Source organism: Dendrobium catenatum, unplaced genomic scaffold, assembly GCF_001605985.2.
Source record: "Dendrobium catenatum unplaced genomic scaffold, ASM160598v2 fragScaff_scaffold_2, whole genome shotgun sequence".
Lineage (NCBI taxonomy): Eukaryota > Viridiplantae > Streptophyta > Magnoliopsida > Asparagales > Orchidaceae > Dendrobium > Dendrobium catenatum.
Genome location: NW_021318464.1, coordinates 3,020 through 75,108, shown reverse-complemented (window position 1 = coordinate 75,108; position 72,089 = coordinate 3,020). Strand labels below are relative to the sequence as shown.

At 33.2% G+C, this 72,089-nt stretch overlaps 1 protein-coding gene across 1 annotated transcript; it reads left to right on the top strand.

Annotated features, from left to right (window-relative positions):
- Nucleotides 1-22,471: 22,471 nt before the first annotated feature.
- On the top strand, nt 22,472-45,340 carry LOC110093582 (pentatricopeptide repeat-containing protein At1g62350-like). Its single transcript, XM_020818515.2, has 3 exons — nt 22,472-22,938; nt 32,291-32,677; nt 44,655-45,340. Exons 1-3 carry the CDS (start codon nt 22,567-22,569, stop codon nt 44,682-44,684), a joined length of 789 nt encoding a protein of 262 aa, XP_020674174.1. The 5' UTR covers nt 22,472-22,566; the 3' UTR covers nt 44,685-45,340.
- The last annotated feature ends 26,749 nt before the right edge of the window (nt 45,341-72,089 follow it).

The window sequence follows — 72,089 nt, the reverse complement described above, 5'->3', positions numbered from 1 at the left end:
CTTTGAAAATTTTAAACATGGGTTATATATGTGAATAGAATTTAGGGGGAGGAAGTGAATGGTTGGACTCAAATCATTCACTAATCACATCGCTAATCCCCTTAGTGATATTTCAAACCCCCTAGAATGACATGAAACTTAAACCATTCAAACTTAGTGATATTTCAAATCCCCTAGAATTTTCTAGGAATTTTTTAAGGCCCTTTAAACCCTTTAATTAACTAACCCTAATTTAACCCATTAGTTAAGCCCTGATAACCTCAAAAATTCTAATAAATTCAAATTAAATCCAAAAATTTCCAATAATACATAAAACTCTTCATAATTGAATCCTTAATCGTAAAAAATTATTGGACCTAAATTTAAACACTAGTACAATGTCGATTAAAAATCACTTTTTTAATTAAATTAAATCATTACAAATTATTAAAAATTCCAAAATTTCCCAAACACTTGGGAACTCTTACTTAGGTTATTCCTAACCTTTGGAGGTGATTTAAAGAGGTTTGGAGTGTTCCTAAGTTGCCCTTAATAAGGCAATTTTAATAATTCATTAAATACCCGAAATTAAAAAATCATAACTAATTCCAAAAAATCCAAATTGGATAAAATAAAAGGAATTCAACTCCAATTAAAATCTAATATTTATTGGAAATATAAGCTTTCCAGAAATCAACTAATAAAAAGTCAACTCTTCGATCAACCATAGTTTGATAATTATGACCCAAAACTTCTAAAAATCATAAGTTTGCTTACAAAAATCCAAATCCAATAAACTCAAAGTCTAATTACTTCTTATAAGGTATAATATTTAATAAAAATATTGGCATCCCAAAACCTAGCCTTTTTTTAAAAGTCACATTTTGGACCCTTCTTTTTTTTGGTTAAAATCCACTAAAGGGGCTTACGCGTTAATATTAATTTTTTTTTTATAAAAGTCCTTAAAAGGGACAAATTGCTCATTAAGTACTAAAAAAGAGCTACAATATAAAACAAAAAAAAATAATGAGCAATGAGTCCCTATCTAAGATACAAAAACAACAAAAAGAAAAATAAATCAGCACAAGCTAAAATCAACCACCCAGTCGTTGATGAATCCAAAGCATCCTTCATCCAAACAACAAAGTAGTAAACCTGCATAAAAAATATAACCTATAGAAAACAATATCAAAGAAACAAAATAAGCAACTTTCAAAAGAACTGAAAATAATGAAGACAACAGCATAATTTAAAAAAGATTCCCTCCAATACCAATAGTCCTAGTGCTACAAGAGCCACAGCAACAAAACCCCCACTAGCCAACCTACAACACAAAAACAAACAGACCCCCAAACCACCGCAGACCACCCAACACACCAGACAACCACCAAACCCAAACAACCCATAGGGTGACATCAGATCTTCTAAAATTTTCTAATTTAACTTAAACTTTAGAGAACACTACCCTAAGCATTAAAACTGACCAACCAACTAAATAAATTAAAACTGACCCCAAGATATTAATATTTGAACTTTGATAACATTTTTCCCCTTGACTTTAACAAATCAGATCACGAGTAACTTGAATTAATCACCCAATATATAACACATCCAGAACCACATAGCCTACTAACACAAATATAGAATTATTTGTTAGGATACAACTTCTTACTCTAGGTTAGGCTAGTGTTTTCCTTTTTAATTTTTGTGATGTGATGCTCTAAATATGGCACGTGTGTTAGTTGCTTTGATTTGTTGTGATGATTACTATAATGATGAGTTTTATTATTATATTTTCTTTATGATGTGATATGCGATAGATTACCCATATGATAGGGACAATCTTGATACTAGTAATATCTTTTGAAGGTGGTCATATTCATACAATGCTAATAAAGGGGGTTAAAATAATAAATAAATCAGGTATATAATTACTACAAGTGCTTCGGTCGTTTAGCTTCCAAATAAATAAGAGCATGGCCAAGTATAGCTGGCATGAGTATTTTCATTTTTATATTTAACACCTTGGGATATTTTATTTTAACTGTTTAGGATAACCATGCAATAGAGTCTAGAATTTTCTTTTTCATGATATAATTATATTTGATGTATCAAATTATGAAAATCTAAAAAAATAAGATATTTCAAATATAAGGGATCCAAAGGGAAAATAAACCCCTCGCAGTGAATTTCTTTTTATTTAGATATCATTCTGGAGGAAAACACCTAATAAGATTGAAGAAAGGAGATCCATAGAAGGATTAAAAGATGAAGATCGACATGAAATGCCTTATTTTTAAGAATTGCATCATTTAGTAGGATTAGATTCAGGTTGTTATTAGTGGGGCTTGGCCACCATTACTTTTCTGTAGACCCTAGGTTGTACTTTATATGGCACTTTCCATGGAAATTCTTTTACTCTGGTGGATATTTATATTGATGTATTTACTTTGCTTACACAATAGAAATTACCATCTTTTTCTAAGTTTCTTTATTGCATGTGTTTGCGCCTGATTTCATTAGGCTCTTTAGAAATAAAACTTTTTATACTAGTAACTAAAATATAAAATTTTAAGAAATAAATAACATAGAAAGCTAACGATCTAGGGAATAGCCAGATATCATCAGAGATCGCATACATATTAATGCATCACCTCTTTCTTTGATTTAAGAAACTTTCCCGCCTGCGAGTAGATTCTAGATAATCCAACCTATGAGAATGAGGTGTTGGTCCTAGGAAAGCCTAGTCTTCTAAACAAATTATTTTAAAGCCATTTTAAAATTTCAAACATTAATGATTTGAATATCTTCAACTAGCATGCATTATATTAAAAAATAATTAAATCAAAAATTTAATTGTATTATTTATAAAAGCATTCTACCCTATATAAGTATAAGGCCACTTAGGAGCCTCTCTAGACGTCGGCTATAACTTTCAAAAAAAACTCAGCCACCCACCCATCTTTCATAAAGACCAAATAATATGGATTTTATACGACTAGGTGATTTGTTGATTTTCTTTTTTAGGTAGGATGTAAGTCCAAAATGCGTTAGTTAGGATACGGGTGTTAGTGTTATATATAAAATACTAAACCAACTATAGATTTAGGGTTCAAGACTACTACTATTAGTGTCTAGTAATATGCCTCATTGGTGGGTAAGTCCTCTATCCTCTAGAGACTATAAATCTTACCTATCTATGTCACATGGATGATGCCACCTACATCTTTGACTCTTGTATGCTCTGAGAGTAGTATTATCTTTTTCTCTAGTTTCTTTTCACTACCTTAGGCTCTTCAAATGTTGATGTGAGCCGTGTATATTGACTAATCCAAGTTGAATCTTTCCTCCCTTTAAGTAAGAACTTCCTAGTCTCCTCCCTATATGCCAATCTCATTTGGAAGAATAATATAAAATCCTTAATAAAGAGTCTTCTTAGGCCCTGCCTTAACATGTAATTAACCACAGGGGCTTACGCCCGTGAGAAATTGAATCCCACATCAAATAAACCTCACTCAAGCTGATGTATTAAGTGGGGAAAACCCCATTACTCTGATCAAGTCATGTATATTATTACCCATCGAGGTGCGTAGGTGAAAGCTGCTATCCTCAATGGTTAATTATATGTATGATCTAATATGCCCTCCCATTAGCCCACTTATAAAGAGGACGAAAGCCTATGATCGTTTTGTCCTTCGGGATGGTGCAATTATTATTATGAATCTAATTTCAGGGAATAGAATTTTGATGATATGAAATATTCTTAATTTTTTACGGCTGCTTTTCCTACTAACATTTTAGGTCTACAAGTTCGAGTGGAACTCAAGCCAGCTCAAGATTGGGTAGACTATGACTGAGTTAGTATGCAATCTCTTACATTTTCTTGAGTTAAATGTATCAATATGGATCCTGATGCAAAGTATCCTTGCACGCACACACACTTAAGAAAAAAAATGCTAATTATTTTAGAGTTCTTTGCTTTTGATCACATCATCCTGGACGATCTAAACATCATCCTAGATTATTAGTTAAAAATAAAAACCCTAATTAGGGCATTCTAATTAAGGCAGTTGTCATTAAGAACATCATCCCAGATGATGTTATCATCATCCTGGATGATAGGCTCAATCAGAAAGAATTAGCTGCCATATTAGTTAAGGCATGTTTTATTTTTGGATATTATACAAGATAATGTCCTGGATGATGCATCACAATTATGCCTAAATTAATCTGGTAATTAAGGAAAGCAATTAAAGTTTGATTGTACAATCACATCATCCTAGATAATCGCAGGATCGTCTGGGATGATCAGTTAACAAACCTTAATTTCTCCTGGATGATCAAACATCAACATACATCTATTCAGGGCGATGCTCCGGATGATCTGTGATGTTTTGAACTAATCATCCCAGATGATCGTGAGATCATCTTGGACAATCAAGTTACTTTTTCATCGTCTAGACTTCCATTCAGGGTGATGTGCTAGACGGTATTCATCGGATTGAACTAATCGTACAAGATGATATACTATTATCCTAAACGATATGAATAAAATTTCTTCTGATCATCCCAAATTGTCCTGACTGATTGAGCTGAATTTGCACTGATCATACAGGACGATATTAATATTGTCCTGGATGATAATGTCAGTTTGTTGATTTTATGTGTTCTTTATTACTCCTTTTTCATATTTAATTTCGGTACATTGATTTTCTTTGTGGTGAAATTTGGTTTGAGTTTGTGTTTTTGATTAAAAGTTTTTTAAAATAATAATTCACCTCCCCCCCCCCAAAAAAAAAATTCCCCCCCCCCCCCCCCCCCTTCTTGGTTAGCCTTGGGCTAGTTTATAAGGGCTTAACATCCCTAACAAACTTTCAATTATACCCTCTGCACTATGTCCCCCACTGAGTGTGACGTTTCAGAAGTCCACACACATAATGTTACTCTATTACTCATCCACCTTTTTTGACAACATACCATTTGATTTCGGGAAAATTTATATACTTACTTTATTCCGATCTATTAATTTTTACATGAGTTTTTTAGTGCAACAGGGTTATTTTGCACCGTTTTGTTTTATTAATGGTATTAAAACTAAGTTATCATTTAATGAATGGAGCAATGAGGATAGAGACTTAACTCAATTGAATGTAAAGTACTTTAAACTATTTTGTTTGTGCTCTTGAGTCATAAGATTATATGATAGTCTCTACATGTATCACTAGTAATAAAATTTGGGATAAATTGTATATTACATATGAGGGAACCAATGAGGTTAAACAATCTAGGTTGAATATCTTATTATATGCTTATGAACTCTTTCGCATAAAACATAATGAAACCATTTCAGATATGTATACTAGGTTTACACAAATTGTAACATCTATGCATCCTTAGATGTTTACCTAGTAATTATGATTCTAAGGTTACTTCTATCTGTGAATTAAAGGATCTTAATTTTTATTCTATATATAATTTGCTATGCTCACTCATTGCCTATGAGCAAGGTGTGAGTCAAATATTGCAGGATGTTGGAGATAAAAAAAAGGACAAGGTGGTAGCACTAAAAGCAAATGAGTTAGAAAGTGATAGCTCTATAATTGAAGTAGAGAATGACATAGCACTAATGAGATGACAATTTAAAAGCTTCCTAAGAAGAAAATAAAGCATCATCAGTAGTGAAATAAATGTAAATTAAATAAGAATTTTAAGGCATCTTCTAATACAATCTATTTTGATTGTAGGAAGCAAGAACACTTAAGGATGGATAGCCCCAACCTAAAAGCTCACGGGATCAAAGAAAAGGGTGAAGAGAAGACAAAGTTAAAAAAGGGGAAGAAATGTACTCAAAAGGCATTTTGGGTATGCTCCTCTTTAGATTCATCAAAAATATAAATGGAAGAGGAGGTAACCAATCTATGCCTTATAGAAGATAATAGTCCTGATCATTCTGATCAAGACGGGGTATGTGAGCTTTCTTACAATGAATTATTTGAAGTTTCAAAAACAAAATTCACAATGTATATAGAAAGCTGAGAAAGATGTATGTTAGCTTAAACACTATCTTTTTTAATCTGCAAAAAGAGCATACTAGTCTGATAACTAAGCATTCTACTTTAGATAGTGATCGTATGTTTTTACTTGATGAGTTTGATACATTAAATAAGAAGCATGTTGACCTAACTAATGCACATGAATCCTTAAAGATAAAGCAAATCAAATTAGAAATTGCATTTAAGGAATTAGAAACACTTGCAAGCAATTTAGATAATGATGAGTATGCATTGAAATTAGAAGTAGCACGTATTGAAAGTATAAATAAATTTTGACAAGCAAAAGTAAATGCATTTCAAAATAATAAAGTGTCACCTACTTTAGCACAGTGGCATAACCCATTACCATATCATGCATCATATAACCCTACGAAGAGTCACCATAACCCAAATAGATTAGTGAATTCTTTTTTAGGTGTTAGGTGTTATTCTTGTGGCACGTTAGGTCACATAACCATGCACTTGCATTATACACCATAGGATACATATAGTGTGGAGACCAAACTTATATACATTATAGCATAGCATGCATACAAGTCATCCATTACTGCATAAGGTGGAACCCAAACTCACTTAGGTTCCTAAATCTAATAAATGATTGACTTTATAGGGATGCTCTCATAAAGGCTTAGTGGGAGCATATAGTACCTGAACAATGAATGCTCAAGGCACATGATTATAGACATAAAGCAATTCATCATGTTGGAGGCTAGGGCAAGAGGCAAGGTAATACTTAGAGATAATACCGCTAGAAAAGTGGTAGGCACATATATGATTGATAATTTTAAAAATTCATTACTAAAAAATATTTTACTAGTACATGGCTTGAAACATAATTTGTTTAGTATTAACTAACTGCGTGACATGGCTTTTATATTAAAATTTTATCTACTAATTCTGTGATTAGTTTGAATGGAAATAATGTTAGAAGGAAAGAGAATTAATAATACTTATATGCTTAATTTGAAATGTATTGAATCTACTAATTCTCTTTATTTGAAAGTAATATTTGATGAATCATGGCTATGACATAGGAGGTCATACATAAAAGCATGCAAAAAGTTAAAACAAATCCAAAAGGCCCTAGTTAGAGGCATACCCATACTAGAATTTTATAAGGGCCACCTATATGATTCCTATCACTTAGGAAAATAAACCAAAACTTATTTCCACTCAATTAAGGGCATTATCACTTGTAAACCCTTAGAAGTCTTTCACATGGATTTATTTGGACCAGTTAGCACTGCTAGGTTAGGAGGAAAATTATATGGATATGTAATTTCTTATGATTACTCGAGATTTACTTAGATTAGGTTTTTTTTTACATAAAAGTGAATAATTCAAGGAGTTTAGGACATTCTCCAAAAGGATAAAAAAAAATTAGGTTGTGAAATTATAACTATTTATAGTGATCATTTGGGGAATTTGAAAATGATAAATTTAATTTGAATCATATTATAAGGAGGTAGGCAAAGAACATAATTTTAGTTCCTAGAACCCCTATGTAGAATGAGGTTACTAAAAGAAAGAATAGAACCCTAGTAGAAGCTGCTAGAGCCATGCTAGTCAAATACTCACTTCCTAAGTATTTTTGGGCATAAGTAGTGAATATTTCTTGTTATGCTCTCAAAATATTAGATCCAAGCTAAATAAGATGCCCAATAAGTTACTAAAATGAAGAACACTCAATCTCTCTCATCTCCATATCTTTGGATGTAAGGTGCTTATTCTAAATAATAAAAAATCTCCACTAGGTAAATTTTACCCTAAATCTGATGAAGCAATTTATTAGGATACTTTAGTGTTAGTAAATCCTATAGAATATTCAATAAGAGGGCATTAGTGGTAGAGGAGACCACCCATGTAGTATTTGATCAATCTAATAAATATGGTGGGTCTAGGTCGGAAAGATAAGAAGTTTTTGAGGTCACCCAAGGAGAAGAATCTATTGACTTAGAAGATATAATAGAGCCTTAGAATCCATTGCCTAAAGATTAAAGATATTCATCTAGTAGGAGTAAGAACTAGGCATGTACTTAGAAAAGAGATTAGCCACTCTACCTTATCATATTGTACGATATGTCCAATTTCTATTTAAATGGAGGAAAAATAAGTTTTTCTTCACTCAACCCCTTTCAAATTATCTTCCCTCCTCCTTAAGATATTAGTCCTTGAAATGGATGGTGGAAAGCGGTTAAGATCTCTTGTTGAAAGTTCCTCCCGATGACCTTTGGTTCCTTACTTTGTCAAAGCAACAAACAAAGAGGCTTACCATCATTATAAATATGTCGGGATCACACCCTCTAAGATCATAAATTAGGAAGTTATGAACTTCCAAGTACTTTCTCTCTTTACTCGCATTACCCTTCAATTCATCCTTACTCTTGCCCACCCATTCAACTCCAAGCTACTTTTTCAATTCTTCGTAAGACTTTGTATCAACATTGAGGGTACTTCCCTCCAATCATATGTTAATAGAAGGCCTGTTGAAATCACCTACCAAGACTTTGACCGATTCCTACACCTTTCTACCACTAGAGAAAAAGTTCACCTTGTAGCGTCTAATACTAACTATGACTGGACCCTTGCTAACATTACCCTTTATGAATTGACTACCAACTAGAACATTCCTCGCGTCAATACCTTAGTTCAAGATGCTCGAATCATACAGCATATCCTTCAAAACTCAATCATTCCAAAAGCTGGGGCAAATCAATATCACACCTCTTCTATCCCTCACCACTTATTTCATAATGACCAAAATTGATTTTAATGTAGTTGATTTAATTATTTGATATCTTGAGAATCTTCCCTACATTCAAGGTCCTAGACATAAATGAAAGACAAATATTGTCTTAGGTCACATAATAGCCTTTATCCTTGAATTTATATACAACTTCCAATTACATGCACCACCAGATCATCTCCCAATTTTTTATTCAAATAGCTCCTTCCACGTCCTTCACATCACTCATTGCCGCAATGTCCACTATGTGGTCCCCAAGCAAGAGACAACAAACAGAGGTCCATCACTAGTTCTAGCACCAGCACCTGTACACTAGCAATCTCAATACTAAATGATGATTCGGAGGTTTGATCGGTGGGAGGCTCATTTTGACACCTACATAGTAGAGCAACAACATCAACATGATAATTATATGGATTCTTTTGACACCTACGTAGCAGAGCAGCACCAACAAGATGAAAATGATATGGCTTGGCTTAGAGAGCAATTCATCTCCATTCATCGATACTTCCAACCACCACCACCACCTCTTCCACCTGATCAGGGTCCTTTGTATTTTTAGTGATTCTTATTTTAAATGTTTATGGTTGCATTATTTTTTATTGTGGTTTTTATTTTGTTTTAGTATTTCTTGTTTAGTTGTTTCTCCTTTTAGTGATGTCAAAAAGAGGAGTAGGTTGTTGTTGGTTAATTGTACTTCCTATTATATTATGATTAGTTCACTATTTTCTCTTTATTTTCTTGCTCATTTTTTGTGTTTCCCTTATTCCTTATTCAAAAATAATAATAATTCCTCCTAGTTTTGAAAATTCAATTAGTAATGGAGAGCTTAAGACATAGCAAAATTCTTACTTGTTATCAAAACCAACAATGTTTGTCATCATAAAAAAGGGGGAGATTGTTACAAACATTATTAGATTCATTACTATGCTATCTCATATTAATTATTATTATTGCATATATGCTTTTATTATGCACTAATATTTCAAGTCCATCGTACACTATGCAAAACTGATCATCTCAAGACAAGGTAGAATTGGGTTTTAAGTGTATAAAAGAGTCTGTAATTTTTCTTTTTATCATTTTTATATTTCTTGAGTCAAATTATGTATTTGGTTGATACTAAGCTTGGTGAATGCACACATACACTAAAGGGAGTGAGTTAGTGACAAAATTAGAAGTTGAATTTTCTGAACTAATCTTACTATACAAAAAACTAATCAAAAAAATAATTAAAATGACTAATTATGATATTTAATGTAAATTGAACTAATCATACTATATGATACATATCATACATCATAATAAGTTGAAATCAAAATCCCAGCCACTAATCACAATTTAGGAAATATTTTAAAATTTAAAATTTGTGTTAATTGTATCGTACAATAGGTATCATATTGTATGATGTAATTAAATCTTACTTAAAATAATTCTATAATTCGAGAAATGATTTTAATTAATTTATCCAATCAAATCATATTGGATGATTGGAGATAATTATACTATACGAACAAATCTCTGCATGGGATGACAATTTATCATCGTCAATCGTACGGGATGATAAAGCAAGTCGTTTCAACTAATCATATTGGATGACTCTTTATATCATAATAGACAATCATCACAATCAGCTGAACTAATTGTACAATGCTTTGCATTTCGTATAGTACTAACAAAGTGAATTGAACTATCGAACGGTATTGGATCATACTATACAATCAGAGTTATTATAATTAAATTTTAGGGCTTTTTGTGATGCCTTATATTTAATCTCTCTAATTAGACTTATTTCAAGTCTTTGGTTGTTGAGTGTTATTGAGAGAGAGCTTGGAAAAGAAGATCTAGGAGTGCTTTGGGAAGAAGAAAGGCAGAGCTTGAGTGTAAGGGACAAGTAGTGTGAGGGGTTCATATGGTTGTTCCAAGCAAGTGTCTTTCCTTGTTCCTCCAAGTGTCTCTTTAGGTTTCTTGAGTGGATCTAAGAAGTTCTTCAGCTCAAAGTCATGGTTCTCTTCCATCACCATGAGAGTGAGAAAGGAGTTTGTGGTTCTCTTCCATCACTATGAGGGTGAGAAAGGAGTTCTCGATTCTCTGCCATCACTAGGAGGGTGAGAAAGGAGGTCAATGTTCTCTATTGCACCGAATTGGTGAAAATATTATAAGGGCTTATCCGCCTAGCTATGGGAGTTAAAGAAGAGACACTAAAGTTTAGTGCAATACTCAGAGTGGAGGACTCTGAGGAATGGACGTAGGTCAATGTTTGATCGAACCACTATAAATTTCTAGTGTGTTTATTCTGATTTCTTATTTTCTACATTTTACTTTTCTGCATCTAATTTTTTATGATAACTACTTGGTGGAAATTTGTTATAAATGATTTGCTATGCTATTTAGAAAATCATCATTTTTATTTCATTTTTTTACAATGTTAATTGCTTCAACATCAAGTAATAGTAGTTTCTTGTTTTCAAATTATTGAGAAAAAATAAAAAGCATATCGGTTGCATTTTTAAGCAAGTAGTTAATTTTTTTAAAAAAAATTTACCAATTAACCCCCCTCTTAGTGTGCCTAAGGACAAGTCACATAGGCTTAACATCTATATCAAACTTTTAGTAGCTTCTATTTATGTTATATGCTTCCATTAGACTTTAATAATTAAGGTATGTTTATTTCTTAATCTTCAAATGTTGTATGCTAGAATCATTTTTAATTCCTCTTTGTAACTCAAATTAATAAGGATTTTAACTTTTTCGATTGATATTTGATATCCAAAATTAGATATCCTCTTTCACAGAGATGTCACCTGGAAAAAATTATGAATATTAGATATATGCTTCGGCAACTATACCCCTATAAGCATCTTTTCTAAGTCTTTAAATTATTTCAAATGACCCAACATATCTTAGACTCAGCTTTCTTTTTTGTTTGCAAACCTATTGAAGCCTTTCATTGATCTAATTTTCATATACACAATTATTAACCTGGAATTTCATAGCTCGGTTCTTGTCATCATAGTAGTATTTTTATTTGTCTTATACGTCTTTCAATCTATTCCTTATTAAATGAATCTTTTAAGGGGCCGGCTTCATCTTAAAGCAAGTTTTTAGTACAAAAATTAAATTTTTTTAATTATAAATTTATTTTAAGAAGCAGTAAGAAAGTAATCCCAAACGAAGCATTAATCTCATAAGTGGTATAAAATTCTAATAGAAGAGGAGTTTTAAAAAATGAACATATTCTCTAATAATAATGACATGTAATATTATTACTTAAAAAACAAACATATTCTCTTATAATAATGACATATAGTTTTATAATTTTTTAAAAAAGAGTTTAAAATATGATATATTTTTATGCACACTTAAAAATAAATGTATCAATAGTCTAAAATTCTAACATTGTTACTTTTTTATATGAAACTGGAGACAAAAATATTTAGATACAACCGTTGTTATATTAAATCGAGAATATTTCATTCTTGTATCTACTCATATATGTCTCCATACTACATATATTGGTAGCATAATAATAATAACTAAATGCAAAGAAAGAGCAAACATAACTAAAGGACAAACAAAGAATAAATGGGTTGATGTGATTCTATTAGTGTTTTTCCCTCATAAGTGACCTACAATATGAAACTCAGCTCATAACCTTTACATGATGAAACTCAACAACACTTAAGGGATAAAAGCACTTGAATAATACATCCACTTTTAAACCAAGAACAAATCATTAATAACTAAACCCAAGTTATAGATGGTACTAAAAGCAATTCAAAACACAAAATATAGAGTAAGAAGATCAAAGCCAGTAGCTTCCAAAGACGTAGCAGCCTGTAATAAAGAAAATGAAGATAACGAGAGAAGAAGTGTGTTCAAATGAAAGCCATACCAATCCAGCAACTCCCAAAGCTATAACAGCCTGCAACAAACAAAACAAACATATATAGAGAGAGAAAGAGAATGTCACACCCTATTTCAACCTCCTGTTAGTCAACCTAGAGTGTAACATATAAGGAAATCTGAATAGACATATCTCTTACTAATACCCTCCACGTATTCCTTGGTTTATTTATTTATTTTTATTTCTTTAGGCAAGGTTATAATGACTATAGGCTTGTGCACACTTACAACTCTCTCCTTCAAGGTTGGGTTCGAATTTCTAACTTTTAGAAGTGAGGGCTCTCTCATTCAGAATTGAGTCTTAATTCCTAACTTTTAGAAGTGAGAGAGTCGGGAACCTCCTATATGTTCCATAAGGTTTACCTCTTTAGATCTTTCGTCTTTACATGTGCAGAACTATCCCCATATATAACTTATCTCATTTTCCTTTTCATTTATTTTTCACGAAGCTTCACATTTTTCATAACGAACACATAAATATTTTGTAACTTAGCTAAAAAACCAATAAATAAGTATATGACGAAACTGGAATTAATGCTGTCACAATCATATAAAAATGCTATCATGATTACATGAAAAATATTATTATTCATATCCTACAATTGAGTATCTCACCTCATTCTCTAGGGTAAAAAGTTATTCACCTGAAATATCCCGGCCTATTTTCCTTTAATATGTAACCCTTAGCATATATCTCTTTATTTTTACATTCATTTTAATAAACAAATTGGGCTCTAAAAATAAATTCTTAAAATTTTACCTTGATTGGACTCCTCATCTAACCCAAATTCTTTCTCCCGCTCTAACCTCCTTTCTCTTTTCTTCACTTCCCCGTTTTCCTCACAGATTTCTAAAATCCTTACCTGATTTCAGCAATTGCCTAAGTTTTGAATTCTCCCCAAGCAGCCTGTAACAGCTCCAGCAAGCCCTCACGGATCACCTCTAGCTTCTGCTCACTGCTAGCCACTCGAACACCATAGAACAGAGAACAATAACGAGTGGGGGAGGAATGGAATTTGGTAAGTGCTTTAACATAACTTATATAATATTACGTACTAATAATACATTAACTCCTTCCCACTAACAATTCTATTTGAAATATTTATGTTAGAGAGTAAACCTTTAGTAAATAAACTGTAAAATTTCCTATGGTATAGATATATATGCTTATTCTGTTACATTAAAATAATTAATGTCAATTTACTGTAAACATTTAAGTTAAAAGTGTCTATTAACTGTATTAGACTTATGTTATATATATGCTTCCATTTTGATGAAAATTCAAGCTTGAATTTATTTTAAAAATTTTGGGTATTATAGAGGAAGTGTGTTCAAATGAAAGATATTTCAAGAGCTCCTAATGTCGTAGTAGCCACAAGAACTACAAAAAAGAAAAATATGAGAAAGATGCAGAGATATAGAGAGAAGGCTTACACAACACTTAATTTTATCTTTCGCGGCGGTTTTAACCGCCACAAATATCGTTGTAGCAGTTCTAGAAACGCTGCAAGACCGCCATAGTTGGTGTCCACTACAAAGGTTTTTGCGACGGTTTGGCCATCGTTGGAGAAAAGGTTTAAAGTGATTATATTAACAGTGGTTTAAAACATAGCTGGCGTTCTAGATTTGCAGCGGATTAAACCGCCGCTATTTTTTCCAGATTAATAGCAATTTAAATTGTTGATATTCTAGAACGCTAGTGACGGTTTAAACCATAGCTAAATTATTAATTATTTTTAAAGTATATTTCCATATAAAGAACAATTCTAGCTCATAATGATTCAAAATGAAAGATTTAGGCACCTGCAAATGTTACTAATTAAATTACAAAGAGATCAATAAATATAGGCAAATAGAAAAGGAAAATTTGTAAAGCAAAATGAATGAATGTTACCATCAATCACTCTCTTCCATCTCTCTCTCGTATCTATATATACCTAATGCTTCGAATTAGGACTGCCTTAATAATTTTTCCAACCAAAACTTCTTTCCTAAATAATTACTTCAAGGAAAGCTAAGATAGCTTCCATACATTTTCCTTGAAAATCCTCAATCATACATGCTCCACTTCGAAAAAATCAATAAAGAAGTGAAGTTTCTCTACCTCCTGAATCTTGTCATGAATCTAAATCAAACTCAAGGAAATTACAAGTAATCCTTTCCTTAGATTTTATTGAAGAATTACCAATTAATTTAAAAAAAAAGATCCAGCTTTGGTACTAACCATTCAATAGCAAAGTGTAAAATATAACAACTTATCGTCCTCTATGAAAACCATGGTTTCAAATCTATCATCAATTGAAATTCCAAAAGCAGTAGAAGAGGCATTTGAAAGGACCGAATGAAAAAAAGGTTGTAGAAAAAGAAATGCATTATCTAAAAAAAAATGAAACCCAAGAGATTGCTCCAAAAGCTGGTGGAGCCATTCTAATGGGCTGCAAATGAATATTTACTCCAATAATATCGATTACATGGATCTACAAATAGATACAAGACTATTAATAGTATTTGCTCTTATTGCCAAACTTAACTACAAAACTTAAAACAAATTGATCTCTTCTCCTCATAGCTAGAGAATTGGATTAGTAACCACAGTAACTTAAAGTAAAATATCTTTTCAAATGGAGACATGAATGAAATAAGTCTACACAGAACTTCCTCCAACCTTTAAGAGCAATAAAAATAAATAAGATATTCAAATCGAAAAAAATCAATTTATGATCTTAAATAATAGCCAAGAGCATGGTTTGAATGTTTCGCTAATATTATTTCGACCAATAACTCAAATAGCATATAAATGAATCTTGTCATCCAAGAACGTTGCACTTCAAATGAAATAAGTTCAATATAAAATAAAGCTTTGAGAAGGCTTTACATCCAGGGTAGAACACTGTTCCTGCATCCTGCATTAAATTTGCAAAATTTTCACTAGCATCATTTTGTTCATTTGTATTGAACTCATTTTGCTCCATCATTAGATTTTGAAATGAATCATTTGGACATAATTTGTCTCTTAATAATCCATCTATATCATCTGTTCTTATATCCTCAGAAGGAGTTTGGCCTTCCTTTAACTTGGGTGTACCAACAGATACTTCATTTATTGCACATTCAACTACAATACAATGCTTTTCCCCATGTTGATTCCATACAACATATCTAGAAAAAAAAAACCTTTGGATATTAAATGAACTTTCATAGAATGGAAATACCTATTAATGCATGATTTATGCAGACATAATTTTTTTCCTAATAAATTATAGCTTCGAGTTGTAAACTCTAGAAAGTTGTTTACGACTCCAATTAGCCTTTGTAATCCAACTCTTATCCATATTAAGTGAAAAATGAACTTCCAAGTCACTTCTAAGAGTAAATATTTATTTAGATCACATATCATTTAATCTTCTTACATAATAAAGAAATACTAAAAGAGCCGAGGCTTTAAAAAAAGTAATTAGATTAGTCTTTAAACTCCATCCTAAGTTTTCTTCTTAGAATTCAATTTTCTATTATCATAAACCTAATGCTTTCTAATAGTTGTAAGAAATTTCTAAGGCATCTCCCATTCCTTACAATAATTAATTATATGTAGTGGCAGGTTGTATCAAACAACCTTTATGCATCATTTGTGAAAATTTGATTAGCTCACCTACTGTTATTTACGCCTATCTTCATTATTGCATATTCCTATACTTCTTCCTTTATTATCAAGATTTAGAGCAGAACATGAAGAATTTTCTTTTTCTCTTTGAATAGATATGCACATAAATCATGGGATACACATCTTAAATAACATAAGCACTATTTTGCTAGAGCCCCGGCACTGAAGCCGATGGCCTTGCGGGCTAGTTTTAATGGATAAGATAAGAACTATTTTTTCATATCTACTTGTTATAAAATTATAATTGAAAAGTTAGCATCTTACATCTTTTGTGTCTATTTCATCGTATGATAATGGATAATGATTGATAGAATGAATGCATAGTGAATATGATCGATTGTTATCCATTCATACAAGATTGGTTTTAGAAGCTCCTTAACTTAAGCAAATGAAGTTGTTCAACATAAATTTGTAGGCTATTGAAAATTCTGTTGAGAAATGAATTTAATGTAGCTAGCCGTTTTACACAGCATAAATTTATTTTTCAATTTAAAATTCCACAATCATTGATCGAAAATGCTCAAAAGGAGCGAAATCTTTTTTTGCAATCACCATAATGACAAAAAGGAAAGGAAACAAAGAGAGGTCGAGAGAAGGGAGAACGATGATATCACCTGTAATGTCAACCCAAAAAAAAGGTAGAGTGAGCGTGTGTTTGGGTACGAGGATAGCGAGATTGGACATGGAGACAAAGTCGGGATTGGCTCGAGCTAGGGCATGTTCGGCCTGTAATGAAGTCGGGATTGGCTTGATGGCGACTTATTCGACAATTTTTATTATTCCTGCAAATTTGTGTTATGATTATCAAGCTTTAGTTGTGTTGATTATTGTCTGAAAAGAAAATAAAACCTAGAAAAATAAAATTAAAAGAAATAAAAATATTTTGTTATTTATTTTTTGTTACGAAAATCAAAGGAGCGCAATAACATAGCTTTTATAAAGCACTTTTGCTTGCTTTTGTGTTTAATCTAAAAATAAAAAGGGATTCTTTGAAAGAAGCTTTAAATAATCAATTCACACTCTCCCGTGATGTGTCTTGGCAGTTCAACGAAGTTTAATCACCCCACTTGAACTTTCACGTGCTCTCTTGCAACAGAAAATCTAAAACCAAAGAAAACAACCAATGAATGTGGGAGTTCAAAAGACTGCGGGATTTAAGAATAGCTTTGATGGGTAATGCATGCCAACTATTTTGGTGGATGTAAAATAAAGATTAAAAAGCCCAACCCATATATATAGCTTAATGAGAAGAAGTAAAATACATGTGTTAATATGATTATCTTCTGCCACCACATGTGTTCTCAGTTTGTACTAGAACGCTCTGCAGAAAGTTATCTCATCCTGATCGTTCCTCACTAACGGTTTAATCCTGACCCTTAATGTCTTTGTTTGCTTTTCATACTCGTTTTATATATGTATGCTAAGCTACAGTGAATAGAAGGCAGAGAAAGAATTACCACCACATTTGTTCTTCCTATACTATTTTCCCTTTCTCTATGTTTCTTGGTTTTAGCTTTGTTCGGTGTTTCCACAGGTATCAGGATACTGCATTTCTACATGGTAATTAAGAAGGAATTGTCAGCAGTGAGCTTGTTAATAGATAGAAGATTATGATTGAGATTTGGAACAAGGTGAAGAGAATTAAGATGGATCTTACGAGTAGTAGGTAACAAGCCTTTACCAGTATGAGTAATCGGGAGAAGATCACCGTTGCCGACCATAACTTGTTGAATGCCATTGTAAGGTTGAGCCTGGTGAAGTTGAGAAGAGTCGCTGGTTAGATGCGAAGTCGCTCCAGTGATAAGTAACCAGTCAGATGAAGTAGGGGCAGTATCAGTTGCATACGCCTAAACTTGAGGTTGAAATGAAAAATTGCCTCGATACCAGCATTTGAAGGCAGAGTGACCAACCTTTTGGCAAATTTGACATTCTATTGGTGGAGAAGACACAGTTTTTGTTCTTGGAGACAAAGAACCACCACGTCCAGAATGAGGAGAGAACCGTCCACGAGAATAGCGACCACGTCCGCAGCCATGTTTAGCATACAATGTAGAAATGGAATCTTGTGGTGAAGCAAGCGATAAATCACGAATTGAATCTGCAGCAAGATTCAATTCTTCACTGCATAGTAGTGAATAAAAATCATATAAGCTTATGGGATTTAGATTAGTTCGGATGGATGTTTTGAATGCCTGGTAAGTATGAGGTAAGCCATTAAGCGTATACATGATTATATCTTCTGTAGGTAATGGAAAACCAGAAGAACCAATGGCATCAACTTTACTCTTGATATCTGATAAATACTGCATCATCGATTTATCCTTCATCGATATATGATGTAACTCGTTCTTAAGCTGGAGAATCCTTGAATGGTTAGTAGATTGCAGTCAGCGTTCAATGGTTTTCCAAATATCTGAACAAGAGTCCAGATTCAAAACATAGGGAAGAAACGTGGGAGATATAGTGGAGTAGAGAACAGCTGCAAGATTCTGATCAACAAAAAGCCATGTAGAATATTCCAGTTTTGCTTAAAGCTCGTCGGAGGCTGTGGATACTAGTTTCAAAGGTTTTGTGATGGATCCATCTAAATACCCATCAAAGCCATTGGCAGTGAAAAGCTTTTGAATCTGAGACATCCACAAAGGAAAATTATCTGCAGTCAGTTGAAGATTGAGGATAGACTTCACATTAGTCATTAGAAACTTCATTTGTGACGGTACGGTGATGTCCGCCATTTTCACAGCGGAAGGTGTAGTAGGAGTTGAGGTAGACGACGAGGCAGAAGACGTCATTCAGACAGATCAAGCCGTAAGGCACAAAAAATGCTCATGGTTACACTATCAAGGATCAGAGGAACAATCAAGTTCTCCTTCGAGGCCCCTCTCGTCGAGGTCTTTACCCAATATCTACTAAATCCTCATCAGAGTCTGCTCAGCTTGCACTAGTCGGTAATTCTTCCACAACTACTCTTTGGCACCGTCGCTTGGGACATGCATCTTCACCAGTTTTACTCAAGCTGCAAAAGTTTCTTTCTCCATTAGGCACTTCTCTGTTTTCTTCTATCGATTGTAAAGCTTGTGCTCTTTCAAAAAGTCACAAGCTCCCATTCTATCCTTCTCTTTCTCGTACTAGTATTCCTCTTCAATTAATACATAGTGATGTATTGGGACCTTCTCCAAAGTTATCTTTACAAGGTTTCAAATAATATGTTATTTTCATAGATGATTTCTCTCGTTTTTTTTTGGTCGTATCCTTTGAAAGCAAAATCTGATGTTGTTCCTACATTTCATCATTTTAAAAGTCTTGTTGAAAATCAATTTGATGCCAAAATAAAATGTTTACGCTCTGACGACGGTGGAGAGTATAACTCAAAACAATTTCAATTATTTCTACAATAATTTGACATCATACATCAACAAACTTGTCCTCATACACCTGAGCAAAATGGGCGTGCCGAACGAAAACACATGCATATTACTGAGATAGCTAGGGCTCTGCTATTTGAAGCAAACTTACCCACAATTTTTTGGGTACATGATGTCCAAACTGCAATCACTCTTATAAATTGCTTGCCCTCTATTTCTCGAAAATCTACATCTCCCTTCCAGCTTCTATATAAGAAACAGTCGGACTATCACAGTTTCAAGACATTTGGCTGTCTGTGTTATCCTTTTCTTCCTTCTCAATTCCATACCAAATTCCATCCCAAATCTCTCCCATGTGTTTTCATTGGTTATCCTCCCAATACAAAAGGCTATCTATGCTTTAACATAGATTCTGGTAAGCTATTCATATCAAGGCATGTGAAATTTGTTGAAATCGTGTTTCCTTACTCAACCTAAAATCTTCTCCATAGCCTACTACATCTCCAATCTATACACCTCCTCTGTTACTAGTTCCAGCTACCTTTGATTCCACTAAACATACAACATCCAGTCTGACTCCTGTCTCACCGTCCCATGCTTTGTCTCCAATACAACATTCTGCTGCTACTACTCTTTCTGATTCTCTACCCATATCTCCTACAAGTGCTTCTACTCAACATAATTCCTGTATAGCTCCACCACAAATTCTTCAGCCTATTTCCCAATTAAATAAGCATCCAATGCTTACCTGTTTACGCACTGGTAACCTTAAGCCTCGCCATATTATCAGTATGAATAATTCTCTTATATCACATGATCCAACTTGTTATACTCAAGCTGTCAAAAATGTTCTTTGGTGACGTGCAATGTCCACAGAATTTGCTGCTTTGCAAAAACAAGGGACCTGGCGGTTAGTTCCTCCAAATCCGCTTCAAAATGTTATTGGTTCGAAGTGGGTTTATAAAACCAAATTCAATTTGGATGGTTCTATGGCACAACTCCAAGCTCGAATCGTTGCTCAAGGGTGCCATTAACATTATGGTATCGATTATATGGGCACATTTAGCCCCGCTGCTAAACTTCCTACCATACGAATCCTTTTAACTCTTGCTGTTACTTTTAAATGGAATGTATTGCAGCTTGATGTATCCAACGCATTCCTACACGGTTAACTTAGTGATCCTGTCTATATGTCTCAACCACCAGCATTAAAGATCCTCTCTATCCTGACTATATCTGCCTTCTACAAAAATCTATTTATAGTTTAAAGCAGTCTCCACGCAAATGGCTTGAGACATTTTCTACATACTTGCTTTCTTACGGTTTCAAGCATAGTTCTGCGGATCCTTCTCTATTAATATATCAAAGGAAGTCAACTACAATTTACATTTTAATTTATGTAGATGATATTCTTCTTACCGGAAGTGATGAATCAGTCATAAAACATCTATTATCTGCCTTATCTATTCGATTTAATATGAAAAATCTGGGTCAGATTTCATATTTTCTTGTTATGCAAGTTGAACTAATTACAGATGGTCTCCACATATCACAATCCAATTATGCCTTTGAGTTATTAAATCGGGCGGGTATGACTGATTGCAAACTATTAGCATCTCCAGCTCCGACCAAATTTTCTATTGCTTCTTATTCAGCTCTCTCGCCTGATCAAGCACAACTGTTTCGTCATCTTGTGGGCTCATTGCAGTATCTAACAATTACGAGACCTGACATTGCTTTCACAGTGAATAAACTCTATTAGCACATGCATCAGCCGCTCGAAATTGATTTTAAACTTCTCAAACGCCTTCTTCGATATGTTAAAGGTACAATTCAGTTTTGCTTACCAATTCTTCCTGGTTCGCTTCAGCTCTCTGCCTATTCCGACTCTGACTGGGCAGGTGATCCAAGTGATCGAAAGTCAACTACATGATATTGTGCTTTCCTAGGTAATACATTGATTTCTTGGCAAGTTAAAAAGCAGAAAACTGTCACCCGATCATCGACTGAGGCTGAGTACCGTGCCCTCGCTACTGCTACGACTGATATTGTCTGGCTTCGGAGACTCCTACAGGAATTTCAACTTAATGTTACTCAACCCACTACATTATTTTGTGACAGCATCTCAGCTATGGCTCTTGCACATAATCCTGTTTTCCATGCATGACCGAAACATATTGAAATTGATGCTCATTTTGTTCGTGAATGTATCAAAGATAACACGCTTCAGATCTCGCATATTCATACTGTGGATCAGCTAGCATATTTTTTTACAAAGCCTCTGTCTATCCCTCGTTTTCTTCTTCTCTGATCCATGCTCACCATTTTAGAAGCACTTGTTAGCTTGCGGGGGGCTAATGAGAAGAAGTAAAATACATGTGTTAATATGATTATCTTCTGCCACCACATGTGCTCTCAGTCTGTACTAGAACGCTTTGCAGAAAGTTATCCCATCCTGACCGTTCCTCACTAACGGTTCAATCCTGACCCTTAATGTCTTTGTTTGCTTTTCATACTCGTTTGATATATGTATGCTAAGCTACAGTGAATAGAAGGCAGAGAAAGAATTACCACTGCATTTGTTCTTCCTGTACTATTTTCCTTTGTTCGGTGTTTCCACAGATATCAGGATACTGCATTTCTGCATAGCTGAGATTTATTTCGGGAGGAATCACAATAGATAATTATATAAGTAATGGAGAGAGAGAGAGAGAATATTTTAAAGTAATATAAATAAATATAAAAAAGTTAAGTATTAGAAACATCCCTTAGAATTTATCCACGGATTTCTTGTAGCCAAAAACCAAGTTGCTAAAGAATAATCCATACCATTTACCTCGCCTGAAACCTTTTGCCATGGAAGCATTTCTGCTTGACCCTTCCACGCGATTCCGACATCCAATAACTGCTCTCCCAAAGTCTCCAACTCTACGAGCCGTTTACACAAACCCTAGTCCTTCCTTCCGCGTTGGAGTCCGCTGCGGCCTAAGAGATGGCCCGAGGAAGCCGCTGTGGAGGGGAAGAGTATTGTCGAAAGAGGCAATTCAAGCTGTTCAGGCGCTCAAGCTCGCTAAATCCTCGCCATCGGCATCCGCCAACGCTCGTACGGACGGAGATGATAAAATGACGGAGGTCTTTCGCGGGAAAATCGCGCGTCTTCTAAAAGCTGATCTGCTTGACGTGCTCAAGGAGCTCCAGCGCCAGAATGAGTGGGGAATCGCTCTTCAGGTCCTTGCTTTTTTTTTTTTTTTTTGACTCCCCTGGTCTTTGAACATGTTGGAAATTGTGGTAGAGTTTATGATTTTAGTTAAAGTGCTTTCTTAAAGTTACATTTTTAATCAAAATCACAGAAAATGATGTAAACAAAAGGAAAACAAAAAAAATACGGGCTCATTGATGGAGCATATAGATGGTGTCATGAAAGCCACGAATAGTATAGGTTGAGCATAGTAAAGGCTCCAATGTTTCACCAATCCAAATATTTTCATAACATTGATGACAAAAAAAGGAACAGAGTGTCTTGAAAGAAATACCCCAACATATACATCATCAACCCAAAAAATATAATTTGCATTCCTTTGATCAAGTGAGAGACATCAACTTGCAGTAGATAATAAAAATCTCCCACAACTATCAAAACGAATAAAGAAGTGATAATAGAGTAAACCGGTATATCCAGTATAAGGTCATCCATAAACCAGAAACATTTAAGTGATAACAGCAAGCGTAGGTAGCAGATTATTAAGGTGGTTACACTTGGCGATATATCAGCAGACATCAATAAAATAACTATAAGAATGAATCAGCATAGAGATGATAAACAGTCCTGCAAGAAGAAGAAAATCAGCCAACAAAACGCAACTAGCAGGGAGCCAAAACAACACCCTCTTACATATAGTAACACATAAAGGGAGAAAAAATTAAAAAAATATCATTACAACATATAAGCCCTCAAGAAAAGTTTTAAGTGACTTTTTAACAGAATGGCCTAAGTGGAGCATGAATTCTGCTGAAAATTCTGCCATTTATATCAACCCAAAGATAATGTGCTATAATATGAATAGAAAGTAAAATAAACCTAGAAGTAATGCTACAATTGAAATCCTTGGCATATTAAATGACTTGAATAAAGCTACCTCAAAAGAAAAGAATTTTCATCCGGCACACTGTTTAATATTATGGAATCAGTTAGGTTTTTAAAAGGATAAATATGTTAAAGATTTGATGTTGCTCTGACAAAAAAATGCAGTTTTGGCCCAAAGGAATTCCTCTTAAAATCAAAATGTCTTTAGTTTTGAACCCATTAATAAGGATTTTCCATGTAAACATAGCATATTTTATGACACAACATTTGAATCGAACCAATTTCCTCCAACTAGCCTCAGGTTCATTTAAAAAAAAAAAAATTGAGAGAAAGTAGCTTCAAAAGAAAAGGTTAGCTTTCCCGGCCATTTGCTAGGAGAGCTGCGAAGATTAATACTAATCTTAAGAATGTGATGTAAGCAACTTTGGTAGTTATTGTTAGAGGGCACAGATTGCTATTTTGAATAAACTAGCTGATTTTGGTAGCAGTGTCATAGTTGAAACATTCAATAACATTAGAATCAAATAACTCCATAAGAGATTTGCTTTAGAGCTAGGAGTCATAGAAGAAGGAAAAGTTGCTATTTTTAGTAACATTTAAGGTAATCCAAGATCTAATTTTGCTGCTAACCTTACAAATATATTTTCAGAAACAAGTAACATTTCTTGTAGGTTTATTCCAAATAGATTCATAATTACCAAAGAGCCAAGAAGTAAGAAATATTTTGTTATCATACAGCCACCAAATAAGTTTGCATTTGCCCATGAACTGAAGATTTTCAATGGATGGAATGATGAGACACCATACGCAATAGGTTTAGATGTATTGTCCAAAGCAATAATCCTCAACTCCCTATCTTCTCCACCATTATCTATGAATTTACTTATGTAACTAAAGGGTTTCATTCTAACACCTTTTGAGGGAGTATTTGACCCGAACAAACAAAAATGATATTTCTAGATAGAGTATCTAGTCAATTGAAACTTTCCAGCAAAAGAGATCAATCTTTATTTCCAACCACTCAGCCAATTGTTGGGCTTGCCCATAATTTTGGAGCATTCATTGACATTAAGTTTGTTGTTAGAAATAGTGATATCAAGGTAATTCCAATGGAGGTTCTTAGGCTGAAATCCAAGGATGTTGCAAATTTGATCTCTAGCATGTGTGTCCACCACTTTTCCAATGAAGAGACCACCATTTAAGCAATAGGCGTAGTAGCATTGTCCCAAGAAATAATCCTGAACTCCTTGTCTTCCCATTATTATTGGGAAATTGCTTATGCAACTAAAGATTTTCTTTCTAACACCTTTAAGGAGAGTTTTGGACCTAAAAAAGTAATAGAGCTAGCTCAAGATAAAGGATGTAATTAATTGGAATTGTCCAGCAAAAGAGAGCAATCTTTGTTTCCAACCATTCAACCATTTGTTGAGATTGTCCGTAGTTTTAGAGCAATCATTGGCATTAAATTTGGCGTTAGAAATAGTGATCCAAAGATAATCCCAAGGTAGGTTCTTGGGTTGAAATCCAAAGATGTTTCAAATTTGATCTCTAGCATTTGTGCCCACCACTTTGGAGAAGTGGATAGTTGACTTGATAATCTTCATATGAAGCCCAATAGAATATTTGAAGATGTCTAGTATGATAAGTAAACAATTCATAGTTTTGGGTTTAGCTTTGTGAACGACAAGCAGATGGTCAGTATATATAAGATGAGAAATAGAAGATCTCTTCTCTTTGTAAAGATCAGCATCTTAGAATATTTATTTATTAATCTAGAGAAACTATCCATAATGAGATTGAAGAGAAATTATGATAAAGGGCATCCTTGAATAGTCTGTTGTCCTTGTCCATTTGGGGAGAAAAAATAATCTCTTAGTTTAGATAGCAGAGAAGTACATATTTAAGGTACAAGCCATGACCCAATCAATGAGTTTTAGGGGAAACCCATATATATATATAAATGTTTAAAATTGCGTAATCGGGTATTGAGGCGTTTTTCGTTCGTGAGGCGAGGTGTAAGCCTCAAGGCGTTTTGAGGCGTAAGCCTCAAATTCATTTGCAAGGATGATATTATTTGCAATATCCCTATCCTGAATAAATGCAGATTGGACAGGGTGAATATGTTGGTGAAGGAGGGGTTTTAAGTTACCAACAAAAAGCTTGGCAATCACTTCATAAATAGTGTCATAGAGGAAGGTTGGTCTGTAATCATCTAAAGTTTTAGCATGAGACGTTTTAGGAATTAAAGTGACAGCAGAATAATTAACCCTCTTTGGTAAGGCAGTGGTTTCATAGAAGTAGAAAACTATCTTAATAAAAGAATTACCAGTAACTTCCCATGTATCTTTAAAGAATTTAGATAAAAATTTATTAGGCTTAGGTGATTTATCAGACCAATACCAAATGAGATAGTCTTGATCTCATCATCTGTGAAATCAGCAAGAATTTGATATTTGTCTTTCATAATATGAGCATTTTTGACAGGAATTTGATTGGAGTAATGAACCTTTTTGACATTGTCCTGATTGAGAAGTGAAGTAAAATGAAAGTAAAATGAGAAATAACAGCATTTGCAATATTATTTTGAGAGCAGGTTGACTGGCATTATAGCTAATTTCTTTGATTTGATTATTTTTAGATCGGCATTTAATATTTTGACACAGGAATTTTAAGTCATCTTCCCCTTTCTTGAGTCAAGAGCATTTGGATCTTTGTTTAATGCATCTATTGCACAAATGGTGGCATTAACAAGAGCTCTTTGATTTATGAGTGCATCATTGTGAAGAGAATGGCTCAAAGGTTGGCTCCCAAGATCCTGAAAATTTCTATTTTGCTCTTTCATAAGATTTGATATCACATTGGATATATAAGAGGAGTTCCAGTTTGCAGTTTTTAGCTTATTCTTAACATTATGCAATCTGCCATAAAAGGCAAAAAGTGGATCCCCAGAAACAGAAATATTCCAAGCTTCATGAGTGATATCTATAAAATTTGAACAATTACTTGAATAGCTTTTATACAAAAATCTTCCTCTAAGAGGTTGAGGATTTTCAAGAGATAATATAATTGGAGAGTGTTCAGAGGATAGAGGAGGCAAGGACCTTGTAATGAGATTAAGGGCCTAAGGGGTATTGATTTAACTATTGAATATTGCAGAATGCTCAATCAAGTAAGCATTGGATGGGTTTATTAAGCTGTTGATTAAACTAGAAATAAAACTAGCAATAAGAAAGACCTGTAATTGTGAGCTCCAAAAGACTAGATTTAAATATACAAGTTTATTATCAATGAGTTTTGCAAAGAAGAGGAGGGTTCCCACCCATTTTTTCAACTTTGTTGATACAATTAAAATCTCCCATAATAATCCAAGATTAAAATATGGTTGTACAAATCTCTAAATGGCATCCTAAGGAATCTTCCTCTCATTAGAACCATTTTCAGCATATATAGAAGTAAGTAGAAATTTGGATGATTGGAAATATTTGAGCATGCCATGTATGAATTGGGAATGAGTAATCAGAGTGGTGAAAGAGATAGAAGAAACATCCCATTTACGCCATAGGCAACCATTTCCAAGTAACTAAAAATTATTGCAACTTCTCTCTCTCTCTCTCTCTCTCTCTCCCCCCCCCAAAAAAAAAAAAAATAACACTTGAATTTCCTACAAGAGAAAGGTTGCTCCAAAGCTGAAGCATTCAACTTGCTTTCCATCAAACAAATGCTTTGCATTACAATTTTTGACAATTTTATTGTGATTTTTCCATCACCATTATTCCATGAAATAATGTTTGGGAAAAATATAAGGTAATTATTGTTTAGTATCTTCTTTACTCCTAGTCTTTCTTTGCTTTAACGTTAGAGGGAATTGCATTTTGTGCTTGCTATAGAATATCTGAGGTGGAGACAAAGGGCTTTGACCATATTATTATTAGGTTGGCCAGAGGTGGTCAACATATGAGGGTTTGCACCATAATGTTGAGGAGGAAGAGTTGATTTGGATGGAGAGGTTGCAACCTTAGTGGATGGTTCAAAAACATAATAGTTTTGGTGTGTTGAGGTAGTATTATGGAATTGATGTAGGCAAGGGGGGGGGGGGGGGGGGTCTCAAATCAAACATAAATTTGGTGGACTTTGGGCTGCTGGTTGCTTCTCGGTTTGGTCCTTGGCTGCTTTGATTTTGAGCTGATTTCTGGGAACTAAGTGATTCTAGCTCATAAATGTTGAGTTGTGACTTCAGCTCATTATATTGGTTAGTTCTCCTACTTTTTAGTTCATTATGAGGAGTGAATGTGGTTCTTTACTCCCTTCTCTTGTGGCTCTTAGGTTTCTTCCCTTGGCTATCTTGTTTCTTCCCCTTCTTGTGTCTCTTCGGTTCCTTCTTTGTGCTGTTCCTGTGAAACCTGCTGGGTGTTTGTGTGGGCTCTTTGGTTTCTCCCCCTGGCTGCTTTCCTGTGGCCTCTCCTTTCCGTTTTCTATGTTGGCTCTTTGGGTCCCTCCCTGGTTTTGTTTCCCGTGGCTTTCCTTCCTGTTTCCTGTGCAGATTTTGGGAGTTGTTTGTGGTGTCTTTTGGCCCTTCTTCTTCCCCTTACCTGATTGGTTTTAATGAAGTTTTATGTTGTTGTTTGGCTCCCCTTTCTCTCCTATAAATATGAAGTGTTTGTCTTGAGGAGAGTTTTTTTAGAGTGGATAATATGATGTTATTTTTAAGAGCCTAAACCTGCGGGTTTCGTCGTGGAAAAGCTCGAGAGCTTGTTCCACCTCCTCTTCTTCTTCTACTTTTTGGGAAGGCTTGCGAGCTTCTCCTATCTTCATCTTGGACTTTTAATCCCATTCTTCTTCCCGCAACTATCCACCTCATCATTATCTTTCTTCTCGACAATTGTCACAGCTTCTTTAGGTGTTGTTTATGTGTTGTTTGTAAGTCAAAGTTTGTAAGAGTCTTTTATTATAAAAAGTTGTAATTTGTCTAATTTGTCTATTTTGGGGCAATTTATGTAATTTCTATTTCCATGGAAGATTTAGCTCTTGCTTGCAAAAATTTGGGGCTCTTCCCAAATTTTTGCTTGCATCAATTTGGTATCAGAGCCTAGGTGTGTGTTTTCCTAGGTTGTTTCGTGTCTTTTTTATGTGTTTAGAAAAAATGGAAAATCACAAAAAAATTGATTCAGTCGTGGAAGAAAATCATCCAGTCGATCCTACATTCGAAAGTTCGATGGACAGATGGATTTCGACGGAAGGAAGTTCGACAGATCCACTGCAGAATGAGCTATACAAACTTCAGTCGTGATTGCATATGAGTACGAAAAATTATTTGAAGAAAAGGAAGCGTTTGCAAGAACAATTCAAGCGAGAACGAGATGAGGTCTTGAAAAGGTATGCGGCAAAAATTCAAGAGCTTGAGGTGCCTTCTTTGCCTCCTCGGGAAAAATTTAAAGCTTCCTCATCGGGAGATGAGCTTTTTCAAGTGGGAGAGAATTGATGTAGGCAAAGGGGGGTCAAATCAAAACATAAATTTGGTGGACTTTGGGCTGCTGGTTGCCTCTCGGTTTGGTCCTTGGCTTCTTTGGTTTTGAGCCGATTTTTGGGAACTAAGTGGTTCTTGCTCATAAATGTTAAGCTGTGACTTTAGCTCATTATATTGGTTAGTTCTCCTACTTTTTAGCTCATTATGAGGAGTGAATGTGGTTCTTTAATCCCCTCTCTTGTGTCTCTTGTGGCCCTTATGTTTCTTCCCTTGGCTATCTTGTTTCTTCCCCTTCTTGTGTCTCTTCGGTTCCTTCTTTGTGCTGTTCGCGTGAAACCTGCTAGGTGCTTGTGTGGACTCTTCGGTTTCTCCCCTTGGCTGCTTTCCCGTGGCCTCTCCTTTCCATTTTTTGTGTTGGCTCTTCGGTTCCCTCCCTGACTGTGTTTCCCATGGCTTTCCTTCATGTTTCCTGTGTAGATTTTGAGATTTGTTTGTTGTGTCTTTTGGCCCTTCTTCTTCCCTTTACCTGATTGGTTTTAATGAAGTTTTAAGTGGTTGTTTGGCTCCCCTTTCTCTCCTATAAATATGAAGTGTTTGTCTTGAGGAGAGTTTTTTTAGAGTGGATCATATGATGTTATTTTTGGGAGCCTAAACCTGCAGGTTTCGTCGTGGAAAAGCTTAAGAGCTTGTTCCACCTCCTCTTCTTCTACTACTTCATGGGAAGGCTTGCAAGCTTCTCCTATCTTCGTCTCGGACTTCTAATCTCATTCTTCTTTCTGCAAGTATTCACCCTATCAATATCTTTCTTCTCGACGATTGGCACAGCTTCTTTAGGTGTTGTTTATGTGTCGTTTGTAAGTCAAAGTTTATAAGTCTTTTATTATAAAAAGTTGTAATTTTTCTAATTTGTCTATTTTTGTGCAATTTATATAATTTCTATTTCCTAGGAAGCTTTAGCTCTTGCTTGCAAAAATTTGGGGCTCTTCCCAAATATTTGCTTGCATCACAATAGAGTGGAAGATAGATCATTTGAAATATTTCCAAAGCCAAGAGAATTAGGTGAATTAGATGATTCAAGGATACAAGCATTTGTTGGGAGCATGTTTAGGCTTGGAGCTAAGGGAGAGTTGAGCATTTTGTTGTTTGAGGTATGTTGAGGAATGGGTGCTCTACAATGATTGTGATTGTAGCCTTTTGTAGTTTTTGTGATTTGTGGAGGTTCTTTTGAATTTTTCTTATAGCAAGAGGCTACAGTCTATCTTTGAGTGAGAGAAATTAAAAAGGAAAAATTATCTTTAAGCGAGAGACGATCAAATGTACCTTTTAGCTTCTAAATTTTACTCACAATGGATAGGAGATTACTATAGAAAGGTTGACAGCCGTTGCCATATCCCACTAAGGCAAGAATCCAAGGTTTAGCTCCTTCCTTGACCATCAGAGAAGGATACTTTTTCTTCAAGCATATTTATGTAGTTGAGGTAGAAGCACTAGGAATATTAGTTGTTAAGCAACCCCTTCTAGTTAAGGATTTGTGGCGGAGTGTGGCCATGCACCTAAGATGGAAAAAGCAGCTGAATGGAGGGTGGAAAATTGGTTTTGGCCATAGAGAAAATTCCTTCGACAGAGTCGGAGTAGAAGAGGCTGGATTAGTCAAGGAAATGATGGGAGAGTGCTAGAGGAGAGGTGGGGTTCTGGCGAGAAGAAACCCTACCACCATAGCTATAATGGAGAAACCCTAGCTAAGCACAATTCCTTGAGACGAGAGTTTACTTGACAAAGTGCTTCATTCTTTGAATTACTCTCTCCCCCCCCTCTCTCTCTCTCTACCTTCATGTCTTTTAATGCATTGATATAGGGATGCTGATTCCGATTTCCATCTATAATATTTTTTGTATCTGTTCATATCAAAAGTGGTTGGTCATGTAATAGTGTTTTATTTCCCATTCATTCTGCTAATGTCAAGATTGTTGATCATGGGTGTTAAACCAAGTATTTCATCGTAAAATGATTCTTAATGACACTGCAAGTACAGTGGTAGCTTTCTTCTTCCCAATTCGGAATTGTGTTGAATGAATCTATTCATCTAGCAGTTTGGCATAATACATTGGCTAGCACTTGTTTAACAGTTTTTTTTAAGTGTGTGGCAATATATATGTAGATTTTCATGAACCTTAAAATGATGGTTCCTCGTGCCTATGACAAAGATGCATGACCTTCAAATCAATGCTTAGACATTGAATTTCCTTCTCATATTCTACATTTCAGACTGCTATTGCATGTGATGCTGTAGTAATGCTATATTTTTGTGTAAAAGTTTAAAATTTCTATACGATGAGATTGGGGAACCTCTAAATGTCTTTGATGCCAGCTTCTCAGCTTCTGAGCAATTCTTCGTATCCTTGAAATTTTGTTCCTACGTTTCTTGGGCAAAAGATGCTTCCTGTGAAAATAAATTTTATATGTTAAATTTCCCCTCACATCATACAGAATTTTTTTCTTGAGTGAATACTTAGTATTATCAATTTCTCAATGCCTTATTCCTTGGCAAATTTGGTGCATTTGATGCGCCGCCACATGCACTGTTCAGTTCATTTGGATATTTTTTCTTTATTTCGTGCTGGCGATCAATAATTATAAAAATGGGTATTCTGTCATATAACTTTAGTAACAATGTGAAATTATTTCAAAACCAATCACTTAAACATTATGTAATTTAGAATCTAATAATGCAGTAATGTCTTACAGCGACATCGAAATTAATATGTGAATACCATTGAAAGCTAATAAAAATGTCAATCATTTTGAATTTTGAGTAAGGTGCTAAAACTTGTACTCTATAAGTAGAACAAAGATGGACATACTTTTCTCTGACAAAGTTAGCAGATGACTATGTTCTAGCTATTGGATTTGTCCCATAAATTTGTTATCTATAAAGTTGAGGATTTTAGATATTGTTTTGAATTTGATGTCTGATCCACTGTCTGTTATATCGCCTATTTACTTCCGCTCTAACTGCAACATAAATATTTCAGGTCTTTACTTTCATTAAAAAGGAGGTTTGGTACAAACCAGATTTATCTCTCTATAGTGATATGATTATGATGATGGGAAAAAATAAGTTGATTGAAAATGCTGAAAATCTTTTCGTAGAAATAGAGAAAGAGGGTGTTCACCCTGATACTAGAGCCTTTACTGAAATTATTGGAGCCTTCCTGCAAGTTGGCAATGTGGACAAGGCTATGCATATGTACAACTTGATGAAGAATTCTGGTTGCAATCCAGATAAGTTGACTTTCACCATATTAGTTAGAAACTTGGAGAAGGCAGGAGAGGAAGACCTTGCAATTTCTGTAAGGAGGGACTGTAAACAGTATATAGATTCCCCCGAGAAGTTCCTACAAGAGTTGGACAAGGAATATGTGAGTAATTTCCTAATTATAAGATAAAAATTATTTGCATTTGTGTGCTCTGCTTTTGTTCCTTTTTTTTGCTCTATTTTGATGGCATATAATTCATATAGCCCATTTGCAAATTTATGCAATGGATGAAATCTCAGAATAGGATTTGAAATTCTGCACTTCTAAGACCAGTTAAAACTGTACATGTTTTATTTTTATTTAAACCCAAAAATACGATTAACACCAAAAGATAATTTAATTGTCCCTCAAATCAAAGAAATTCAGCAAAAAATTTAGAACCACCTAAAACTACACACAACACAAGATTCACACCTCATAAGAAACCTAGCCGTAAAGATTTGACTAAAATCAAAGCAAGCTTGCGAACTAATTATAAATAATGTAGAAGAACGAGATATGATAGCACCAAGTAGAAAACCAGGCCTCTTACGATAGTCCTTGAAAATTGGTACTTTGTCTTGCCCCACACTCGGATTTTTCAACATCCAACAAGCACACCCAAAGTTGAACATAATATAAATTTTTTATCAGGCCAAAAATTTTTAATATATGCCCCGTAATTTATTAATTATAACTTAAAAAACCCCTAGAGCCAATAACCTACGAAATTTCCTCAAATTTAACATTGCATTAGGTTATGTAGATATATACAAGTGTAGAAATCTGTATAAATATGGAGATACCAAAAATCATTGACAGGGAATCAGTAGAACAACACAGCTGAATCAGACTAACAAATCAGAGCTAGTGATCAAGCGAAGTCGAGAACAAAGATCAGCGCATTTAAATAGATCCCACGAATCATCAAAATCTAGAACTTCCAAATTAAAAATTGAACTTGGGAACTCTTAACCTTTAATTGAACTAGGGAAAATTTAGTAGATTATTAAACAATGGAACCGAACTGACCTTACTGAATTAGGGAATCAGACTATTAGAGAATCTTGTTCTCATATGCATCTCATCATTAGATATGTTCCATGTAAATTGAAATTAAAAAGTAAAACAGAAACTGCAAAATAAAATATGGAAAAGAAATAGTATAAATGCGTTGACATTCCAGCAAGGATGTTGAAACCATTTACTGATCAATAGGATAAATTTTGATAGATCTCTAGTGGAGTCTTGTTAAAATGAATATGGAAACTAATTCCTGTATTCTTTTTGTAAATATCGCATAAAGAGTAATTTGACAATGCATGATTTTACTTTGGAAACCTGTGATTAGTTTGTTCTTTCAGTTAAGACTCTGATTTGCTGAGGTTGGTTCTATGGGGATTGGGTCATGATTTACGGGCTAAACATTTTATTTAATCACACATTACAAACTTTTGTGTGTACAAACCCAACGTTAAGATAGCAAGTCCAACACTTCGCTGTATTTGGTGCTAGCTAGGGATGCAAACAAACTGAGCCAAGCCGAGTAGGTTCTTGTTCATATTTGACTTCATTTTATCTGCTTGTTCATACTCGTTTGATCTCGATTCGAGCTTTATTATTTGTGTTTAAGCATTGCTTGTTTAAATTGATAGATCTTCATGTTTGGTTTGTGTTTGGTTCATGTTCAATTTTTTTTGCTTATTGAGCTTTAAACAAACGAGTTTTATTAAGCTATTAATGAGCTCTACTTCTAGATGTTCATTAGCTTAACAAAAGAGTTTTATTGAGCCTACTAATAAACAATTACCTCAAACTTGTTCGCGAACATATCTAGTAATTGTTTTCGAACTACCAAATGAGCTCATTCATGAGCATATCTAGCAAGTGTTTTTGAGCTACCAAACGTGTCTATTCGCAAACATAACTTGTGAGGGTTTTCAAACTATCAAACAAACTGGTACAGACGAACATATTTAGTGAGTTTTTTTTTAGTTACAAAATGAGCTTGTTCACAAACAAAAGTTATAATTCTTTTTATAAGAAGCTTGTTCATGAACATTTTAAACTGGCAGTCTAGCAAACATAAACAAATATCTCTTGTTCACGAACAAATTCATTCTATTGAAAGAATATAGCATAAAAAAATAAACTTATTTTATAAAATAAAAATCACTTAATATTACTTTTTATTATCCTGCCAAAATGATTAAAATCCATTCAATAGATTGAATCATAAACGCTTTTCTGATAAAATTATATTTTAGCTCATATGCAGCTGCTCTTTCATGAAATTTAGCCGCCATAACCACCTCTGGCCCCGCTCCTTCCTCTTCCTCATATGCAGCTGCTATACAATATATGAAGGCTTCTACAATTCATTTCTATTCTGCAATTTAACCACATCTACATCTAATAAACTTATCCTTGTAATGATAACAATGTAAATATTAATCTTATCACACTCATAATCCATTCCTCAATTCAACTTTTATGATATGAAAGATTATAACAGAGTATTTGATGTTAAGTAATATACAGCAACAAACGTCTTTTCAATCTATGAAGCTCGTATAATCTTAAGAGGAGTTTTTACACACAATATTATACTCCCATGCACAAGTAATCTGTTACGGAAAAAAATGTCTTAATAAAACTTTAAGCAACTTCTGAATAGCATATATGTGTATGACAAATCATAATTTTCCTAATAAGAGACTTTCAATTTGTCTAATATGTTATAGAACATCTACCTGAAATTGCAACACTAAAACTTACCTCATCACATTTTTTAAAAGCAAGTATTAAGCATGCTAATAATTGAGGTATGTGAAGGATTTTTTAATGACAATAAATTATAGAATAAAAATGAAAGCAACAATAAGCATGCTAATACTAGAAGTTCAGACAAACCTTGATTAGCTTTTCAAGAAGAGATAAAGCACGTTGATATTCTCCTAATTCTACCAAATTAACTGCTGCTCTCTGCAGGACTATAAAAAGAAAATTGAAGTAAAAGAATGCAATGAAAAAAGTTGGTACATTTCTCCTGTTTCTCTTAGGAAGTACATGTTGCTTATGTTCATCATTCCAAAATAACCATGTCAACATCATAATCATATAAATTCTCGTCTCAGAAACATTATAAAACCAAAACAAACATTTAGCAAATACAATTCCACATTAACATCAAAAATAGTCATTGATCATATGTGAAGATTTACTTCAAAGTTCAAGCCAATGACATCCCTGTTCTGCAAAATGTAATACAATAAATGAGTAATTAGCAATTGTAATGAAAATTTTGGCCAATTAGCAATTTAAAATAATAAGCATACCTTAGTTTTTCTTTTTATACAATATAAATTACGATATCAATCACTTCTACAAATACGATTTTGCCCTGTATTTGTTCCTATAGAGGATCTGTATTAATCTATCACTCTTCCACCTGCATTAAAAGTAGATTCTGAAGCAACAGTTGTAACTGGAATAGAAAGTATGCCACTAGCCATCCTTGATAGAATAAGGTATTTTAAGCGGTTAGCCTTCCACCATTCTAAGCAATCAAATTGCACTATTGAATTATCTTCCTCAATAAAAACTCCATCATGTAGGTACACATCGAACTCAAATTTTACTGTGATAGTGTTATCTGTTTTGATGTAAGTTTCTTATTTTTTCTCTCCATAAATAGGGTTGCCTCTAACAGAAGACAAACTTGTACGATGACTATTCATTTCAACTTCAATTGGAACCTTCTCAGCATATGTAATTTTATAATCTTCTACATAATCATTATAAAATTCATACAAACTCGCTCGTACATCGATGATATCCATTTATGCTCCATCTTTAGTATAAATAAAGTTTAAAGCAAATGTTATCATCTTCATTTTATTTCTTGGGTCCAAAATTGCATCTAATGAGATTAGAAGATTATAATTACCCCAATATTTATCAAACTTCTATTTTATTTTCATAGACATGTATCTAATGTGTGCATTTCCACTTAGGCAATTATTATCTAACATATCCTTTATTCCCCAAAGTTCATACATGAATATGTTAGATATAAAAAGAAAAAAAAAATAGGTAATGACTTCTCAAACTAGATTAATATATAAGGATTATTAAACTTGAATTCACATGGATATGTACCTGAAATCAAGTTAGTTGTTTGATTAAAAAATTAAATAAATGAACAAACATCCTCTAACTTCCTCCATTCCTCCTTAGTAGGGCGGGTAGTGTAGCTTGAATCCCTATCTTGAAATCTAGCTAGTGCAGTTGATAGTATCATGTAGGTAGTAGCATTCTATCTAGTTACACAATCTAGGATTAATTTCTTCTTGGGAAGGTGCAGTTGTTGTGAAATTTAACTTGAAATGAGAGTATGCACTGTTGAGAAGCTGTAACATACTTTACACTATCTGTAACATTGTCAATAATATGTTTTATCTCATGAATTCCAGCTTGTACCAACAAATTCAGAATATGTGCACAATAATGAGCATAAAATATTCAACTACCCAGAGAAAGCTTATTGTGAAACTCAAGCCACTTTGTTGATATTATAAGTTGCATTATCAATTGTTATGGTTGCAACTTTATTTTCAATCCTTCAATCCTTAAGTCATTTATAGAAGACATCATGAATATTAGTTGTCTTGTGAGGTGGAGGGACATTAACAAAGTTGAGCATTCTTTTCTAAGTTTCCAGAATATCAACAAAATGGCATGTCAAAACTATATGATGGATGCTTTGATCAAACTTTCATAAGTTCGTAGTTACACTAACTCTAATTACTGAATCTAATAAGTTCCTTAATCTTTTCTTTCCAATCTTAAAACTTGAAACTGTGGGCTCCAAAAATCCGGCCCCGGCCTCCCCGCCGCGCTTTTCTTTTATTTCGGCGAGGGGAGTTTTAACGAACTAAGTTCCGGGGTAAATTTTGGAAGAACGGTGGCCTCAAAAACCCCGCCCCCGCCCCCCCCGCCGCGCTTTTCTTTTATTTCGGCGAGGGGAGTTTTAACGAACTAAGTTCCGGGGTAAATTTTGGAAGACAGATGGGTTTGTAGATAAGACACTACCCAGAGATTTCGCCCTCATTTTGCGAGGACTTTATGATCTGAGTTCTGGTTTCCTATAGGCGCAAGCCCCTATAGTTAATTACCCCTCCCAATAACGAGAGAACTTTCGATTAAGGCTAGTCGTCAATCAGATACGTAGAGATACGTGTTATCTGGCATATAGTAGCAGCAATAGATTGGATTTGAAAATTTTTGGATATTTGGATGGAATTGATATTTAAAACAGAAATTGCACATCTTGCACTTAAGCGAATGGTAGGGAATGATGATGGATCCCGATCAAGATCCCATGCTTCTCGTCCGGCCATGTTGGTCCTGGTCTACTTAGTCAAGGAGGTAGTACAACCCAACCTGACAGAACGGATCCTTGGTCGGCAGCCATGAGTCTGCTTGTCCAAGGGACCTTGTAGACCGGGGTTGAAATGTTTGTCTAAGGGGACAAATTTCCAGAATCACCCTATTAACTGCAGGAGAACTTTGTGCCTTCGATAATCCTATTGATTCATATTCTAAGGATTTTGGATCCAATAAGGACGTATTTGGCTTATGGCATAACCGTTTATTTGTGGTGCATTTGACGGCAAACCAACTCGGTTCAGAGGGCCCGGTCAATAACCGTTTATCCTGCGGTGCCATTTTGGCCGGCAGACGCGCCGTCAGAGGATCGTTACCACTGTCCTATGGCAAGGAGATTGGTTTGAGAATGGGATCCTAGTGATGATTTTCGACTAGCATTGGCTCTTTTTGAGCTGAAGTAAACATTTGATTTGTCCACCTCGGTCAAACTGTTGCGGAGAATGGATGAATTTTGCTGTGAGTGATTGATGGTTTTGGATTTCGAATTTAAATATCTAATTTGGATCTTGTGGAATTTTTGGATTTTTGGGTGGAGCTTGTAGAGGACATTATAAAATGTTATTATTTGTGGAAAACCCTCCGGTTGAGATTAGCTGTTCAACACGGCCATCATCTGGGGTGTTTGGGGTCATTTCATTTGTTGATTGAATCTGCTGTCAACTCAGACAAGCTATTGATCTGAGGATCGGGTTTTCTCGTAGGTTTGTGTCTTTGTTCATGAAGTTTTTCTTTATTGAAAGCCTTGAGGCCGAATTAGATGTATATATAATATCCGGTCGACTTCTGACCGCAATTTAGTCGATGGTTCAAACCTTCTACTCCTATTATCGCACCTAAGGAGGATCGGGTTTCATAGGCTTATGACTTTTGTTTAGTGTTCTTTTGACTGTAGAGCTTGTATAGGAAGCCTAATTTGAATGTAATTAGAAACAAATACACGTGTGTCGTACAATCTTGTGTATTCGTTTAAAGGTGTGGCCTGTCGACTTTATTCGGTCGCTTGTATAGAAGGATCTAGTTTCGAAGTAAGAATTCAGCTTTCGACCGCGGTAGCATCCAAGGCTGATCACGTGTGTACCATATAACCGCCGCCGGGCGCCAAGCGGTGTACGATTATTTAACCCTTTGTGTACTCTTATGTTGTATACATACTACGGTGCACTTGTGTGGGGGACCTTGAAATAATTGTAGATGTGCACTATATACTATCATTTGAATTCACTTACACTTTTCATTTTGAGAATTAATACACGCCTTCGTCTGCTATACGAGTGGTCAGATGCCGGTGGCGTTCTAGTCTTGCATATTGACTCCCCCTTTCTCTTCATCGGGGAAGGATCTTTCTGAAATTTGGAGTCAATGACTACTGAATTTGGGGAGAACTCCTTTTAGGATCTTCAGTGTAGCAAACTTGTTATTTCCGATATTTGTGGGTACCAATCAGCTATTTTCTTCTTAAATATAGAACTAAGAAGAGACTTTTGGAACACAGGAATTTTTGGTTCTATTTGTCCAAACTTCCTTTCTGATTTTGCCAGGGGGTGTACCTTTTTGTACATCGAGTTCGCCCTGTACCCGAAACGCTTGAAGATCTTGATCATCGATGTCGTAGGTGATATCATACTTGTGCCACAGTGGTTCGTTGTGCCTACCCGAGGTCATGTTGTTATCACAAACTGGTTGTATTCATTTACGAGGACCGTTGCGTCCGCTACGACTTCCTAAAAGTAATTCATAGGAGAGTATTGCCTTGCATTTCCCCCACCTTTCACAAATCTCAGGTGATTGCGATTGCGCTTTTCTTGTAGGGGTAGATATTTGATTTGCTGGTCTCCAGTATTTGCCATCTCAATCAACAGGCATTTGTGAGGGATTGTCGTAGGAGTTCGTGCATCGAGGTCTTGTAATGTACTTTTGGTCACTATGACTGTATGAATTTTCTGTAATTTTGAACTCGCTTCGCAACATGATTCAAGCTTTTCTTTGTTTGTTTTGAGTCGAGTGCGAGTTCAACTGCTTTGGGTTTTTTTCGGATTCCGGATCTAGTCAAATCAAAGTCTTTTGTTTGATGTCTAGTCTTTTCAAGTCCTGCAGCCTTGTGATTCAATTGCATGCTCACATTTTTGTTCAAAGTCTTCTGGACGTCCTGTAATTCATTTTTCATGTTCAATTGATTTGAATTGGGCTTCAGTTTGATTTTATTTCATTTGAGTTTGAACTTTAGAATCATTTAGAATTTTGTTACTGATTTAGGTCCCCAAGTCTCTGTTCTTCGCTACGAGTCCTCTGCCATTTTAGTTCAAAGTTCTGTACATTTATGTTCAGTATAGGTCTTCTATATTATTGCCAGAAAGGTCTTCTTATTGTTCAATGTCCTTTGTACTTTCAGTAAAAATTTGGCAACTCCCCGGCATTCTCCTCGTTTGGGGGAAAAATAGGGGAGCTGGGTCTTCCAAGCACGCTACTGGCTGTATGGTAGGTGTCTGTAGCACGCGGCGTACAAATTTTTCCATCCACCAACTAGCAAGAGCGTGTATGGGGCCTCAGCAGTACCGTAACAGAACCCATAGCGTACCAGAACAGCAGTGACTCCACCACGCTAAACAAGAGCGTGTATGGGCTTACCACCCACTGTCGTTGCGTCGCACCGGGCTATCTCCTACCAGTGCTAACACAGCGCGTATAGGTGGTTTCTCCGTCCGCTGAAATGTGAAAATGGGATTTTGGAACCATCATACCTTGCGTAGGCAGTCGTCGGCGGTGTCGGTATCGAGGTCCGAGGACCGCCCCCACCACGCTCAAGAGCGTGTATAGGGCTTACCCGCTCGTCGTATGCTTCCGCAGCGGGCTCCTCCTCGTGCTACACAGAGCGCGTATAGGTGGTTCTCCGGTCCGCTGCAAGCGGAGAACGGGATTGGAGTAGAAATTTATACTTGAAACCGGCGATGGAGGCTCGTGGACCGAGGAAGAAGCAAGCATTTTTTTTTATTATTCATTTTAAATTATTTTAATTAATTATAACTAGTACTCTTTAAAAATAATTAATATAATTATAATAATTAATCTTAATTATAATAATTAAATTATGCTTAATTTTAATTAATAATAACTAATTAAAATTAAAATAATTAATTTTAATTAATTTTAATTAAAACTAATTATTATTTATAATAATTAAATATAATTAAAATATTTAATTATAATTAAAATATTTAATTATAATTAATTATTAATTATAATTAATCATTTTTAAAATAAATTAATTATAATTAAAAGAAATTAATTTTAATTAATAATAATAGATAATAATAATAATAAAAAAAAAAAATTTCTCTCCCTCCCCAATCTCTCGGTTCGGCGGATTACGGGATTTTGGCCGAGAAGCGAACCAAAGGGAGAAAGTTACCCACACTGCTGGCGAGCTCCCGTTGTACTTCCGATCAAAATGTTGCCTTCAATACGAGCGAGCTCCCTGTAATTGCTTCCGATCAAAAATGTCAAACTTCCGATCCGAAGGGATCGACGGAGCGGCGGAAGGAAGAAAGTTTCCTTTACACCGAGCGGGCTCTCGCGTTGCTTATGTCAAAATGTTGTAACTTCCGACCCGACTGGAGGGAAATGCCGAAGGAGCGAAGTCGGGTCAGCCACGAAAGACGTCGAAGGGGCGAAGCCGAGCGACCACAAGGAGCTTAAGCGAGCTCCGTTGTTGGTTCCGATCAAACTGTCGTAACTCCCGATCGCACAAGATGAACGCGTCGTCGAACGAGCGGGGCCAAGCAGCGACGAGAGGGAGAACTGGAGTGGAGCGAGCGATATCGAGAGAGAGAGATCGGGAGAGCAGGAGTCAAACGAGAGTGAGAGAGCCCGGGCTCTCTCATTTCTTCGGTTTTTTAACGAGGCAGAGGGGTCGTGCGAAGTCGTGGGAGAAAAGACGACAACGTGCGATTGCAGGGGGTTGGTGAGATTTGAAATTTTTTTTTTTGTTTTAGATACGGGTCAACAGAAACACAATCACTCTTCAATGTGTTCATAAATTTTTTTCATATTACGGGCTTGCATCTTTCATGGCGATATTGAACATTTCATGCTCCAGAAAATTAAATGGTAACTCATGCAGCATTATTATATGGGAAATCAACTCGCACATCCTAGTATGGTCATTTTTCCAATTAATGACATTAGTACTTTTTCTAGGTTCAAACTTGGTATTTGGCAAAGGTGGCTATAAACAGGGGCGAAACCAGCCCTAATTTTCAGGGGGGGCAAACTTATAAGACATATATGTCGGGTGTCCTAGGGGGCAGTGTCCCCTGGCGGGGTTCGACCTGTTGGGGGCAATTACCTAAAGACCATAGTATTTTAAAATTTTTAGGGGGGGCAATTGCCTGAAAACCCTTGTAATAAAGACTAAAAAAATGAATAAAAATGAGTAAATTACCTAAAAAACCATATAAAAAAAATTTTTGAGGGGGGGCAATTGCCCCCCCTGGAACTCATTGGGTTCCGCCCCTGGCTATAAAGAAATATTGAGTTGTCCTTTGGAGTCTACAACTTTTCTACCAGGGTAGTAAATAACATTGATATTGCATTGTTGTGCCACCTTTGCTTTTATTGATTTTAAGCTTACAATGATTGCATTGAACCTTCTCGGTTGCATTATTAAGTTTTACCACTGTAAATTTTTGTCAGCTGATGAGTTTTTTTTCCTCACCTTCTTTGCAAAAGGATTTTCTTGTTTATCATCTTCAATTATTATTGTCCGACTTAAAGATGACCCAACACTACGTTGGCTATCACACATTGTCAACTGTAGTGGAGAAGGTGTTGGCTCTATTGAATTAAGATGTTGTGCTGAATTTTGTGACATTACTTTAAAAATTCAAGGTTAGAGATGAAGGTTGAGTGATGAATGTAGCACCATAAAAAATTATAACATCTTGGCATATCTTTAATATAATAAAAAATATCACATGCCATCATTCAAATGAATTATCTAGTGAAACAAGTAATTTTACTTGGTGTTAAAAAACCATGTAAATAAAATAGAATAACTAAATATAATAATCTATTGCTTATCTGAATTATGCATAGAGAGATATGGTTATTTGTAAAGAAGCTTATAACATCTATAAGCTTAGTAAAATAGGGAAATGATTCTATAATTTGAAATATAAAGTTTTCTAAGTTGTCTATGACTTACAATGGAGCCACCTACCTCGCCTCTTCACCGTTGACTTTTTATAGATGCAAACATGCAGCTATTTGGTGGGTGGAAAAAGGTCAAGAAGCTAACACTTGCAATCTTTTGCAACTAAAGTTCTTAGCCTTTGATGTACTCCACATGGTGTGAATGTCTTGCATGGAAAAGGGACTAATTTCTATTTTTGAATCATCTCCTTTAGGTCAAAATAAAGTAGCTATTAGACCCTTAATTGAGCTAACTAAAATAATACAAGAAACACATTTCTAAAAGCATGGTGGCTCCTTAACATAGAAAAGGACAAGAAAACTCATTTAAAACCTCAGAAAAATGAAATATTTAGCTTAAACACATACCATAAGCAACAACAGTTGAGTCGGAGATTAGTCCTCATAATTTGGCAATCAGTTGTAGTAAAGAATTCGCACAAATGCATTTGAAAACAAGCTTAACTTACTATCATTTGAAACCTAATTGACTTTAAAAAATTTTCATCTAAATCTGTGATGACTTCGCCAGCAAAAGAATACAGCCTAGGGTAGCTGGATGACAGGAGAATGATGAGGGTTGAAGCCGTGTAATACAGAAAGAAGAGGAAAGAAATACGAGAGTTCCGGTTCGATCTTCGCCTCTTCAGTCTTGACTCTTAAGCAGAGTGGGGATGAAAGATCGGTGAAGTGTTGAAGCGGGAAGTTTCGACTGCCTGTAGCTTTTTTATCAATTATATAATTATATCATGTTATAAAATAAAAATGATTATAATTAAATTATTCATAATATCAATTTAATATATATATATATAATTAATTTTAAAATTTATTAATCAATAACTATTATATTATTAAATTATAAGAAATTTAATATTTATATTAGGTTGTTCATCATTTTTAAAAGATACTTAATTGACCTAAATAACAAATATTAATTTAGTTTTTTAACGAGCTTATTGATGAGCTCTGCATTGAATAACAATCAATCTTTAAACATTCTTTTTATCGAACTTCAAATCGAACTTGTTCATGAGCTTTAAACGATATTGTTCATGAACATAAATAAGTCGAACACATTGTTGTTCAAGTTTATTTATTTAATTTATTTAATGATTGAGAATTAAAAAAAAATATTCAAGTTTGTTTGATTACTTAATCAAACGATCACGAACGAGCGCTAATCAAACCGAGCCACAAGAAGCGCGTCAAACATTTGGTTCGTTTGCAGCTCTAGTGCTAGCCATATGTTGTCACTAATGTTGAAAGTTCAGCAATTGCTTTTTATAATAAAAAATTTCAAGATACATATTTAGATGGGTTTCTTAAACTACATCCCAATTCTTCCTTCCTTGCAGCATATGAACCTTCTAAAAATAAAAACTCTATTCTAAATATTGTACATTCTTCCTTGAATTGGTATGTAGCTTCAGTTACTAACATTTTCCCATTACTTCTACAGCCTAAAAGGAGGTCAATTAAGCTTGTGTGAGTGACCTTAGATATCTGTCATTCAAAGATATTGGAGAAATTGTCTTTGAATTCTGATTGATGGCTATAAAACTTGCTTGGAAAGGACCTTCTCCAATTCCTGTCAGTGAAGTGGTGGGGAGGGATATCACTTAATCATTTGGCTGGCTGTTCTCTGGTTCGCACGACAAGAATTCTGAAATTTGGGCAAGCAGAAGCTAAACCAGCAGCTTCACACTATCTTCTGTATATTAGATTGAAGAAATTATCAAATTAGGACATACATGTTAGAGATGCGAGCTGCGTATACAGTATCTTAGGCTTCATTTGGGACGGCTTTTTTATTGTTTCTTAAAGCGGTTTTCTAGTATAAAAATTTTATTGCTTCTTAATTTTTGTACTAAAAAGCCGTTTTAAGCTGTAAAAAAAACTGTCACAAATGAAGTCTTAAATATACATTGAACTTCCTTGCAGCCAAATTTGTTACTGCCAGGCTGGGGGCTTAGATGTAATTGCATGCATTTTCAGGATGACGAGTGAATCTGGTGGTTTACATGTAATCATTAGTTGATCTACTAATGCCTTTGATTCACTAACCTAATCACCCTCCCAATAAATGGTTATTTTTCATTTCTTTTTAAATGTTTGAACAAATACATTGGAAGTTTTTCAGTTGCATACTGGGTTCTTTTAGTAATTGTAATCATCCCAGGTTTCTTTTCCTTTCAAGACCTAACTCCGCCTTTGACAATCTTCTTCTAGCCAGGTGCCATTGAAGGTTCTCTTTGTAATTCATCAATAATTTCTGCTGTAGCCCAAAACAAACCAGGGTTTTCTCAGTAATGTTGTTAATCTTAGCTAATTAAGGGCAAGAGTAAAGCTTACAAGCAGGAAAATGATTGTTCTGATCTTTTGGTCATATGGCTCAATCTTACAAGAAAAGATCATACGAATTGCAGTGGAGAAAGGTTTATAATATATGTTTTGAGGATTTTGTTTTTGAGATGATCAGCAGGTGACAGTTCCAATGATATGTATAACAAATCCTTAGCAAATCCAAAGGCTTTCAACTACCTTCTGTGCATTTTCCCCAATGCAGCAATGGTAAAGGCAACATCGTACCCGAAGTGACGAACAGGGATATTGTAGTTGCTTTTTATGTAATTTGATCAGTTATATGTGAGCAGGCATTTTACCAAGAAATCAGAAAAGGGCTTGGATTTGTTTCTATTGTATTATGTTTATGGTTTCAAAAGATATTTTGGAGATATTTCCTGATCGGCCAACCATAAGTTCACAACCTCCATAGCTCCTGTAGGCTTGACCTTTACATCAGAAAGACCCAAGAGCTGCATTTAGAAGGTTGCCAATGTGGTTAAAGGATTCATCGGCAAAGATTCTTTCAACTCATCGTATCTAAGGTATCATCTTATCGACTTGCTTATGAATACTCGACATAAAAAAAGTTATCTCAAGGTCAAAAGTTTGGCCAAAAGAGAAGAATAACACTGAGCGTCCATTAGATCACGTCGTGTGTTATGAATAGTTAATGTTAGGTCTCATTTATTATTGTGTTCTTTTATCATTTTATGTGTAGTCTTTCCTTTAATATTTGAGTCTATATAAATAAATGGTGAAGATACACATTTAGAATTTTTTTAATCCTTTTGAAGCCCTATGGAGCTAGTGGAGCATTTTCCGCTGAGATTCTCTTAGCATTCTTCTTAAACTTTTAAATTCTTCTTCTTTCTTTTCATATTCATAATAAGCTCTCGAGTTCTTGTCTCTTGAGTTCACTTGCTAGTGGGATTAACACGTAACTTTGCAGACTTAGTGAATTCATCTTCTAAGTTGCCCTCTTACAACAACTTGACAACACTTTAGTTGGCAACCCACCCATGGTATTCATCAATTTAGCCATAGAAAATGTTCGCCTCAAGGAAGAAACAAATATTCTTCCTCATGATCGATTAACCATAAGTTAACTATAGCTCTAATAGGCTTGACCTTCACAGGTTGGTAATGTGGCTAAAGGATTCATCGGCACAGATTCTTTCATCTCGTCCTATTTAAGGATTCACCTTATCAACTTCCCTCTGAATACTTGACATAAAGAAACTCACCCCTGGGTCAAAAGTTTAGGCAAAAGAGATTAATAATGCTGAGCATCCATCATATCACGTTGTGTTTCATGAACAGTTTGTGTTAGGTCTCATTTGTTATTGTATTTTTTATCTTTTTATGTGTACGATTAAGATTGATAGATTGATAAAGATAGTTTGACTCATAAATTGATATAGGCGATCGACACCAAACATTTATACATATATTATTGTACTAATTACTGCCACAATACTATTTTACTGTAACTGTTATTGTATTGTTTTGTTGTATCCGACACTAACCAACTGATGTGAACATTATTATGGATATGTCTATTGATTCACTATTACCGTTATTTCTATTGATTTACTATTTATCGATTCATTGTTATTGTATTAAACTGGTTGATTATAAGTGTGCTGCTTCGCTTTTACCTTGCATTAATTTTAGTTGTAAGATTTTGGTTACTTGTTTGATTATGTGCTTATTATGTGACTTTATATATTTTTATGAATGGTTAAAGACCCTATGATGTGAGACTTCGGACAGCATGTTTCATTTTCTTTTCGGTATCTATAGTTTATTTTATAGTCATTATATATTTATAGTGATACAGTTAGTCTATTATTTCATGATTATTGTATATGTGATATTTTTGGGTTTATAACAATTATATATATTGATGAATATAAACAATCATATTTCTTTCTGTTGCTTATATGAAATGTGTAATATCTGGATAAAGGAAAATAAAGAAAGATAGATCAAACTCTTCCAGTATAGATTATGGGGGGTGACAAATTAATATATGAGTAATGGTTATTGAAAAAGTTTAGATTTAACTAGAGCTTATGAGCAAAATAGAAACGATTCATTGAATATTTGTTGCATATATCATTTTTTATGTATCACATCTTAAAGATCTGTTTAACTATTCAGGCACAAGAAAATGAATCCAAGTGAGAAAGAACTTTGATTGATCAAAATACTAGAATACTTTTTTGTTACACCCGAGGGTGTATTGAAATTGGCTAATATAAGTATTCAATTGGTTAGTGAAAACTTGGCTAAACAATCTAAAATGAAACCTCCTTTAGTTAGGAGAATGGGTGAAGGGAGTAAGAGAAAGATTTTGAAAGTCTATGCTTCTCAGTGTGTTTGGTGTGGAAGAATGCAAGCATGCCATTATTATCGAGTGATTTTATGTGTGGGTGGCCTTGAGCATAAGATGATGCATTGCTCAGTACCTGGAGGACCTGGGAAATGAGTTGTTTATACTAGTGAAGGAAAGTGAGTAGTACTGCTCCATCTCGCCAGGAGATACCTGGTAGTTTCTCCTAGTGTGCACGAGCATTTCACTTGTATAATTTGCATTATTCAACAATTTAGAAGTTTCTAATACAATGTTAGAGTCATTTTTATGTGATTATTTATTTATATTTATTTTAATATCGATTAATCTATTAAATTTTAAAATTTTTATTATGTTCTCTTTCTCGTACTGTTATAAAAATATTGAGTATGATAATTTTTTTAAGGAGAGATCGTAATAACCTAAAAATATAAAAAACTAAAAAGAGGATTTCTATATGAATTGGAGTGCAGTGGCGTTGTGCTTAAGAGAACCGCGGTGCTAGATGAGAGCAAAACAACATTGAAAACTATTATTGCGACGTTTGAGTCTCTATTCTACAGTAATTCTAGATTCGGCATGCAGCACTACGATGATGGGTCAGAACACTATAGTGTTAGGCTAGTAATATTATTTGTATATATATTTAAAAATAAATATCCCTGCCACCCTCATCTCTCTTCACTCTCATGCTACTTGGCTAGGAAGAAATTGAAGAGGAAGAAGCTGAGAAAGGGGAAGAGGAGGATAGAGCAAGTTTCTTAAGGCTCTTTTATTTGTCATTCCGTTTATAAAAAATATTCTATTAATTGTAAGTGACTAACCTCTTTCTTTTATTGTCGATGATCTTTATTCTACAAATTTTTTCTCCTAAATATGTTAAAAATGCATTTTCTTCTGATATCATAAGCTTTCACCACGTAATTTTGATATGTTATAGCTTTAATCATTCTAAAGTATATGATATGATTCTATTGTATTTTTACTAGCTAGAAATGTGTGTAGGAATGTTTCTATGAAATGATTGAGTTGGGAAAAGGCATACTGAAAATTTGTTGAAAGTAACATACAATTATTTTCCATGATAATACTGAAATGTGATATGAGATGAAATAATTGAAGTGATTAATATGAATGAAAATGTACTAAAATAATATTAATTGATAAGATATAATGATGTACTAACTGATAATAGATTAATGATAAGAGTATGAATGATCGTATTGATACCCTAAAGATAAAATTATAGAAGATCGTATTGATACCTCAACGATAAGAGTACGAATTATCATGTTGATACCTTAATGATAATAATACATATGGTTATATTGATACATGTATGATAATAGTATTGAATGATCGTACTCACATCTCAATGATAATAGTATGAATGATCGTATTGATACCTCAATGATAAGAGTATAGATTAACATACTGATATATCAACGATAAGAGCACATATGATCATACTAATACCACAACAATAACAGTATGAATGATCATACTAATACCTCAATGATAAGAGTGTAGATAATCGTACTTATGCCTTAATGATAAGAGTATAGATAGTGTTGATGATATTTAATACATAATAAAAGTACATTTAGTGTTGATATATTATAAATAGTACCACCAATATATATATTTGAGCATTGATATGATTGACTTATTGAGAAGATATTTATAACTAAAAAATCTTGATATGTGTACCATTAATTTTATACTCAAGCATATTGTTGGTAAGCAATATATTCCTCCAAAAAGGGGAGGATATCACCCACCATCAATCATTTTAATATGAAGATAATGAACTTCGTTGATTTTTTAATTTTCCTAAGGAAATTTAATTAATTTTTAAATTGATCCGAGGTCTTTAAATCTCTCATGAAGGAAAGCCTTCATAATTAATTATATCGTAGGAACTTGGACTTCCTAAAAACACTTGATTAAAATAATGATAGAAATTTTATTTTTGATATTTCAATGAGTAACCTCGAAGGAATGATATTGAAATTCCAAATGGGATTGGATCAAATTTTGAGCACTTAATTTAGAGGCCAATAGAGAAATGGTAGGGGGTGTCTTGGGATTCTAAAACAATTCAAAAACACCCATATCTATCTTATGTATTTGGCTTTATATTTTGATTTAAAGAAAACTTTAATTTGAGTTGGAATTTATTAAAATGTTGGGATTATATTCCTGAAATCAGGGACTTATGATTTTGGGTTCCACAGATCTTAAAACTATTTTGGGCACCAAATCATGGTGACCCAAATTTAGCTAAAAGATATACAAATCTGGATTAATCCTAGCTTGGGTTAGGGAGCCAATTAACCATCTAACACTTCAAAACCATGAGTTCGATCTTTATCAAAGAGGGGTAAAATTGTTGTTTAAGTTTTTGAGAAATTGGGATTGATGTATAGAGAATGTCCTAATTGTTCCATTTACTTATGTAGGGTGATTATTTTTGAATGTAATTAAAATTTTATTAATTTAATTGGTTTCTAATACAATATATTTTGATTGACCTTATATGAATAAATTAAAAGTTCGTACAAGTTGTTTGACCGAATACAACTATTCTAAGGCAAACTAAGAGGGGGGTTAATTGGTAATTTAAAAAATCTCTTGGATTTTAAAAAATGGTTTTAAGAAATTTTACTCAATGATCTTGAAGTATATGGTTGTTTGTAGAAATAGATTTTCATAAAATATTTTTCAACCACAGTAATATAAAGTGCAAAAAATAAAAATGTAGTAAAAAGTAAAGGAATAGACGAACCCCAAATTTTATTGCGATCAGTCTAACTAGACCTACGTCTACTCCCTAGAGACTCCTCCAGGTATTGCACTAAATACAAGTGACTCTTTTTTTACTCCCAGAGCAAGACAAAGAAACCTTTACAAAACCTCTCTTTCACCAACCTAGTGTGGTAAAGAATCGTCATCCTTTTTCACCATCCTGGTGAAGGCAGAGTACCGTCGTCTTTTTTCACCCTCCTAGTGAAGGCAGAGTACCATCATCATTTTTCACCCTCTTGGTGAAAGCAGAGTACCCAATCTACTATAGAGATCTTCTCTCAAGAGTCTTTAAAAAAGTATGGCAGAGTTTTGAAAAACAACTAAGAGATCATCACCTTTTGGCAACCTTATGAATCCCTTATAATTTCCTCTTGCAAGATCTCTCACTCTCCACTCCCAAACACTTTTTTTCAAATCACTCTCTTTTTCAACACTCAAGAGAAATTCATAGCAAATAAATATTTTAGACAATTTCTAGGACTTATTATATATAAAACACAAAAACTATCCATAAACAAAATTTTCAAAGTGAAAATGAGTTAGATCGTACAGTATGATCGTGAATTGTCTGTACGAAGAGTTCAAAAATATTGGGATGATTGGTACGAACACTATCTCATACACTATCAGTCATCTGTACGATTTATAGATCGTCTGTACAAATAGTTAAAAGTTCATTTGGACGATCTGGTACGAAGCTTATTTCTTACACTATCAGTCTTCTGTACAATATTTAGATCATATGTACAAACAGTTAAAATTCATCTGGACGATCTGGTATGAAGTTTATTTCATACACTATCAGTTGTTTGTACGATATTTAGATTGTCTGTACAAACAGTTAAAATTCATTTGGATGATATGGTATAAAACTTATTTTGTACACTATCAGTCGTTTGTACGAACTGACATCGTACAATACGAATAGGATAAAAATAATTTTCAATCTCAATTTTAACTCTCTCTCCCTTGTGTGTGTTTATACTTATCTAATTATAATTACACTCTCTCAGACTCAAGAAAAAAAAATTACTGACTTCACTACATGAAATTCTATTCTATTATGTCTTGAAGTCTTCAACAGTTTTGAGTATAATTTTTTTGAAATATTAGTACACACAAAACAAATAGAAATATATCGAATGTATGTTAGGAGAATTAGTAATCATAATAATAATAATTTATTATCATCATAAAATTATATTACATAAAACTCAATTTTGAATTCTAAGCTGCAACAATCTCCACCTTTTTTATGATGACAAAATAATTATTGTTTGAATTAACATTAAAGAATGCTCCCCCTCAAAGAATGCTCAATTAAAAATAAGGGATTTTTGAAAAACACAATACCAAAATGAATTCAAAAACCAAATTGAATTCAAAAATAAAACACACACACAACAAACACACACGATTAATTCAATCAAATAAACAAATAAGAAATAATGACTCCCTCTTTTGACAACAGCAAAAAGGGAAGTACTTCTTAAAAATGTAAGTTGCTATTTACAATTTAATAGACGATGAAGAAGAGGATTTTAAACTATTTTTGAAGCTAACATTAACGTCCTTATGCGAAAAGGAAAATCTCATATTTTAAATCAAAGAATAATTAAGACAAGAAAAATCAACTAGGTTCATTGAAATAAAAATAAATTAGTTTCCAATTCAATAGTGGAGATTATGGTTGATTGTATAGATTTGTGTAAGAAATAGAGACATAAAGGAAAGAAATGTTTGATTCTTTTGATTAGAGACATTGCACATCTTTTCAAATTTTGGCATGCTTTGTGCATATTTTCAGTTTGGGATAATTTTGTGCATTTTTTATTTTTGGCGAACATTGCACATCTTTTAAACTTGTGACACATTTTATGCATCTTTTCAAGCTTGGCACACTTAGTGCATCTTTTTATATTTTTGATCTTTCCAATACCAATAAATCGTAAAATAAAATTCTATAAATAATAAAAAATAAACACATTGAATAAGAAATTTTTAAGAAAATAAGTCATCTCTTTCGCAATAATTATAGGTAAATAATAGTTGTCTAAAAGAACATGAAGATGATCTTCTAATCTACATCTAATCATAATTTAATTTAAATTTTTTAGAAATTAAATTTTGCTAAGAAACTAAGTTGTAGAGCAAAATATTTTAAAATTTTATTCCATAGATCAATTATATTTGATTAGTCTATAGAAACTTAAAACAATTCAAGAGGATTAACTTCAAAATAAGATAAATATCATTCTATTTCTTTTTTTTTAAATAAAAAACAAAAAAACAAACTCAAGATATAATGCAAATTCAACTAAAACAATAACACAAGCATTCAGATGCCATTACATGAAAATTAAAAAGCAAAAATATACAACTATAATCAAAAAACAAAACTAATATGTTGGAGGATCTTGATCTGGACGAGGCTGAGGAGAGGTGAACATCATAAAGTAGCTATTGATGGTAGCTACTTGAGTGTTGATTGAGTCAAACTGTCCTCTGATCCATCCCATATCTTCATTATATCTTGTTTCCTGCTATTTTAGATGAGTTTTAATATGATTAAATCGTTGATCAAAGTGAGACTGAATTCAATCAAATCTCTGGACCATTTCTTGATAGAAATGCTGCTACTCATGTCCAGGAGCAGGTGCAAGTATAGGTGTTGGACCCTCTTATTCTCCTCCCATTTCATTTCCCTCATCCCCTGATCCCGGTGAAAAAAGAGAACAGAAAGAAACATCAGTAAAGTGTATTGGCAAATTGTTTGGTGGATTAGGATGAATCATATTGTACTTCTTCTCAAGGATATATGCAATTAGTTGTTCTAAAGATACATTCTTTTTCCTTCTAGTGGAAGGAAGTCTAATGTCCATTAGTTTATTAATATAGCCTCGAATCAACTAGGCTTCATCAATTGGAGTGTTCGACGTTATAAGATAAGTGATTATAGAAAGCAAAGGAGTAAGGTTTATACGATCACCAACTTTATAAATAATTGAAGTTCTCAACACATGCTGGATGAACCTAGTATTTTTATTTAAAGGGTACACACGAGGTAAGTGATTGATTGAAGGTACACCTCTAAGGGTTTGATTTATTGTAGACCAATCAAAATCCTCTCTTGATGTCATAGTGTATGCCCTTGCACCCTCAATTCTAAGGTGTAAATATGTGCCTAAATATGCCTTTGTTATCTCCACCCTTTGGTGAAGAACAAAAGAAGACATTATTGTGTGGTCCTGTCACATTCTAAGATTAGCCAGAAAGTAATAGAAGGTATAAGAATGAAAGGCATGGATTAAAGTGAGATGAAAGCAAATTGGGTAGAAGCAAAAAGGGACATTATGGAAAAGTTGATCTCTTCTTAAATAAGAAGATAAGATGGAGTCATCTTTGCTTTAAAGTAATGCTGATACGCTTCTTCATTCTCTCTAGAAAGAAAATTTTCATCTGGTTGATTGGACTGAGATGAAGAGCCCCTAGAGTGTCTAGCACGCTTACTATTGCTTGCCATTTTCTGAAACATTGAGCACAAGAAAGTTTATTATGATGGGATGATGAAAAATTCAAAGAATGGCATTCAATTTAATGAAATCAAGAACATTTGTATAGTACGACATGAGGTTCCTATGTATGATTAAAGTTTGTAATGGATGAAAATATTTTTATACATACAAATAGAACCTGTCAAAATAGTAAATGTAATGAAATATCTTTTTGTAAAACATAATTCTCGAGTCATATCGTACAACGTTTTGACCAAATTGATCGTACAGACAAACAAGTATTTGTCCGGGATGATCAGTAATAATTTTCATACCAAATGATTGAGATCGCCCACATGCCAACTAATAACTGGATCGTAAAGATAAAATTTTATTTTGTACGAACGATCTTTTAAAATAACTATCACTAAAAAACTCGTCCCATTTGTATAGATAAAAATTAATTGAGCGTACAAATGATGACATCATCATACATTATGATATGCTTACAAAAATCTCATTTTTGCCTACTAAACTCAGGAAAAATATCAGGTACAGTATATTGAATTCGTATAATACAAAAGTGGTTCATACAATATGAATAAAAAGTAACATAAGATATGATAAATAAAACTCTTTTCCAAAAACAAATCACCAAGATCCGTGAGATGCAAAAATGGAAACAAAAATAATACTAACTAAAAAAGAAATATAAAATAGAGGGAAAATCAACCATTAACGAAATACAAAAAATAACAAACCATACACATCAACATACATGAAATACATTACAAATGCAATTTATAGAATTACAATTATTAAGTATGAATATCAATCACACCTAATCTAGTTCTTAAGGTACTAAACATTTTAAATGCCAGTGGTTTATGAAAATATCTGTAAGTTGATTTTTAGTAGCCACATGATGTTGCTCAATTTCTCTTTTAGTGACATGATTTCTAATGAAATGATGTCTTATGTCTATATGCTTGATTCTAGAGTGCTCAATAAGATTCTTTGAAATACATATGACACTTGTATTATCACAAAAAATTGTAATAGTACCAATTGAAAATCCTAAATTAGTAAGTTATTATTTTAAGCAAAGAACCTGTGACACTCAACTATTTAAAGCTATGTATTCAGTTTCAACAGTAGAAAGGGCTACTGAATTCTATTTTCTACTAGACGAAGAAACTAAAGAGTTTCCAATGAATTGACAAGTTTCAAAAGTGCTTTTATGATCAACCCTACATCCTATAAAATTTGAATCAAAATATCTAATGATTTCAAAAGAAGAGATATGCCTAGGATACCACATCCCTAAGTTTTTAGTTCCTAAAGGATAATTAGAATTCTTTTAACAATAGTCAAATGTGATTCTTTTGGATCAGCTTAAAATTTAGCACACAAATAAACACTAATCATGATATATGGTCTACTAATAGTTAAGTAGAGTAATGATCTAATTATTCCTATAAATTTCTTTTAATCAACAAATTCTCTCTTAGAGTTCTTATCTAATTGTACTGAGGAACTCATTGGTATGCTCATTAGTTTAGCTTTATCCATTTCATATTTCTTGAGGATGATCTTAATATAAAAATGTTTCATCATCTTTTTGTTTTATGCTAAAATAGAGAAAGTAACTTAAATCTCCCATCAAACTCATTTCAAATTCATTACTCATTATTTTTGAAAAATCATCACAAAGCTGTTTATTGGTGGATTCAAATAAGATATCATCAATATGTATTTAAATAATGAGTATGTTATCTCCTACTTTTTTTAAGAAGAGAGTGGTGCCCACACTTCATTTAACAAATGGTCTTTCTAGTAGAAATGTACTTAGCCTCTCATACCAAATCCTATGTGCATATTTTAGTCCATATAATACTTTTTTCAATTTAAACACATGATTAGGAAATTTTGAACTTTCAAAACCTGGAGGTTGCTCAACATAAACATCCTCTTGTATCACTCTATTAAGAAAGACACTCTTAACATCCATTTAAAAAATTTTAAAATCTTTAAAACATGCATATGCTAGTAACACTCTTTTCCCCTCAAGTCTGGCTACTAGGGCAAACATTTCTTCAAAATTAATTCCTTCTATTTGATTATACTCCTTGGCTACAAATCTTGCCTTATTTATAACCACTACACTTAAATCATTCATTTCACTTTTAAACACCCACTTAGTTCCAAAACCACTTTGATTTTTATGCCTTTCAATCAATTCCCAAGTATTATTTCTAACAAATTGATTCAATTCTTTTTGCATGACCAAAATCAAAAATTCATCAAAAAGTGCTTAATTTATACTAGTTGATTCAATCATTGAAATAAAAGCTGAGTGGTTCACTTCTTTTTTAAGTCTTGCCTAGTTATAACACCTACACTTGGTTTACCTAAAACCAATTCTTTAGGATGACTTTTAGAATATTTTCATTCTCTAGGCAATGTATTTTTTGTTCCAATATTTTCTTGAAGATTTGTTTTTTTGATTCCTTGAGAGATCTCTTCAATATGTTCTTCCTCCAACCTTGGCTTTTTCAGAAATATCATATTCATCAAAAACTATATGTGTGGTCTCCACAACTACCAAAGTCCTTCTATTAAAAACTCTATAGGATTTGCCAACACTAGAATATCCTAGAAAAATTTCTTTATCAAATTTAGGATCAAATTTTTCTAAAGAGTTTTACCATTATTATGAATGAATACCTTACATTCAATGACATGTAAATATGAAAGGTTAGGTGTTCTCTCCTTAAGAAATTCATAGGATGTCTTGTTCAACTTAGATCTAATGTTCACCCTATTTAGAACATAATAAGCCGTACTAACCACTTCAGCCCAAAAATATTTTGAAAGTGAACATTCAGCTAATATGGCTCTAGCAGCTTCTATCAAAGTTATATTCTTTCTTTTAACAACCCCATTCTGTTGAGGGGTCCTAAGAGCTAAAAAGTTATGATATATCCCTTATTCTTTACAATAGGCTTTAAATTTTTTATTTTTAAATTCTCCTCCATGATCACTTTGAATTGTAACGATTTCTCAACCTAGCTTCCTCTGTATCCAAGTAGAAACATTTTTATATTCATCAAATGATTCACTCTTATGTGATAAGAATTTAATCTACATAAATCTTGAATAATCATCAATGCTTACATACCCAAAAACTTTTTCTCCTAAACTTAGAGTGTTAATTGGTCCAAAAACATCCATATGTAAGATTTCTAATGATTAGCTAGTTCTAAGGTCCTTAATTTAATGAAAGGATGACTTAACTTATTTTTCTAATTGACATGTATCACACGGGTGATCCTTAGTGATGTCTAATTTTGGTATACCTCTAACTAATTCTTTCGGGATAATCTTTCTAAGATTTTTTATACTTGCATGAAAGAATCTTCTATGCCATAATCATGATCATCAGTTATAGTTTTGAGATAAAAAGCATTAAAAGATTTAACATAATTTAAGTCAAGCATGTATATATTATTTACCCTTTTTTCATATAACACATCAATTCCATTTTGGCTTAAAATGCATCTTGTAGGTAAAAAATTTAATGATAAACCCTTATCACAATGCTAACTAATACTTAATAAGTTATTTTTTAAGCATTCAACCAATAATACATTCTCAATAAAAAAATTATTCTTTTTACCAATCATGCATGTAGCTACTACTCTTCTAGTGATATTGTCTCATAGTGTCACTTTACCTCCATTCTTGGCATCATCGATACGAATTGAGATGTATCGTCAGTCATATATTTTAAACATCCACTGTCCAAGTACAAATACTCTCACGAGGGCTTGTATGAGAGTGTTTCTACAAAATTATTAAATGTTAGACTTAGAAAGCCAAATAAAATTGGGTTCACCTCTTGGCAATGATAATCTAGATGCATGTTTAATATATTATGATTTATATATCTTAGATATCCATACTATATGTGTTATACTATAAATTGGGCAAGTGTGAGAAATATGTTCTGTCATTTTACATGAAAAGCATTTAACACTAGGAAAATGATTTACCAATCTATGTGAGTTATAATGTCACTTCCTAGGTTTTGAAATTATACGCTTTTGATTAGATTATAAAAATTTTCAAGTGTAGGGGGTGTCTTATTTTCCTTAAAAGCATTCAGTTTTTCCTTAAGATATGTGCTTGTGTTTTCTAAAATTGTATTGTCAACTTTCAACTCATGATCTCTTTGATCCATTTTAGCTATAAACACCTTACATTCATTCTCAAGATCAGTATATAATATTTTCAATAAATTATGTTTCTTATTCAAATCATCAAATTCATCCAACAATGCCATGTGGTTTCTATTTATGGATGTGTGATTGTTCTTAAGGATTTCATAGTTTTTTTTTTATAAATTTAAATATTCTATGTTCAGTTTAGCATGTAGTTTATTGAGTTTCCTATATGAAGTATGTATTTTCTCAAAAACTTCAAATAATTTGTCATAGGATAAATCGCATACCTTCTCTTGATCTGAATAATCAAAATTATCTACCATTAAGCACAAGTTTGTGACTTCCTCTTCTACTTCTATTTCTGAGGAATTTGAACCTGAGTCAGCCTAAAAGGCTCTCTACATTCTTTTCTTGCCCTTCTTAATATTGGTTTTCTCCTTGTTAGCATTATCTTTGAGATTCAGGTAATCAGTTTTAATATGTTCAGGCTTCCTATATTCATAACAAATAATGTTATTAAAAAAATTTGTATTCTTGTAGAACTTACCCTTATTCCACTACTAACGTCTCTGTTGCTTTTTTTTTCTTATGAAACTTTTGAATTGCCTCATCATAAGTGTAATATCTTCTTCATCCTAGGCATTAATTGATCACTTTTTAAATCATCCACTTTCAATGTGATATTATTCTCCTTTCACTTATCACCTGCATCAATCTATCTTTGAGTCACTGCTTACTTGTAAGCAATCAGTAATCCAAGCAGATTGTCAATAGAACATACATTTAGGTCTTTTGACTCAGTTATGGTAGTTATCTTTACATCATAATTAATAGGTAAATAACATAGGATTTTATTAACTTTTTAGAATTCATTAGTTCCCTACCTAAATCATGCAATGAGGTAACTATCTGAGTAAAATGTGTACACATGTCAAAGATTGCCTCATTTAGTTTAATATGAAATAATCATAATTATGTAATACAATGTTCAATCTGGATTATTCACCTCATTAGTTCCTCCATACATTATGCAAAGTCTATCCTAATTTTTTTTCCAGTTTAACAGGTTGAAACACACATGTAGTTCTCATATTTCATGGCACAGAAAAAACTATTTAAATATTTTGTGTTTAACTGAGCTAAATTTGTTTACTCTAATTTCCAATTAGTAAATGGTGTTTCAATCCTAATGTCGTCAACAAGTCTAGTATGTCTAATGTAACCTTCATGTGCTAAAATCCATATGTGATAGTAAAGTGATTACAAAAAAAAGTAGACATGCGAGTTTTTCAAAAGTCGAAAAGAATGTTATCAAATAGCGGTGGTCTAGTGATTGAATATCCTTCAGGAGTGTCCTCATTTTCAAAACTAACCATGATCATTTTTCCAAAAAGTTGTCTAAACCTTAATTTTTGAAATAGGCTCTGATACCACTTAAAAGTTCAAGCATATTGTTAGACCTAATAGAATTGGCCCAAGGCTAATCAAGAGGAGGAATGAATTGGTAATTAAAGAATCTCTTAGATTTTAGAAAAAAAGTTCTAAGAAATTTACTCAATGATCCTGAAGTATGCGTTTCTTTGTAGAAATAAATTTTCACAAAAAAAAAATAGCCCAAGTAATATAAATTGTAGAAAATAAAAATGCTGTAAAATATAAACGAACATAATAACACTAAATTTTATAGTGGTTCGGTCCAACTAGACCTACATCCACTCCCTTGAGACTCCTCCAGGTATTACACTAAATATAAGTTACTCTCCTTTTTCTCCCACAGTAAGTCAGAGAAGTCCTTATATAACCTCTCTTCCACCAACCCAGTGCAGCAGAGAACCATTATCCTTTTTCACCCTCTTGGTGAAGCCAGAGTACCATCATCTTTTTTCACCCTTCTAGTGAAGGAAGAGTATTGTCATCCTTTTTCACCCTCTTGGTGAAGGCAGAGTATCATCATCCTTTTTCACCCTCCTAATGAAGGTAGAGTACCCGATCTACTTCTGAGATCTTCTCTTAAGAGTCTTTAAAGAAGTATGGTAGAGTTTTGAAAAATAACTAAGAGATTCTCACCTTTGGGCAACCTTATGAACCCCTCACAATTTCCTCTTATAAGATATATCAGTCTCCTCTCCCAAATCACCCTTTTTTTACTCTCAAGAGAACTTCACAGCAAATAGATCTCTCAAACAGTTTTTAGGACTCATTATATAGAAAAAATATAAAAAATCATCCATAAACTAAATTTTAAAAAAGAAAATGAGTTAAACTATACAGTACGACTATGGATCGTCTGTACAAACAATTCAAAATTTATGGGATGATTTGGTACGAACACTATCAGTCATTTATATAATTTATATATCATCTGTATGAATAGTTAAAGATCTTCTAGAAGATCCGATACGAAGCTTATTTCATACACTGTCAACCATCCTCACGATATTTAGATCATCTGTACAAATATTTTAAATTTGTTTGGATAAACTAGTATAAAGCTTATTTTGTACATTATTAGTCGTCTATATAATATTTTGATTATCTATGTGAACGGTTAAAATTCGACTAGATGATCTAGTATAAAGATTATTTTGTACACTATCAATTATCTGTACAAACTGACATCGTGCAGTATAAATAGGGTAAAAAAAATTTAATTTTAATTTTAACATTCTCCCCCTCTATGTGTGTACACAATTATAATCACACTCTCTTAGACTCAAGAAAATAAAAATTATTGACTTCATTACAGGAAATTATATTCTACTCTATCTTAAAGTCTTCAGCAGTTTGGAATATAATTTTCCTATAATATTAGAACACATAAAACAAACAAAATATATATCTAATGTATGTTAGGAGAAATAATAGTAATCATAATAATAATACTTTGTTATCATAAAAAATTATATTACATAAAACTAAATCTTGAATTCTAAGTTGTAACATAAATGATGTGAAACAAGCTAAAATATGGCTTAGAAATTAGATTTTTCATTTTAGATTGCATAATATCCCCATATAGAGATGCACCCTAATAGGCTAAGTAGTCTGTCAAAACCTAAGTGGGGAGGTGCCTAACAAGTAAGAGAAGATTTAATATGAATGCATGAGATCCTCAATGAGCCAAAGCTTACTTCTTAGGTTCATTTATATTTCTATGTTGACCTAAAAATTTTATTTAGTTATGAGTAAAAAATTTGTCTTTAAAGAGCCTAATCGCATCCAGGCTAAAACAAAATCGGCATGCAAGAAAAAACCTAAAAAGACTTAAAAAACTCCTAAAGCACAAAATTAAATACAATAATCAAATAACATGAATAAAATGTATAAAGTAAATCTAAAAGTTCATGTGAAAAATGCCACTTAATTACAACTCGAGGTATGTAATAATTAAAAGTGGCTGGGTACCACTGATAATAATTTGAATTCTTATAATGAACGCAAGTAATTTTAGAATGGGATATTTTGAAAGTCTTCATTTCTTCTTCATCCTCCCTTCTACGAGCTCCTAGGATTCATTGGGTCTAACTATCCAAATGAAAATACTCCTTTGTAAAGGGGTATTTCTTTCCTCTTTAGATTTTTAAATCATCCTAATTTAAATCCCCAAATAAAATGAATTCTCTAGTAGGGGATGTTTCCTTCCTTTTTGGACATCAAATTGGATAGATAATATCCTATATAAAATTAATTTTCACAACTCATGAAATTCAAATTACATATCAGAAATTTTAAAAGAACCTGCATATTATCCAAGCAGTTACAATAAAAATCATTGAAATCACCACAAGCAGTTATATAATTTCATTTACTCGCATTTGAGCCAATCCTAATCACGTAGCCATGCACATCCATTTTTAGGGGGCTTAGTAATTTTTAACACTTGCAAAAAATTCATTAATTAAATTTTAATTTAGTCCGCTTTTTACAGCACTACATGAGCATGGCCACTTCAATAAAATTTTGTTAATATCCAAATCTTTCTAGGAAAATATATCTCCCATCAATCCAGATTACATATAACATGATATAAATCATCACTTTAATAGTCAGCATATCAATAAATTCATTAAAACTAGCATGTAGTGAAATCCATGAAAAATCTCGGCACACAAGTAATAGAATAAGAAAGAACACCAGCCTAGACAAAAACTCTAAGTGGTTGTCCTAAAAAACAACTAAAGTATGTGCATCAGTCTATGTGGCTTGGATGTCCTATGTGGGATAGTTATTTAAGTTTTTTTAGTGATTCCTTTTATTTGTTATAGGCTGAAGAGGGTTTTTTTTTTTTTGAGTTCAAGTTTTGGTGTTTTAATATTTTTTTATGGAAAATATTATTTGTTAATTGATTATTATATTTGCTTACACCATGGCCTTGTAGTTTTTTTCACCATCATTAAGACTAAGTTAACAACCTCGTAGGCTTGAGTTACCCAGTAGCAACTAATGTTATTTAATTGATATAAATTAAGGGTTAATAATTTTTTAATTAATTACTTGCTAATTTAACTCATTAGATTAATATTTTTTTATTTTTCATCAATTTATTTGTGATGTTGTCACAATGGGCTTGAGGTTTTAGGCCTCCTTAGGATGCATAACCCCACAACTCGAGGTAGTCCAACCTAAAAACTTGGTTGATATAGTTGTATTAACAATTTAATTTTTGTTAAGTAATTAATGATTTGTTGATTTTATAGTTTGGAACTCTATTTAATCATTTCGTGGTGTATCACAATGGGCTCGTGGACTAAGGCCTCCTCAGGACACGTAGCCCCGCAGCTCGAAGTAGTCCATCCTACAAGCTTCATCAAATTGAGTGTTTATTATATATTTTCATGTTTTTAATATGATTTTGTTGATTGGATTAATGTTTTGTTGGAATATTAGTTATTTGTTTAATTTTTTTTATTTTATGTATTATTTTAATTCATTAAGGGAAAGGTCAAATTTTTTTCTTTTAATTTAAATTAAGTTTAAGAATTTTCATATTTTTTATAAATATTAGGCCCTAAGATGAGTAAAATGATACTAAGTTTGTTGGATTTAGATTATTCTATAATTCCTTATGATTTTTAAAAGTTTGGGTGTATTTTTTGAACTATGGTTGACCAAAAAGTTAACATTTTGATTTTTAGTGATTTTTAAAAATTTAATATTTTTGATAAATTTTAGACCTTAAGAGGAGTTCAATGCCTTTGAGTTTGCTCAATTTAAAGTTCTCTAAAATTAGTTATGAATTGTTGAAATTTTATTAATTAATTGAATTAATTAATTATTTAATGAATGAGGTTTTGTTATTTTTGCACTAAACTCACTCCAAACTCCTTAAAATCACTCCCAAAGGTCAGGGATAACCTGTGGATGTGTTTTTAAGAGTTTGTAATTTATTTGATATTTTTAATAAATTTTAATTTTAGTTTCATTAAGTATGAAACTAAAATCATACAGTATATTATACTTTAAAAAATTCTCTCAAAAATATGTTTCTCTCTCCCCTTGTGTATGTGCAAGGTTGCTTAGTAATAATATCCATCTAATTACATGATACGACTCAAGAAAGGAGAAAATACAAAATAAAATGAAAATCAATTATAACCCTAGTCTACCCAGTATTGAGCTGATCAAAATTACAAGAGAACGATAGATTTATTTTCAAAAATATTAGTACACACAAAAGCAAAACAAAAAAATCACATAAATAAGATAAAACACTAACAGACATAATAATATTTGTTATCATCAAAATCACAGTACTTGGATCATATTTTTAATAATCTTTCCCTTTTTGATGATGTCAAACATTATTATTTTTAGTTTTTTAAAAAGTTTCTTTCCTCTAAACTCCTCCTTAGATGAAAATCAATTATAAGAAAAAGGAGAGTGATTTTTTTTTTAAAATAATATGCAAATTATAAATATAAAAAATAATAAAATACTACTCCCCCTTTTGACATCACAAAGAGGGAAAACAAACAGAAGAAATAAATAGAAAATAAAAATAAAGAATGCATAAATCAAACAAACTCAAAATGACTAACAACTTAAGGTAAAGAAAGAAACATAACATACATGAGAACTCTTGTGGGTATTTTTCATAATGTAAAAAACTTAATCCACAAATAAAAAATACCCAATAAGATAAGTGTTGTCTTTATTTTAACCAAATGATTTGGATTCTAAAGTTTTCACACCCAACTTAACATCTTCACAGGTTAAAATCCTTTGTTTAAATAAAAATTTAATTCAAGAATTACAATTAGACATGAAAACTTAAATTTTTCAAATTGCTAGCTTGAAATATATCGAATAGAATATTACTATAAAAGTGATGAATGAAGAACTAAGATTTTCCAAAATCAAGAATAAAACATATTATGAAACACATAAATTTGTTAAGATTTAAAGATTTACCATAAAAAAAAGCTAATTTAAGTTGGGCTTATTTTGTCCCTCTTTTATTAGCTTTAGGTGTACATTGTGCATCTTTTATTTTTGATACACTTAGTGCATCTTTTACTTTTGGTGCTACTTACATCTTTTGATTTTGAGCTCATTTTATGCCTCTTTTGAATTTTTTACAAATTGATTCCTTTCTAAATCTTTAAGAATCTCAGTTGTAAAGATTATCTTCCAAATAGAATAGAAGAGTATCTCACTCTCTTATATAGGAAGGAATAATCTACAAAGTAAACCTTTTAATTCTAATAGGAATAAATAGCATGGTTTATAAAAAATAATGAATCTCGTTTATCAAATTGCATAATATATTCATGATATAAAAAAATACTGTATAATGAAATTGTTCTCACTTCAACCATCTCAACTCTAATTCAATTTAGATTTTCACACAAGAAATTAACATGTAAAGGAAATAAGAAAGGATATGTCGATTCATGAATTTTTATCCTTTTAGTTTTAATCATGTTAGGAATTTCTTATATAACCTTTAAGCTAGAATAGAAGTAATTTTATTACAACCAGAAAAGAGCATTGTAGTAAGAGTTCATTTATATAGTATGATATAATTCATACAGTATGATTTAGTTCATACAGTGTAAATATAATTCATACATTACTATCAATAGAAACAACATGTTACTTGACTAAAAATTTCTCAAGCAAAGGGCATAGAAAATAACCCAACATTAAAAGAAATACAAGAACCTACTTGAAAGAAAAATAAATACCACTTGAAAGTGAAGAAATAAAGACAAAGTAACTTTTTTTTTAATTTAAAATGATAACAATATCAGAGGTGCTGGAAAGAAAAATGTGATACATAAACAACAAAACACAAAAGGAAAACATACACATAAAAAATAAAAGCGCAACATGAATAAACTAGAACATGGGTGGATCCTGATCAAAAGGTGGATGTGGAGTTAGATGGAAGAACTAGCTAAAGTTGTCGTATTGCTGCTGGATGGAGGTGAACTATTGTTGGATATTTCCAAATTGCTCCTTGAACCAATCCATATCATTATAATGTTGGGTTTTTTGTTGATCCAAGTGAGTCTCAAGCCTATCAAACCACTGAAATAACTCCTCATATGGGTAGTGGTAAGGAGGTGGTGCAGGTGCAGGATCAGTTGCAGGGGTTGTATCCCCTTCTCCATCAAATAGAGAGTATTCTAGATCCTGTTCCCTATAAAAAAGCATACGAAAGAAGGCATCCAAGAATAAGATTAGAGTGCAGTTAGGAGGATCAGGATATGTGATGTTGTATTTTTAATCATAGATATACCCAATCACATGTCCTAGAGTGATGTTTTGCTTTCTCCTAATAGCTGGGAGTCAAATGGATGTGAGGTTTTGGATGTTAGAAATTAACATTTGAGCTTTATTAATTTGGGTGTTTGGCATTATGAAGTAGGTGACAATTGACAGTATGGAGTGATATTTATTTGATCTCCATCTTCTATGGATGATAGATGTTCTCAGAATGTTCTAGATAACCTTGGCATTTTGACTTAGAGTGTGAACCAAGGGTTGATGGTAGTTAAGAGCAGTATTTTTTAGCAAGAGATTTACAGCACTCTAGTCAAAGTCTGATCTGGAGGCCATAACAATGGGTATGTTTCCTTGGGTGTGTTAAGAGAGTTACTATTTGCATATTTTACATTCTTACAACTTGTAAAGTTTTAATGATTCCAAATATTATTATTTTAAAGTTTTGTTTTCTCCTAATACTTTTTAGAAGAATTGTTTTTGCTCTTGTGTAGACTAATATTTCAGGATATTCAAACTCCAGACTAATGAAGACTTCAAATGAAAATTCAGCATAAGAAAATTTGTAAATTGAAGCTTGTACTTTTCATTGTATTGAGTTTGAGAGGGAGTGATTGTAATTAAGTAACTTAGCACAAACACACTTGGGGAGATCTTTAAAATTCATACTAATCGTATGGGACAAATCATATTCGTACGGGACGATCAAGTCAGTTATCCCCTCGGAAGAGCAATAGAATGAACAGTAAGTGAGAAAATTTTTCTAAGTCCTGATCGTCCAGACGAACTCCAATTCATTCCAGGACGAAATGCTGTCTGGAAAGTTTTTGTTCAGACGAAATCCTATTTTGCCAAGGACGAAATGCTCTCTGTAAAAATTTCGTCCAAACGAACTCCAATTCTTCCCAGGACAAAATGCTCTCTAGAAAATTTTCGTTCAGATGAAATCCTATTTTGCCAAGGATGAAATGCTCTATGTAAAAATTTTGTCTAGACGAACTCCAATTCGTCCCAGGACGAAATGTTATCTGGAAAATTTTCATTCAGACGAAATCCTATTTAGCCAAGGATGAAATGCTTTCTGTAAAAATTTTGTCCAAACGAACTCCAATTCGTCCCAGGACGAAAATGCTCTATCCTTTCAATTTTGATAAGTTCCTGCAGTTTGTCGAAACCGACCATATGGTATAACTATTCATACCGGACGAACTTAGTTCGTACGGGACGATAATCGGGTACGAACTTAGTTCGTACCAATATACATTGGGTTCGTATGCAACTGATTTAAGTAAGTTCATCCAGGATGATCCACTATGTACAAACTTGAAAATTAGCAATTTTTGGATGATTTTTTGTGTCTTTCCTATATAAGTCCAATTAGAATTGCCTCTAATTTTTTTGCCTACTGATCTTCATGCCAACTGAAGGGAGACTCAAGGAGTGAGTGTGAGAGAGTGTTTGAAGGAGGATTCTTACTACTGGAGCGTGAAAGATTCTTAGTACTCAAAGGTAAGAATCTCTACTTTTGGTTTTTGATTACTTCACTCTTTTCTCTCTTCTTTATAGATTTCTTGTGAGAAGATCTGTCAAGGAGATCCGATTCTTCTACCGACACTTGGAGAGTGTGAACAGCCGAAGGGTTCTCTGCCCACAGTTGGAGAATGTGAACAGATGAAGGGTTCTCTACCCACTCTTGAAGAGTATGAACAGCCGAAGGGTCTCTGGCCACACTGGAGAGTATGAAAGGACGAAGGGTTCCCTGCTTACACCGGGAGAGTGTAAAAGGATGATGGTCTCTGCCAACACTTAGGATAGTATAAAAGACGAGGATCTCTGCTGCACCGGGTAGTGGTGGAAGAGAGTTTTGTTAAGGCTTCTCCACCTTTTTGTGGGGTGAAAAAGGAGAGTCACTATGGTATTAGTGCAATACTCGGAGGATGCCTCCGGGGAGTGGATGTAGGTCATGTTTGATCGAACCACTATAAATCTTGTGTCTTTTTATTTTTCGCTGTTTTTATTTACTGTTAACTTGTGTTGAAAAATCTTTTCTACAAATTCATTAAAGTAAATTTTTTGTATAAAATTTTAAAAGAGGGTAAATTTTTTAATTACCAATTCACCCCCCCTCCCTCTTGGTTAGCCACTGGGATATAAGCTTATGTTTAATAACCTAATTCATATTGAACAAGTTTCAACAAGTGGTATCAGAGCTTTGTTTCACAAAATTATAAGTTTAGACTACTTTTGATTAACGTAGATGGCTACATTTGAAACCGAAATACACCTGAGGGTTACTCTATAACTAGACCTCCATTGTTGATAAATTCCTTTTGATTTTTAGAAAACACGCATGTCTACTTTTTTACAATCACTTGATTATTGTATATGGATTTTTAGTCCAGGAAGGGTATACAAAATAAATTAGACTAGTTGACGGAGTTAGAGTTGAAAACACATTTTTGGACTAGACAGCAGAAGAATATGACTTACACAACTAAACACCAAATGCTTAATTAATTTCTTTTGTGCTCTTAAATCAGAAGACTACATGCGGGTTGTTCTAACTTGCAAGAGTAGAAAGACATATGGATAGACTTGGTATTAACTTAAGAGGGGACTAATGAGGTTAAGAATCTAAACGTAATATCTTATTGCATGATTATGAATTATTTCGCATTGAAATCAAATGATTCATTTCTGATATGTATATAAGATTCACAACAAATAGTTCACCTCTTATATGCATTGGGTAAGGATACTAACGAATGCTTGAAATAGTTAAAAAGATGTCGTTCATTATTGTCTTAGCTTATGTTACTAAAATTACTGTAATTATAGAGTCTAAAGATCTAAACATTTATTATATTGATAAATTTCTTGGTTCTCTAATTACTTACGAGCAAGGAGTTAGCCAAAGAAAGGTTGATGCAAGTGAACAACGAAGAGAAGACATAGCACTAAATGTGGAGGAATATGAGAGTGAACACTCAACAACCTAAGGATTGAAGAGCGACATCGCACTAATGACAAGACAATTTAAGTTTTTTTTAGAGGAAAGCAGAAGAGGCGCCAATAATGGAAGGTAAATTTAATAGGAATGTCAAGGTTTCAAATGATGATTATTTGCTTGAGTGCAGGAAAACCTGGACATATTAAGAAAGAGGCCCAAAACTCAAGCCACCCTTAGCAATGGAGAATGTAGAGTGAGAAATCAATATGAAGAAAGGGCCAGAAGAAATTCCAAAGGAGCTTTCTGTGCGGACTGTAGCTTCGGACTCGTAAGGAAATAGAGAAGGATAGAGGAAGTCACTAATCTGTGGCTTAATGGCCTATAATCTTTGATCACTCATATCAATAAGAGTATTGACTTAACTTATGATGAATTTTTAAAGTTTCTAACACACATATAATGATGATATAGAAAAATGAAAAAAAATGCATACTAGTATGAGCTTAGAATTTGAGGAAACTTACAAAAGGAACTGAAATCCTTTAGAAAGATCCATGCTTTATTGATGACAACCCATGATAACTACTTTGATGATTTGATGGATTGAATAAAATAATGAAAGTATAAGAATCATCCTATGCAAAAACTTGAAAAAGAATTTAAAATTTTAAGGATGAATCTGAGAGCAAAAGTTATAGAATCAATTATACAAATTGAATTTTGGAAGATATAATTCATTTTATATAAATTAAAGATAAAAAGCTCTCGAGGATAATATGATAACCCATAAACTTGAAGATTTCACTAATCATATATGGTGTTTATTGTCGCTGATATGCAAATCCACTAATTACATCCACATATGAATTAGAAATGAATATAGAAGACCTAAGAAATCCTTTTCGCAAAGAGATCAAATCTGATTAACAATTGTGGATATATTGGACACATAGCTCATCATCTTGTAACTTTCGAAGAAGAAACATATTTGGTGTTGAAAACCTAAGGATTAGTTAAAGCCTAGAACATATCACTACATGTATTTGAATTATGTGTATAGAATGTGCCAAATATAGTGTTGATGACACACAAACTTGCTTTGTGTTCGCCTGTTTCCGGCGTGTCTATACGGTGTGAGTGATGGATCTTGGTATGGCTCGCTCCCAACATCAGAATCTCCTCGTATGGAGCATTTATGTTTACATGATAGGACAAGCAGGAGTATGTTCCATTTGTGACTTATGAACCTGAGAGTATGCCAATCATAATATTTTCTTTAATTAAAGCTATATCGCCTGGTAAAGACCTAAAAGTGGTATGGCTCGTAATATATTTGACCACTGAGGGAGAATCTAAAACACAACGATATAACGTGGTTAGGGACCATAGCTAAATAGTTTGGGAAATCGGTTTAAGAATGTGTTTGTTTACATTAATAATTTTGTTATTTGGAAGGCTTAACTAGCTAACAGCATTAATTTGTTTAAATTATAAGGCCAACTATCATGAACAAAGGTGGGTAATTGTGAGTGTAAATTTTATTTAAACCTGACACAGCATGCAAGATTTTTATCATATTAAGGGCAAAGGAAATGATGTGTTTTGAAATTGGCTATAAGATAACAATTGCTGTATTAATGTGCTTGATTTCTGATATTTCTAAATTTGAAAAAGACGTCCATCGGTATCTGGTTGGTTTAGGTGTGTAATTTTTAACAAATATAACTTTTGTTATGTCGTCAAGTACAGATGGCTGTTGGCAATAAGGGGACTTGTGGTCGCTCTAGCATAAAAAAACCTTAGGAGGATTAACGCCGAAAAGAACCTAGTTAGAGGGAATATAATCCAAAACCTATGACTTTTTAATGGACCACCTTCATTGTATTGCTTCCATGTGTCGGAATCTCTACAGGAAAATAATTGAGATTTCCTAGATATTCCTTTTCAATGTGTCAAAATTATGATGATTTTAACTATGAGTTTAGATGAGTACTAATGAATGATTGGTATACTTAGAGATATATTACATATTAGCAACTCTTTTTTGTGGGTGACTAAGTTATATAAGGAAAAGACTAGTGGTGCTGACTATGAGTGAGTGTAGATTGAAGGAATTATGTTATAGGTGGAATATAAAGTTATACTGTATGTATAGTATTTTGTTAAGACTATCTCTATTCATATAAGCTAGTGATCATTTTGAGTGGAAATGTTGTTATGCAATCTCTTTTTGAGGTTGCGAATTTCTAGTATAAGAGCCTAGTTAGCTATAGAAAAGTTGACCTTTATGACAATCAATGTGTCCCATTATTATGATGATACCTGGTTTGCGAAGTGTCCATATTTTATAGACTCATATGTAAAATTGTGAGATTTTGGTAAGGAAAAGTAATTGATCACAAGTCTTTTTCCATGCATTTCCGTAAGGATAAATCTCCGTGGCGCAGTTCACTTAAGGGTGTCGATATAGAGGAGACATATACAACATAAGCGTCTAAATTATGATGATTTCTCAGATCTTAACACTGCTGAATATGCAAAATACTGCGACTTAGTTGGAGCATGTTCTCAACTAATAGTATTTTCTCGGTGCTGAGGCGGACTAAGCACCACTGTTCATGTTATTGTATTGCTGAATATCTGTTAGGTGATAATGGCTAGTATCTAATAATTTAAATACATAATTGAACGACCAAGTAATGGAAGTTGCCGTAAAAGCATGGAAACAACACTCTAATCTTCTTTGACAGATTATTTTATAGTGCGGATGTTTTGGTTTGGAGACGGGAAAAATACTGCTTATAATATAAAGGAAATATTTAAATAAATACAGAAAATTATTCGTCTTAGAACCAAGAAATTTGATGCCAGAACTAATCATATATGAGGTAAGTGTTGTTTTTGCTTAATCAATAGCGATACAAAGATTTTAGTTTATGACAATTGCTCTCATAATATATGACGTATTAATCGTTAATTCAAGAGA

What these genes read in the sequence shown, in the direction of transcription:
- LOC110093582 (XM_020818515.2), top strand. Translation starts at nt 22,567, where the DNA reads ATGGAAGCATTTCTGCTTGACCCTTCCACGCGATTCCGACATCCAATA. An exon ending in AGTGGGGAATCGCTCTTCAG is followed by an intron (nt 22,939 to 32,290) that starts GTCCTTGCTTTT and finishes TAAATATTTCAG; the next exon opens with GTCTTTACTTTCATTAAAAA. An exon ending in AAGAGTTGGACAAGGAATAT is followed by an intron (nt 32,678 to 44,654) that starts GTGAGTAATTTC and finishes TTACTTCTACAG; the next exon opens with CCTAAAAGGAGGTCAATTAA.